Raw genomic sequence first — 72,089 nt, forward strand, 5'->3', positions numbered from 1 at the left:
ATCATTGATACATGCAACAATTTGGATGGATGTAAAAGGCATTATGCTGAATGAAAAAGCTCAATCTCAAAAGGGCAAATACTGTATAATTCCATTGAAATAACATTCCCCAAATGACAAAATTATAGAGATATGCAATGGATGAGTTGTTGCCATGGGACAGGGACCATAGAGGGGAAGGGTGTAGGTGTGACTATAAAGGGATAGCACTAGGGAGATACTTGTGATCGAATAATTCTGAAATTGACTTCAGGTGTGGTTACACAAATACACATGACATAGAAAAATACACATACATTGTGCCGATGTCAAATTCATGGTATTGATATGGTATCATTATTATGTTAAGACACGGAGAGGGTTAATTTCAACTGGCACGGTGAAATTTCTCCTCAACAACTTTACTTAGCCAGTTTGTCATTCCCCCTATAAAGCAAGCAGACTGATGCCCACTGAGACATTATCACTCCCACTGTAGTCTGCTCTCCAGGACTCTGTGTTCTAATGCTCCCTCCAATTGAGCTGCCTGTTTACCAAGAGTACGTTGTATCTGTTCTCAAGCCTGTTGGGACCACTGGAACTGTTTTTCTAATTACTTAATTTAAATAAACATAATAAAAACCCATGAAATATTAGTGAGATAAGTAGGAAAGTGGCTGTTTCATTCAAAACGAAATTGAAGGCTTTGGAAAGACTCAAGAAAAAGCCAAATTATGGATATCAAATTAGGGGTGGGTGAGTCAACAGTAAAAGATTCAGAGGGGGTAAGAATTTTAAAAATCCAGAAGAATGCTGCATTCAGGTGGTCTCACAAAGACCTCTAGTTCTTGCTCTCTTTTACAGAATCCTAAAGGGGAAATTTCAGACAATGCATTGAGGGTAATGCTTATGCAGGAAAGACAACATAAAAGCCCAAACAGGAGACACAGACACCATGATCTTGGCTCTACATCAAATGACTAACAATGTAATAGATTTAGACATAGACATAGGTAAAAGAAAATGCTTAAGGTGTGTTTGTATAATCCTTGATTCTCCATTTTAACTAACTACCACTTCCTGCTACTTCTAATAAGGTTCCTCCTGTACTGCCATATACATATTTGACAATGTGCGTCAAGAACCACCCCAAAAGTTCTACTCTCTCATCTCCTCATCTCACTTTGGGAAATTTCATCTAAGAAAATGATTCAAAAATCTAGAAAATGCTATATGTGCAGAGATGGAATATTTATATAGTAAAAACTTGGTTTATGATTCACCTAATGTCACTGCTCTTATTTTCTTTGAGGGGTTTATACCCCACCTTCACTGTGTATAGTCTTGGTGCTACTGTGCAGCTAGGCATTCAGGCTTCACCTCTTCTAGGTCTGTGCATGTGACCCAAGCTAGGTCAGTCACATTTTCTCTCTCTCTCTCTCTCCCTCTGTAGTGGAATAACTCAAGGAGAGGAAACCAGAGCTAACATGTATTCAATCTAACAGCCAAGCTCTAACCAGATCATCAAGCAGTTCCTGTGATCCTGATCCCCAGAATTTCCCCAACTCTTGGGTTTTTTGTTCACCTGGTTCTTCAATCTCCTTGTGAACTTTGAGAACTCATCTATACGCTTCACATAAATCCCTTCTCTGCATAAGCTATCCAGAATTGGTTTCTGTCACTTGCCAATAAAGAACCCTAACTGACTTGATTTATAAAAGTAGAAAAATTCAAAGAATTGGAAAACGGCAACATATAGTTTAGCCACTCAAGGAAATACTATGCTGTCATTAAAAATTATAGTTATTAGGATATATAATACAATAATGATGTCTATAATACAATATCTGTGGGGGAAAAAGTCAAGGTGCAAAATCTTACATGCAGTATAATTACAACTATGTAAAATATACACAGAAGAACTTCAAAATAATAATATGGTTGGGATTATGGTTTTTGTTTGTTTTTCATATTTTTTACATTTTACTAATTGAACTGCCGTCTTTTCAAAATAGAAAAGCTAATTTTTATGTTTGTTCAGTTTTTAAGTAGGAAAAGAAACAGATGCAAACACTTTGGTCCTTTATTGTTGTCGCTGTCTGTCTTTATAATGGGGCATGAGTTCTCCCATTGGCTCACTGCTTAACTGTCTGTTGCCATATAATGGATATTGCACCTCAGATTCTTGAGTGCCTAGGATGGGCTGGGCACAGTGCTAGAACTTTACACCATCTCTAATCCTTATAACAATCCTATGAGGTCAATAATATCGCTTCCAACTTTCAGGAAAACAAATTGAAGCCTAGAATTTGTAGCAGCTGAAGTCCCCATGATAAGTGACAGAGACAGGATTCAATTAGCATCATGTATCACATATGTTCTATAGCACAATTTTGTTTATATATGAAACAAGGTATTAAAATTAACATTTCATTAAATGAAAATCTGAATTTTCATCCAGACACTAATATACAATAGGTATGAACATTTCCAAGTGAGACATCACTATAGACTTTCAAAGTAAATTCTTGAGAACAATTTCCCAGGCCCCTCACCCACTTGGATGATATAAAAGGGTAAAAAAATAGAGGAAGGAGAATACTGTGAGTAGGCTTATTTGGGAGAGAGCTGTGCTGGAAGTCTCATTCCCTCTCCCAGGTGGTTAGAGGGTTTCTTTCACAGAGCTACTCAGAAGAGACCCCTACATGTGGGAGCAGCTCAGCAGATGGACTGGGGTCCATTTCCTCCAGGTAAATCAACAGAAGGAGCAATGGGCTGGCAAGTGCACTTCCAGGGCTGTCAGGGCCAGGGATGCTGATTGCTTCCTCGGGACCAAATGAGGTCCCCTGCGGCAAGAGTTGAGTTGATTTGTCTCAGTTCTGGTCAATTAGGGCAGCTTAGAGGGACCAAGGCACCCAGCAGCAAGTAGCTGGATGGAACTCCTAGAGGTTGGGGAAAGGAGTCACAAGTCACCACCCAAAATAAAGATGGATCCAAGGACTTACAGGGGAGGAGAGCCCAATAGGAAACTTATGAAAAGTACACAAAAGAAAGAGTCACAAGTAAGAGAGACAGCTATAACCATCCACTGGGACCAAGGAATCCACGTGCCACACACAAGACAGCACTAGTTCAAGAAGGACCTCCCTTTACCCTAGCACCTTTCTTCCCATCGGACCCTGGTGGGGTTAGACACAGGGCAGCTAGGAGGCTGGAAATAAGAGAAGAGCAAAACAGAGGAGAGAGAAGCTTCCAATGAAGCCCATCTTCCCCACATCACGCTTCCCATTGGCAACAGGGAAGAAGATTTAAAGCCAAATCCAGCTCAGAACTTAAATATTATCTTGGACTAAGCTTTCAAATTACTGCATTAAGACTGCATTTTCGGGAACTTCCCTGGTGGTCCAGTAGTAAAGAATCCACCTTCCAATGCAGGGGACATGGGTTTGATCCCTGGTCGAGGAACTATGTTCCCACTTGCCACGGGACAGCTAAGCCTGTGCACCACAACTACAGAGACCACATGCCCTGGAGCCTGCGTGCCACAACTGGAGAAGAGAAAACCTGCACACCACAACTAGAGAGAACCCTGCACGCCACAACGAAAGATCCCGTATGCCACAACTAAGACCTGACACAGACAAAACAATTTTTTAATTTAATTTAATTTTAAAAAAATTTAAAGAAATACTGCATTTTCAACCAAAAGTGACTGTCAAACTGTTGAAACTGTGTATAAGCCCCTGTGTCCTTATTTTTTGAAGTAAAAGGCTGACTCAATGATTGGGAAACATGAAGATGTAGAAACAAAGAATAGCTGTTGGGCTGGGGAACAGGTAACAATTTAGACTATAAATCTGCCAAATAGTAGAAAGCCCAGTTCCCTGAAAGATATAGATAAAGGCCTGATACACATTCCTAAATTGTTTTTACAGGAAGCAGACCCCCATCAGATAACCAAACCTGCTGGCCAAAAGAACATGGACACTAGATTGGTTGAAACCAGAAGGTTGATGATGCTTGAAACTTCACCTTGATGCCAATCAATCCCAGAACTGTGTACAAGCTGATCATGCATGCTGCAGCCCCCTCCCTCACTCTGCCTTTAAAACCTCTTGCCTGAAACTCATCGGGGAGTTCAGGTCTTTTGAGCATGAGCTGCCCATTCTCTTTGCTTGGCACCCTGCAATAAATGCTGTACATTCCTTCACCAAAACCCAGGGTCAGTAGATTGGCTTTACTGTAAGTGGGCAAGCAAACACAAGCTTGGTTTGATGACACTTCTTGTACTTAGGAGTGAGCAGAAAAGCCATGGCACCTGCCAGAATTCCTATGCAGAGATAGGGGAAGTAATTCCCACTAAAGAAAACACTCAAGGGAGGAACAGAATTTTTTTTTAAGTCATGTTTTAATATGTCATGAGCTGTACTTGTTCAACATACTGGTTGAACCCACTGGTTTTATTTATAGATGTCTGTCTGGCTGACTAGGCCTGTGCTCTAGGACAGGGCCTAGGGTTTGTCATCACAATATTCCCAATACTTAGTACAACACTTGGCACATAGTAAGAGTTTATCAGATTCTCTCCCCACTGATCACACTATCTAAAGAAATGGTGGATGAGCCAGGAAGATTATCTTATTTCCATACGATATCTTCAGTAACTTATTTGAATTTCTCACATCTTGAGAGAGATTGGGAAACAATTTGTCTGTTTCCTTTATTTAACAAATTCTGGCATTGACCTCTTTAGGTATCCAAAACAGCACTGTTTGAGGTTATTTCAGGGCACTGTGTTTTTTCCAAAGTAGCATTTTATTGTTGTTTAAAGTAATTCTGATAGCACTCCATATTAAATATTTTGTGTTAAATCTTCTCTGTTGTTTTTAGAGGGTATATAAGAGAAACAGAACCCAAAATATAGGTAGACAGAGAGATAGATAGGCAGAGAGACAGATAGATAGATAGATAGATTGATTGATTGATTGATTTTATGAAATTGACTCATATGATTTGGGAGGCTGGCAAAGCCAAAATCCATAGAGCAGGCCAGCATTCTGGAGACCCAGGGAAGAGTTGATGGTAGAGTGTTTAGTCCAAATTTCACAGGGCAGAAGTCTGGAATTCCTTGTTGTCTTGAGGAGAATTCCTTCTTCTTCAGAAAACCTGTCTTTTCCTCTTAAGACTTTGAACTGATTGGACGAGGCCCACCCACATTGTGGAGGATAATCTGCTTTACTCAAAGTCCACTGATTTAAATGTTCATCTCATCTTAAAAAAATGCCTTTACAGAAATATCTAAACTGGTGTCTCACCCAGCAACTGGGCACCGTGGCCTAGCCAAGTTGACACACAAAATTAACCATAATAGGGGGAAAGATTTACCTTATATCAAGAATATAGGACATTATGGGGGTAAACATGCCTCTCCCCAGTGCTCCTGGACTAGGGGAAGTTAAAAAGTTTTCCCAACATTATTGTCATACATGAGTTGGAGATTTTTTCTTTCTTTCTTTCTTTGCCCAGGTCTTCTAGAAAGAAGAGCCTGAGGCAGAGTTTAGTTGCTTACAACTTATATGGAAGGGCAAGCCCAGGGCTCTGACAATGAAGGAAAATGGGAAGTGAGGAAAGAGAAAACATGATGCCTTATGGGGCAGTGTATTACCCTGTGGGTCATCACTTCACAGTGAGCTAAGAGCCTCAGCATATCACTCATAAGGCTTGCTCACCCAGTACTGTACACAGATGGGCCAAGAAGAGAGAGACCGCCTCAAAGTGGTACCAAGGAGAGAGAAGGAGATATTCATCTGTCTGACTCACCCCTTCTTCTGCTTCCCGTTGGCCAAGATTGACTCCACAAGGACATAACCACATACACACACTTCCTGATGCATCATCTTGGGGACTGCTCAGGAAGCCAGGTCCCAGGTTCCCACACCCTGTGGCATGGTGTCAGGTCCAACTTCACAAATGGAGCGGTGACCTGACAAGGTGAGGTGTCAACAAGAGAGAAAGAAAGAAGCAGAGGAGGACATCTGAGAAAACTAAAGGTTGTATCCCAAGACACATCAACTTTAGGGAGTGAAGAAAAATAGTGAGAAAAGGTGATTAGAGTAGAATGCTGATCCTATTTGTAAGTGCCTATTTGGAGAGTCTGAGGTGAGATTTTAATTCCCAAGGGTTAGGGGAAAAGAGCTTTGGAGTCACATGAGTCAGAGTTTAAATACGAGCCCAGCCCCTTTCCAGCTGTTACCCTGAGCCCCCTTCATTTCTCAATCAGTAAACCCAGGAGAATGAATGCTCCCTGCAGCCAGGGCTGTGATGAGATTTAAATGAAATCCTGTCCCTAGACTGACACACAGAAATGCTCAATCAGGATAAGATTTCTTCCTTTTCCTTATTTTATCCAACATTCTTCATCTGCCCTATAGTAAGATATTCAGAGAAGGAGTTTAAGACCTGAATAACTATCCACGATCACGTTCAAATCTCATGGATGTGTACATTTCAGGTAAAAAGAAATATAGGAATAGTGTAAAAGAGTTATTAGCTACATGGTATGAATTTTAATGAAATTTAATTTTAGAACAGTTTTCTGAACATATTCTTAGCTTTCATCACTCAACAAATATTTGTGAAGCACCCATGTGTCAGGCATAGATTCATAGGCTGTGTTTTGGTAAATTTATGCCATTAGAGGTAGATATTTTTAGAATCGTTGTGGCAAGCAGAACAACATTTTGATAATAGTAAACTGTTAAAGCAAATCCATTGGTCTTTTTGCAGCTCAGGAAGTGGGTCTGGGGATATTGTTGGTGGGAGAAGGGACCACATGGTAACTGCTGTAACAGAGTTGGTGTTACATAAAGGAACTTGTTCTTGTTCAACTGTGCCTTGCTTTAGTACGTGCTATTCCCACAAGCTAGATTTCTCGTCTTTATCCTTCAAAAAAATCTCTAGGCAGCCATCTATTCCCTTCCTTTATCATAGCCCTAGTCTGGTTCAGATACCTGTCCTCTGCCCTTCTCCATCACAGCACCCATCATACTCCATTGCTGTGTAGTTGCTGATTTTCTGGTCTATATTACCACATTGAATAACAGCTCCTTGTGGACAGACTCATGCCTACTCATCTGGCTAAGTCCAGGGCCTGACACAGTGCTTGGCGCATATTGGGCACCCAGTGGAGGAAGAGAGGGAGCAAAAGAGGAAGGAAACCTACTATATTAATACATAAATAAATTAGTTAATATATAAATACATCTATAACTGGGTCAGTATATAACAGAGTAGGCATTATGTACAGTTATATAGGAGTATATAGAACATGAATTTTGATAAAGGAATTTTGTAATAATTTTGGTTTTAATTTTATAGTTTTAGCATCTCCCTTTTTGGCCAAAGAACCCTAATTTTTTGTTCTTACTGAAGAAACTGAAACAGAGAAAAGGAAAGTTATTCTCTTCAATTCGCAACTTATAAATGGACAGAAACCCCATTCAAACTAAGTTCAGAGAATTTATTGGCTCTGGTCTTTGAAAGTCCAGGGAGTATATCAGCTTCAGGAATAGCTGGATCTGCGGGCTCTTTCCACTTCTCAGTGTTCCTTTGGGTTGGCTTTTCAGATTCAGATTTACCTCACTGATATTTCTAGAAGCTCCAGTGAACAAAAGTACAGTTTTCCAACAGCTCCAACAAAAGTCTCAGAACTGAATCCCATTGGTCTGTCTTGGGTCATGTGCCCATCTCTGAACCAATCATTGTAGTAAGGCAGATGATCATCTAGGCCTGGGCCATGGTTCACCCCTGGAATTTGGGGCAGTATCAGAGCCCCCTGTACACCATGGATAAGAGTGGGAGAGATGCCACTCTCCAAAAGGACATGAAGGTGCTGTCCCCAGAGGAGGGAATGGTTTTGCTGGATGGCAGGACAGCATCTGATCAAAATAAAGTGATGATAGAGTCAAGAGTGGAGTTGATGGCTTTCTATGAGAAAACTTCCAAAGTTCTTGAGGGGGTGGGGGTAGCAGTGGAATTGGAAGGAAGGGAGGGAGTGGAAAGATAAAAGGAGGGAGACTGAGAGACACAGGGTAATGGCCAGGCTGCGCTGGGTAAGGACAGAGAACAAAGAGGGAGGCAAGCAAGACGACTAAGTGACAATGTGGACTGGACAGGTGACATGAAGACCAGTACTTCGAGAGGATCTCTCATGCATGGGTACTACCCTAGAAGCCTATCCACTTCCATTTGACTTTGTTAAAATCCTAGAATCACATTTCCAAGTTTGGGAAAACTTCCTTCTCTTTGTTGCTTCAAAAGGAGCCTGGTCTTTGAAATCTGGCTTCCAAAAAAAAAAGCCATTTTATTATTATTATCATTATTAATCTCCTGATTGAAGAGGAAGGTCATGGGATTAGCAGTCCAACAGACCCTGTCAAATCCCTGCTTTGCCACTTGGCAGCTGTATGAACTTGAACAAGTCGCTTCTCCCTCAGAGCCTCAGTTTCCAGAGCTGTAAAATGGGGGTCAGTCAGGATTTTGTAATATGTGACAGCCACCAGTCAAGTCCCAGAAGTGCTCAACTCCTGTGAGCTGCTATCACTGTTACTCATGGCACTGTAAAATTTAGAGATCTAAAAAAGCCCAGCCATGAACTCCTCACAACAAGTTCATAACTAAAGCCAGCAGGACAGGCCCCAGATGTGTCTGCAGCCTGTGGAATTTCTCATTATGGAGCAAATGCTTCCACTTTCTGAAGATCAACATTAACCCAGGTATTTCTTTTTTTTTTTTTTTTTTCCATACCACCATTAGACTCTGCTCAGGATTCTCAGAGGGAAACAGTACTTAGATAATTCATTTTTAATCATCTGAGCCACACAAGAAAATGTCCTTCTTATCAAAAGATGAAAAAGCAGAAATGAAGGCAAGATCAAAAGGGGAAAGGGGTTTTGCTGGATCTGAACTTGAGCTATGGCCTGCACTTGTACAGAAAAGTCAGTGACCTGCTGGTTTTCACACTGAGTGGGCCCACCCTCTACCACATGAGCTTGCATTTCATCCCTTTAGTCATCCACCCAGTTATTCATCTCCCAACACTCACTGACTACACTCTGCACCAGGTTTGAGGCTGGGCACCAGGAACAGTGTGAAATAAGACCTGTCCTTCGCCCTAAGTAGCTCATAATCCACACCTGGAGTCCATGAACTGTTTTAATAAAGGACCAGATAAAAGTAAATCATTTAGACTTTGCAGGCCGCGTGGTTTCTGTCTCAGCTACTCATCCCAGCCATCGTAACACGAAAGCATCTAGAGACACCGGGTATAGGAATGGGTGGAGCTATGTTCCAATAACCCTTGACAAGCAGCCCTAGTTTGCCCACTCCTCCTGTAGAGGCAGAGGTTGCCACAGGCAAATAAATACAAGGCTTTTAATTGTCCCAAGACAGAGATGAAGGCAAGAGGGAACAGTGGCTTGTGCTGGAATGTAGGCACAAAACTAGGAGAGATGATTAAATATTGGGGAACTTTTTAGACTTATTGGAAGAAGAGTCATTAAGGATGATGCCTAGGTTTCTGGCTTGGGCAAGTGGGTGGTAGCCCTTACTGAGGCTGCCCCAAGGGGAGGGTCATCCAAATCAGTGTCTCTCAACCTTTTTTAAAATTATCACCCCTCATCTGGAGCCTTTTTAGACATTATTTTCTTAACCACCCCCCATAAAATTCTCATACCACCAATGTACTATATATATTTGTGCACTGATATACATCTCTGCTTTATACATAAAAAGAGTAAGACGTTTTTCCCTACCCACAAGAGACAATTTTTATCCCCTTGGGAGCAAGTTAGCCCCTGCCGAGAATGCATGGTCTAGATCTAGGAGAGGTGACTCTCTCTCCTGCCTATCCATGGCCTTCGAGGGGGCAGGGCCAGAACCTCGAGATGTCCAGAGGAAGACCATGTTAGAACACAGCAGGGCAATGCCACCTTCCAGGGCTTTTGTTACCTTCTCAACCTTCTGAACCTTCTGGGATTATTTTGCCCCAGATTTTCACTTGGCTTTTCACCCACAGTCACAAGGTGATAAAAAAAAAAAAAAGGATATTCACAATTGGCACTGTAACTCCCCTTAAGAAGAGGATTTGGTGTGGAGAAAATACCTAAAGAAGTGCTTTGGGTAGAAGATGAGAGCCTTGGTGTTGGTATTACTGGAGAGGGGCGTAGAAAGCATTTACTGTTCTGGAGAACAGGATGGGGTGGAAAGAGAAGCTAGGGCAGACCCAGCAAGACAGGAAGGGCACCTGAAACACATGGATCCCTTCCCTCAACCTGCAAATCTTCAAGGAATGCAACAAGCATACCCAAGATGTCCCACATGAGCACATTTCCTGTGGGAAGATGTAAAGGGGCTGGGATTTGCACCAGAGAGGAAGGCAAAGGAAGATGAATGCATGAAGGTGCAGCAGGCAGACCCCAAGCAGGTGAGCCCAGGAATAGAAAAACTCTGGAGGTGTCTCATTTCCAAGACAACATAACTGGGAGCATGAGATGATCCCACTCAAATTTCCAGGTCCAGGGAGGCCCAGGATGATGGTCAAGGATTGCTTTCTGTATCAGCTCCCATAAGCGTGCAAGCCACAGAAGACCCAGCAAAAAGTTAAGCAACCAGGAAGTATTATCTCAGGAATAAAATGTTCAGAGGGAGGACATCTCAGTGTTGGTTCATTCAATCCTAACATTGTCATCATGGCATCTTCCATCTTTCCCCTGCCATCCTTGTCATGTGGGCCATGTCTCCCTTCCGGGGTTCCCAGGAGCTACCACAGTTACAGCCACATCTAGAGACAGAAAATGTGTGAGTGGCTGTTGTGTAAAAGAGTGAAGAAAACTTTCCCAGATTCTCACCCGAACCCCGAGTCCTCAGCACACATCTCAGAGGTAATGGATTTATCATAGATCCTTGTCCATAGTAGCCCCAGGCAAGAAGAATGGAATGAACTTGATTGGCCAAACCAGTGATTCTCAGAGTGCAGTCCCTGGATCAGCAACCTCAGCATCACCTGGGAGTTGCTTAGAAATGCGAATCACCAACCCCAGTCCAGGCCAACTGAATCAGAAACTTTAGTGGTGGGACCCAGCAATCCATGGCTTAGGGAGCCCCCCCCCCCCGGTGATTCAGATGCACCCTGAAGTTTTGAAACTAACCACCTGGCTTAGACTAATAAACATGCATCCCTGTGGACTTACCTGTCCTGCAGGTGGCTACCTGAGCATGAGAGAGGCCAATTGGAAAGTCAGCAGGGTGGAGAGCCTGTACTCTCATCACTTGGCAGGGCAGAGATGAATGAATTCCTCATGGATCAGGTGGACCCGTGAAAGTACCTGGGCTTAAGCATCTTGCCAAAGGCAAGACAACGCAAGACTTTAAAGGAAAGTTCTTTGCCCCACATCTAAAGATTAGCAACAAAATGTATACTGCCATTTTATAGAGTAAAATAAAATGCTTAAGATCTGTTGGTATAACCTTGTTTTAAATGATCAATTACCTATTTAAATTACCAATTTCCCTGTTGCTTTGAATAAGAAAGGAAACTTAAACACCCCTCAACAACTGATAGAATAAGCAACACCCCAAAAAACATTATAAAGATGTAGGCTATCTAAACAACATGATTAACAAATCTGACCCAATTGACATATATAGAACACTGCACACAACCATAGAAAAATACATTTTTTAAGTGCACATGGATTTACCAAAACTAGCCACATTGCTGGGTCATGAAGCAAAGGTCCACAAATTCCAAAGGACTGAAATTATATTGAGTATGTTCTCTGACTGTGATGGGATTAATCTGGTTAACAATAACAAGAATATTTTCAACATTTGGAAATATTTGGAAATTAAGCAACATGCTTCTAAATAACCCACTAGTCAATGAAGAAGTCAAAAATAGAAATAAGAAATCATCTTGCACCAAATGCTAAGGAAAATATTACATGGTTGTGGGCCACAGTTAAAACTGTGCTTAGGAGGAAATATATATCAAGTATAACTTTAACTGTGTGTATCTAGAGAAAAGAAAGTCTGAAAATGAATAATCTAAGAATCTATCACAAGAAGTTAGAGAAAGAGGAACAAATTAAGTCCAAATGAAGTTGAATAAAGGAAGTAATAAGGAGTAGAAATTAATTAAATAAAATGGAGACTTAAATGGAGTCTTACATGGAAAGCATCTAGTGTGTAACAACTGCAAGGAATGAGTAGCCGTCTTTCACTTTAGTTGGAATACTGCTAGTGTTTCCCCATTCAGCATAATCCTGGCTTTGGAGCCAAGTATATTTTATTAGGTTAAGGAAGAATCAATTGACTTCTATTTCATTAATAATCGTTGAGTTGTGTCAAATTTTGTGTTGAATTGTGTTTGGTTGTTTCAGCAATCATAGAGGTAATCTGGTGATTTTTTCACTTTAACTCATTAATTTAATCAATTTCCTAATATGAAATCATCCTTGAATTCCTGAAGTAATACTTGGCCCTATAATATTATTCCTGTTACATTTTCTTTCATTTGTGAGAGTTCTTTTCAAGTCTTTTATTGTAATGCTACACTGTGGTCTCTAATACTTTATTTAAATTGTTGTATTGATATTCATAGGTGACTTTGGTCTTTCAGTTTTCTTTTCATCTCAATCTTTATCAGGTTTTACTAACATTAATGTCACTATTTTTTAAAAAAGAAGAAAAACCTGTTTCTTTTCCTTTTTCTTTGTTCTAGATTCGTTTAAATAAAATTGGACTTATCAGTTATTTAACATTTTGCCTTGAAGAATTACAGATTTAGAGAAAAGTTGTTTTTTAAAAAAGTACAAATTTACCATACCCCAGATTCCCTAAATCTATATGTCATTTTTTCTGAGTCATTTAAGAGTAAGTTATACATATATCCCTTTAACCCTAGATACTTAAGTGGGTATTTTCTGAACACAAGGACGTACTCTTACAAAACCACAAGACAATTGTCAAAATCAGGAAATTAACATCTATACAATCCTATCATCTAATCTATAGACCTTATTAAATTTTATCAGCTTTCCCAAAAATGTCTTTCATAAAACTTTTTTCTCTAGTTAGGACCCAATCCAGCATCACATGTGTATTTACCATGTCTCTCCAGTCTCCTTTAATCTGGAGCTATTCCTCAGTCTTTGTCTTTAAAAATCTTGATATTTTTGAAGAGTGCAGGTTATTTATTTTGTGTAATATCCCTCAACTGGAGTTTTCTGGTGTTTCTTCATGACTAGATTTAAGTTATAATTTTTTGTCAGAGATGCCACAAAAATGAGGTCATGTCCTTCTTAGTGCATTATATCAGGAGACACACATATGTTTGCCCTGCTATAAATGATGTTCACTTTGATCGTTCAGTTCATGTGTATCTACCAGATTCTCTGCTATAAGGAATACCTGTGCTTTAATAGTTTGGTTAAAATTCCCCTAGAAACTTTATAGCATTTTTTTTTCTTCATGGAGGGGATGGTAGCTTTTTCAAGACTTTCTTTATAATTGGTTTATTTAGACATTAATCTCTTCTGAGATAAGGCTTGATAAATTACATTTGCCTAGAAAATTGTTGATTTCATCTAGATTTTAAATTTTATTTTCAGGGAGTTATAGGAACTGATCTCATTTTTTAAACTCCTGTTTGATAGTGTTTCCCCCTTGTCATTTCTTATTTTGCATATTTGAAGTTTCTTTTTATTTTGCTTCGTTAGTTGGCTAGTGGGTTTTTTATATATTTTTCCAAGAACTTGCTTTGGTTTCATTTGTTTATTACTACTAAGACTTTTGTTGCCTAATTTGTTAATCTCTGCTTTCATTTTATAATTTTGAAATTAACATACAATAAAATTGACTTTTGTGATATAGCTCTATGAGTTTTAACACAGGAATACTTTCATGTAACCACCACCAATATTAGGAAAACAGAATAGTTCCATCCCTCCCAAAGTTTCTTCATGCTGACCCTTTGTAGTCACTCCATCCCCTACTCCCTAACCCTGGACAACCACTGATCTGATCTGTTCACTGTTTCTCTAGTTTGCCTTGTACAGAATGTCATGTAAAAGGAATCATACAGGAAGTAGACTTTCGAGACTGGCTTCTTTCACTCAGCCTAATGCCATTGAAATTCATCTATGTTGTTGCATGTATTGATAGTCTGATGTTTTTTATGGTTGAATAATATTCTGTTGTATGGACAAAAGTTTGTTTATCCATTAACCCATGGAAGGACATTTGGGTTGTTTCCAGTTTGGAGTGATTATGAGTAAAGCTGCTAAAGAAGCTGCTACAAAAAGTATAAAGTATAAAGAAATTCTCTTTATTCTTTACAAGGTACTAAGTTTCCCATATGCTAAATATATCTACCTTATTAATTACTTATTCAATTTAAATCTACTTGACCTGTTATTGACTAAGAGATTTCATCTCCCTTAATATTGTTATGTTTCTATCATGTTTTTTTTTTCCTCCAAGTTAATTCTTGTAGTTTTCACTTTAATCGGTGCTGATGCATCATTGTGAATCACACTCTTTGCCCGTTTTTTTCTTTTTCCTGGCTTATTGAATCCCTTAATTTTAGAGATATGTCCTGTAAACATTATAATATTGGTTTTTCATTTCTGACCCAATCTGAATTTATTTTTCCATTAATATATGAGCATATTAGTTTCTCATTGCTGCTGTAACAAATTATCACAAATTTAGTAGCCTAAAACAACACAAATTTGTTACCTTACAGTTCTAGAGATCAGAAGTCTGAAATGGGTCTCATTGGGCTAAAAGCAAGGTGCTGACCTGGCTGCATTTCTTCTGGAGGTTCTAGGGGAGAATTCTTTCCTTGCTTCTTCCAGGTTCCAGAGGCTACCTGAACTTCCTTGGCTTATGTCCCCTTCATCCATCTGCTAAACCAGAATGATAGGTTGAGTCTTCTTCAGATTGGACCACTTCTCTTCTATACTCAAGTTTCCCTCTGCCTCTTTAAAGAATGCTTATGATTATATCAGGCCCACCTAGAAAATCCAGATTAATTAAAATATCTCCTTAAACTCAACTGAGTTGTAACCTTAATTCCATCCACAACCCTTGCCATGTAACATAACTTAATCACAGGTTCCAGGGATTAAGACGTAAACATCTTTGGGGACCTGGAGAGGGAGCATTATTCTTCCTACCACAGTGAGTTTAGTCCTTTTACATTTAATAGTATGACCAATACTTTGGTCTAAATTCTGACATATTTTTGTGCTTTCTTTGCTTGGTGATCAATTTTCTTTGTTTCATTTCCTATAGGCAGTTCTTCTGATATTTAGAAAGGTTTGCACTTTATTCTAGTGATTAGTTTTAAATTATAATAGTATATGGTACTCTTAGTCATTAACTTTTTACTTATCTATTAGTTCCCTATCATCAAATTTCAGTTAATAGTATCCTTCTTTATTGTTTATATTTGTACTCTTAAATATGCCATAATAGACTGACTTATTGTCCTAAGTTCTTCACTCAAGAGCAATATATTCTTCCCACCACCATTGATAATGGGCTTGGACACGTGACTTGCTTTGGCCAATGTATTGTTAACAGATAGGAAATGAGCAGAGTCCTGAAACGTGCTTCATTAGTTGGCTTGGCCTCTTATACTCTCGTGGTGTGCTATTAGAAGACCTCCTTCTGGGAGCTGCTGCCCCTTTAGCCTGGGTCCAGAGCTAATACATCTGAATATCTGAACCCAACCCACAGCTTGCAACCAAACCCAGATGACTCACAGCCTGAAGCAGGTCCTCCCAACAAGTTTACTTTGGATCAGCCCAAACCTCAGTCAAACTGGTAACAGAAGGATGTGAGAATAAATGTTCTTGTTGTTGTTCTTGTAAATGCTGACTTTAGGGGATTGATTATTATATAGCAAAAGCTGGCTATTATATTTTTATTTCTACTACTTTGTCAACTTTAAATGATATGATTTTACTCCCAGCCATTATATGAAACAATCAATATACTTTCTTTTCCTTCTATATTCTTTACCTTTTCCTCCCTGGTTTTTTGTAAGTTTTATTATTTCTATGATGTTTTACAATATATAACATTCATATCTTATTCTACCTCTTTAATACCCACATTAATATTAGTCTTGGTTCCAAATACTCTATGTTTTCACTTATGTGTGAAATCTAAAAAATAATAAAACAAATGAATGAATATAAGAAAGCAGAAAGAGACTAATAGATACAGAGAACAAATTAGGAGTTACCAGTACAAGAGAGGTAGAGAGATGGGCAAGACAGAGGAAGGGTATTAAAAGGTACAAACTACCAGGAATAAAACAAGTAAGATGCAGGGATATAATATATAGCACAGGGAATATAACCAACGTTTTTTAATAACTTTAAATGGAGTATAATCTATAAAAATATCAAATCAGTTTGTTATACACCTCAAACTAATATAACATTGTAAATCAACTATATTTCAATTAAAATATATATGTAAATTATTCTTGGTTCTACTGTCAAATACGTACAGTGCTCACTCTCAGTCACTGTTAAACCTATACATAGTTTCTCAAAAAATGTCTTGGTTTGCTGAAGTTTCTCATTTTTATTTTTATCAAGGAGGGCTCATAGGAACACATTCTCTGAGATCTTGTGGTTTTAAAGTTATATTTCTCTGGCTTTTACATGTAAATGATATAAAGGTATAAAACCATTGATTCATATTCTCTTTTATTAGATATTGCTTAAATGTTGCTCTATTTTCATCTGGAACTGAATGTTGTTCTGGAGAAATCTGAAGCCAGCTGGAGGAGAGAAGAAATAAAGTCCTATATAAGGGGGAAAATCAGGAATCTTCATATTTGAAGTCTACTAATATTATGAGACAATGTCTCAGTGTTGACCATTTGGGGTCATCTTTGTCAGGCACATAATTTGTTCTTTCAATATGTAGATTAAAAAAATTTTTTTTAGGAAACTCTTCTTTATTTATACCTTTGTTATTTGCTCTGTTTCATTATTTTGGTTTTCTTTTTGATGAACTCCAATTATGCATCTATTTGATCTCCTTTGACTCTCTTCTACATCTATACAGCCCTCTTTAGCTATTCTTTTAATCTACATTTCACTTTGTTTGTTCTTCTCACTTCTATTTTCTATGTCCTTTCTTGTGTTTTCATAGTGTTTATTAACCCTGTGCTCTCTCAAATTTTGTCTTTATTTTAATAATGGTTTCATTTTTTCTTCTATTTCTTTTCTGAGTTTTGCCAGATCACATCTCATCCACTGCTGCCTTGCAATCCCATCCCTGAGTTATTGCATGGTGGTTGTTCTCAGAGGCAATTGCTCCTATATGATATTTTCTGTAAGGTGGAAGTTTTGCTTACAATTTTAGTCTGTTCCAGGGCCATTTTACTAGTGAGTGTTCTTTGTTCATAAATTTTACTGCTCCTTTCTCCCTTTTTTTTCATAGTATCTTTGTTAAAATACAGCACTGGCTTGTTTGTATTGCTCATTGTTGACTGCATTAGGACTCTCTGGACCAAACATTGGACAAAGTTTTCTGTAGGTGGGGAGAGACCAGGGTAGAATTATAATAAAGTTGCTTTTCACAGCTCAGGGTCTCTCTTCTCCTCATTTGCTACAAAGTCAGAGAGCTTCTACATATAACCTGGTGTGGAGGATTAAATTTCTATCCTCACTTATTCATCTCCCAAAGTACTATGCATGTACACTCTTGTCATGGTCTTATGGTGATGGATTGTACTTCCTTACCTCTTGGTTTCAGATTTGACCATGCAACTTGCTTTGGCTAATGGGCTATTAGTGTGTATGTCATGAGCAAAGCATGAAATGTGCTTGTGTAGTTAGATTTACCTTCTTGACTCTTGCTTTTCATCATGAGAAGAATATGCCTCAGGTTGCCACTGGATTAAGAAGGTTGAGATACACATGGAGAAGACCAGCAACCAGCCCTCAGACTGTAGTCAAACCCAGGCTAGACCAGCCTAGATACATTAACTCCAGCCACCTTGAAGACACATGAACAGGAAAAAATGTTTATTGAATTTGGAGGTGTTTGTTATGTAGCAAAAAATGACTGATACTTTCAACCTCCTTACTTCTCTGAAGCTAACCAAGTTTGGGGGAATCTCTTCTTCTCAGCTTATCCTATGTCCTCATCCTCTTTTTCAATCAAAGGATAGAGATTTCCTCCTTTAGACTAGTTCCCCCAGCATCAAGAAATTTTGTTTTTGTCTTTGTTTTTTGGTCAAATACTTTACTGAGCTCTCATCTCTGCTTTTGGCTACTACCTCTCTCACAGCTACTGTGTGCTCTTGACAGCCCCTACATAATATTTTTAGCTTCACTAAAAAAGGAGTTTGGAATTTTGTTTTCTATCCTCCTTATTGCTTTGGATGGTTTCCAGGAGGAGATGGAAAGAATATCAAGTTGGCACATCCATTTTCAAATGGAAGCCTCCACCTTGTTTCTAGAATAAGAATAAGAAGGTAGCATGGAGTCTTGGAAAGAATATGAGCTTTGGAACCAGACAGACCTGGATCAAATCCTGGCTCTGCTAATTTTCTGTGTGAATTTGAAAAACTTACATCAACCTCCCTGAGCTTCAGTTTGTTTTCTCATCTATAAAAACAATATAGTGACACTTATATCAGAGAGTTATTTACTGGGAAAAAACATCTTCAGAGAACCAGGAATCAAAGCTAAAAGACAGTAGTGCAAATAGTAGACATAGCAAAAATGAGAAATGTCATTATTGTACATTTTTGTTGTAATGGTGGTGATTGTCGAATGAATGATGTAGGAAAGCACTTTTAAAAGCACCTAAGTGATGAAGCAATAAAAGTATGGAGATATGCCTCCCATTCTCTGAAACTTGTATAGCAGCCATGAGAGCTGCAGATTCTTTCAGAAGCTCAGAAAACAGTTTCTTTCCTAGCACCCTCTCCCCCTTTTCAATACTTGGATTTTCTTACTCCACTACTGCAGAATACATGCCTTGATTCTAGGTATGGAGCAGGTTGTCTCAAGCCAAACCAGCTAGCACAATCTCACTCCCTGAACACCATCCAGTGGTTCACTGATGGATATGTGATTAATTCAGGGCCAAGAAGATTGTAGTTATTTGCTCGTGGCTTCAGGAAAGCAAGGTTTCAGTCTTCTAAGAGAGTTTCTGGAAGCAATCCTATCCTTCTCCCTGAATATGGTCATCAAATCCCAGAAGATTTTGGCAGCCCTCTTACAGCTACAACAAGAAAGAGGATGGTCTTAGGATAAGGCTGGCACAGCATAGAGAAAAAGACCCTGGATCCTTGATGATATGTTTGAGCAGCTGAAACAAACCAACCCTGAAGCCCACCCAACCTTGTTGCTGTCTAGTTATATAAGCAATTAACCATTTTTTAAAAAACTAGTTAAGCCCATTTGGGTTAGATTTTCAGTTATTTGCAACTGAACACACACTACCACACTGTCAGATGTCAAAGCTTCCCAACAATTTCCATTGCCATCATTGGCATACCTTCTCAGATGAATACAATCTTCTGTCATGTGTCCCCGGTGGTTTCCAGAATCAAAAGATTATTACTCAGTATCCCGTTTATGATTCCTCTTTTCCATAGATTATGCTATGGTGTGTGTTCAACAAAGATTTAATAAGAATAAAAGCTAACATCTTCTAAGTTCTTTCTGCACACCAGGCCTTATGCCATCCTCAAAACATCCTTATAGGTAAGCACCATTGCCTCTTCCCTACAGAGGATGAAACTATGACCTACTTGACCTACGTTACATATCAATAAAGTGGAGAGTCCAAGAGTCAAAGGCAGATCTCTCTGACTCCAGAGTCAAATTTTTAAACACTAGGCTGAACTGCCTGTTAAAAAAATTTATTGAGCACCATCCATATGCCAGTTATGAGAGGTACAGGGAATCAGACAGTTTTTACTCATGAGTTGCACACAGTCTGGTGGGATATGCAAATGTGTGCACAGAAAATTACAGCACGGCAGGGCACTCGCGAGCAGGGGCTAAAGAGGCAAGTTGAAGCCAACTCAGGAAAAGTCTGACCATTGTGCTAAGCAACCAGGACTCCACCCTGCCAGTGCAAGGTTTTCATCAGGGGAGTGATGTGAGTAGACAGGGGTGTGTAAACTGTGAATGTGACTGTGATGTGAAGATGACTGACCAGAATGAGACTGGAGCCAAGCAGACTGTGAAGAAGGTGTGCAGTACTCCAGGTGAGGTACAGAGGAGCATTCACGTGACTGTCCCCTGAGGGGTAGAAAGAGAAGTGTAAACGTGCTTCTCCCAGATTCCCCTATAATCCCACATTCTGCACAGGACATGCAGCCCATGAAAACTCCAGGTGTTGGCAACATGTCCCACGTTAGTAAAGTGCCCCATGACACAGGAGTCATGTCCCTCTAACCGAGAAGGAACTCCACTCTCTAGGAGACCTGCTGAGCTGCCCAGCAGGCACTTACAGTAGTTGGATAGCAGAGAATACGGCCAGAGTCAAGCAAGAGTGGGGCATGGCCTCCAGAAGGGAAAAACATTTCATGCTGTTTTCAACTGTTGTAAAGACTAAATTGATTCTGTGATTCATCCAATTCTCACCGTGGAAATTCGTCATTAAACATGCTAAAGTACACACACAAATGTAAACACACACACACAGGAAATAAAAAGAATGCTCAATTGAGCAATCACTGGTTTGAACCATTTCTTCATTTTTCATGTCCTATCTTTTGTAGCATCACTTCTGAGCGAGGGGTCATAATCAAATTATAATTGCTAACACTTCTTGAGCACTAACTGTGTACCAGGCACTATACCAAACATTTTATGCACATTAACCTCATTGAATTCTAAAAAAAAAAAAAAAAAAAAAAAAAAAAACCTGTTATGTATTACTATCCCACTTTTGAAGATGAGAAAACCAAGGCTCAGCAACAGAGTGCCTAAGCAGAGACTGAAACCAGCTCTGCCCGACTCTGGACACCATGCCTTCCACAAATGATCACCCTCCCTTACATTTATCCAGTCCTTCAAATTTACAATATCATTATTACTAACATTATCTTGTTTGATCATCATAGCAACTCTTTACAAAACCATTCCCATTTTTCAGGTGAGGTTTGGAGAGGGACAGTGACTGACCTAGGGTCACACGTCAAGGAGTGGAAGCAAAGTTGGCACCCAGCCTCCCAAGACAATGGTCCTAACCGTTGAGAAACACTGCCTGCCTTATTCATGGGATTCTGCTCCTGCCTGCATTAAATATGCATCTTCTATTTTCTGATTCTCATTGACTGAGCAATCTCCTCATGATATCAACCTAAATTATAGTAGAAAAGAATCTAAAGTTGATCACTCCCCCATGTATCTCTCCCATACACACACAGAAAATAATAACAATAATCATAATTATCGTAACAGTGAACATTGCCCTTAGCATGATTTCAAAAAACAATTTTCTTATTACTTTGTTCTAAAGTGCCTGAGCACCCAAACTGCAAAACAGTTTACAGAACTGTCTTCAAATGCATTTGGAAAGAGATGTGTTTCTTTTGCTTAACAAAACCTGGACTTAGGCAAGGAACATTGATTTTACTCTTAAGGATCTTGACATCTATGTCTTTCACTTTTTAAGAATCAGGCTAAAAGCATAAAAAGAAAGGTCAGAGTTGTGGGGCTTTGTATGCCTGGTCAAGACTGAATTCACCAGCTGTCTCTCCAGTCTCCTGGCAGCTCTGGCCACAGGGGACAGGCCACCATCACCATCCCAGAGCAACTAGTGAAACAAGAGGAAAGGAATTACCGCTTTGCGGAAGACCCACCACATGCCAGGGGCTGTGCTAAGGATGCATAGAAAAGGGCTAAATGTACATGCTCTGGAACAAGCCTTTCTGGGTTTGAAGCCCAGATCTGCCTTACTGGCTGAAGGCTTTGGTCAAATCTCTCAACCTCTCTGCCTCAGTCTCTCCTCTGTAACACGAGGACTGTAATAGTACCTACCTCAATGGATTGTTGTGAGTTGGTATATGTTGAGCACTAAAACCAGTTCCTGGCACATAGTAAGAGCTCTCTCTGTACGTATCAACCAGAATTATTACTACCGTCTTGTTTAATCCTCACACCCATCCTGTGAGATCGAGGTTGTCCCCCTCTTCTGAAAGATGAGGAAACTTAGGCTCAGAGGGATGAAGTGACTGTGGCTGGGAAAGGTCTGGAAAAGATGGATTTAGCCCAGCTGCATTCACTTCCAGCTGGCAGGCTCTGTGCCCACACTTGCCTTCAAGATTCATAGTCCAGTTGAACAATGCCCCACATTAGAAACTCAGAAGTGCCCATCACCAAAGGACAGTATCAACAAGCTACTGACAACCAGAAACACAATAGCCTGGCCATGTTCCATTCTGCGACTGACGCTGAGTCTCAGAAATTCTAATGACATTGTTCCATCCATCATTCTAGCCACTAATCACCCATTCATCATTCACCCACCCATTAGCAAATATTTACAGAGATCATTCTTTTTGCCTCTTCCTGGTGAAGCTGCCCAAATCTTCAAAATAGCACTACATTGAATTGCAGACTGAATTCTGTACCAGGTGCTAGAGAGACATAAAAGGATTATCCGACAGGCCTTAACACAGATATACATTCTTTACCTTTGGTATCCAGAATACATTTTCCACTTACCCTCTATGCTTACCAATCCTCACCACCACCACTGAGACATCTCTCAATCCGCACACCAGGTAAATTGACTAGTTATGTGTATAGCTGACACATCCAACCTCACTAGCTTGAGATATATATTTTTCTTAATATTCAAGTGAAACAACTCCAACCTGCTATTCTACCTATCAGGGAATGTCTTTCTTCTCTCCCAGGGCAATACCATGTACCTACAGGCTGTTGTTTCAATCTCAGGATACAGGTCTGTTAGTCATCGTCAAAAGGTCAGAACACAAATATCCCTGTTTGGCTCAACAGCTGGCCAAGGTGGCTTGGGCTCTCTAGGTTTTGTGGCTGATGGGGCCCCACTACTGTATCTCTGGGGGTTCATAACATCAAGGCCATCTCTACCTGGGACATGCATCCCCACTGTTGATACTGTACTATTTTTTCCAGATGCAGAATAAGGAGGTCAAGGAGTTTTGGGGGATAAAAAATCCCCTGTTCACAAGTGTTTTACTCAGCTATGGTCGCTGCACCAACCCTCTGCCTTCCAGAGTGAAGCTCCTTGGGGACTCAATTCTCTCAATACACACCACACAGATGCATACTTTCCTGTGTTATCCATGATCCAGGGAGTCTCTGTTAGAAAGAATTCAGTTCTGCCTAGAACTAGTCCTCCCCTAAATTCTTGGGCGATTTGTACAAGGAAGTAGGTGGGTCAGAGCAGTGAGCTCAATGGTGCCTCACGAGGCCAAGGGTTAGGGTTAGGATTAGGGTTCTTGTTCCTACCACCAGAAGGCTGGCTGGGCCTCCACACACACCCCTGCCTGGTCTAGAGGAAGTCCCTCCTTCCCCCATTTCCAGGACCCACCCACATCCTGCCCCATCATGATTGCTAGTCAGAATGCCCATTCTCTCACCCTATGTCTTCCTAAAGACAGATAATAGCATATTTCCCTCTGTCTGGGATATACAGTCACCATCCTATGTTCCTTTCCACTTTATTTCCACCACTTTATTTTCTGAGATCCTTCTCTTCTTCCCTAGGAAGCATCATTATGCAGTGGGCCGGGGGAGAGGGGGAATCTATGGGCTGTGGAGACATTTCATAGGCTTGTTCTGGGTATTAAATGACATGGATGCAAAAGTGCCCAGGGCAGTGCGTAGCTTAGAAGTACCAGTAAACTTGAGCTCTCTTCCCCCTTCCTCAAACTACTTAATTTTCTTTGAAACTAAAACTTATTTTCTAATTGCCCTTGACTTCAAATGTCACATTCTTTAGCCCATACCCTATTACTAATCCATTCTTGCCTAGTTCCTCCTACATTCCTTTTGTTCATGTTAAAGATGACTTTTCTTTTCACCTGTGTAAGTCTTGCTGCCTCCTACACTGATTAATTCAGCTAGATTGAAAAAGAGGACTAGCTCCTCCTCCATAAAGCTCCAATTAATCAATCATCCTAGAACCAGAGCAACTTGGTGCCTTGATATTTTGTAGAAAGAGCAGCAATGTTGCTGTCAGACCCGGGACATAGCGTTTAAGAGCAGAAAGAGCTTAGGCAAGTGACTTTACTCTGATAAGCCTCAATTTGCTCATCTCTGGTACTTTAACCCATAATGTTGTTGAGACATTTGCAAATAACCTAAGAGGAATCTCTAAGGCGATGCCTGGCATATAGGTGCAACAGAACATGAACTTACTGCACCTAGACAGACATACCTGGTTCTGGTATGCCACTTAGCCAATCTTTATGTATAGGAAGTACAGAACACTCCATCAGACAAGAGCAGAAATCACATTCTCCTCAAGCTCACATGGAACATTCACCAAGATAGACTACATCCTGGGTCATAGGACACAATTTTTTTAAATGTTAAAGCATAGAAACATACAAAATATATTCTCAGACCACAATGGAATAAACTAGAAATCAATCACAGAAAGATAACTCCCAAATATTTGTAAATTAAATAACACATTTCTAAATAACACATGGGTCAAAGAAGAAGTCTCAGGTGAAGTTAAAAAATATTTCAAGCTAAATGAAAATACAATTATCAAAATACATAGGATGCAGCAAAACCAGTTATTCAAGGGAAATTTATAACATTAAATGCATATATCTTTTTAAAAAGAAATCTAAAATCAATAACCTAAGCTTCCTTAAAAAACTAGAGAACTAAGAGTAACTTGAGCCTAAAGGAAACAAAAGAAAACATATATTTTTTTGAAGAGCGGAAGTCAATGTCAATGAAATTGAAACAGAAAAACATTAAAGAAAATTAACAAAACCAAAAGTTGTTTCTTGGAAAGAATCAATAAAATTGATTAAAATTTTGATAAGCCAAGATAATAGAAGAGAAGACACAAATTATAATATCAGAAATGAAAGAAAGGTCATCACTACTGATCCATGGTCATTAAAAGGATAATAAAGGGATATTATGAACAATTCTATGCCTCAAATTGGAGAGCCTAGATGAAATGAACCAGTTTCTTGAAAGATACAAACTCACAGACACACAAAAAGAGATAACCTGAATATCCCTCTGTTAAACAAATCAAATCAACAATTAATAGCCTTCCACAAAAAGAAACTACTAGGCCCAAATGATTTCACTAGTGAATTCTATCAAACGTTTAAGAAATAATGCCAATTCCCTGTGATCTCTTTCAGAAAATAGAAGCAGGGAAAACAATTCCTAACTCATTCTATGAGACCAGCATCACTCCCAAACCAAAACCAGATAAAGACATTCCAAGAAAGGAAAACTTGAGACTAATATCTCTCATGAACATAGGCACAAAAATGCTCAACTAATCAAATCAATAATTCACACAAAAATACACTATAGTCACATGGGATTTATTCCAGGATGTAACCCTGGTTCAACATTCAAAAATCAATGTAATCCACCATGTTAACGGGCTAAAGAAGAAAAATCATGTTATCAATTAACGCAATAAAAGCATTTAATAAAATCTAGGAGTCATCCGTGGTTTTAAAAACTCTTAACAAACTAGGAATAGAGGAGAACTTTCTCAACTTAATAATGAATACCTTCAAAAATCCTCCAGCTAACATCGTATTTAATAGTGAGAGACTGGACGTTTTTCCCCTAAGATAGGGGACAAGGAGATTTCCTCTTTCACCATTCCTATTCAACAGGCTCCCTGAGAAATACCTAATTCTATAGTTGAGTCAGGAAGTATATGTGATGAGTCTAGAGCATCTTGTAATTCCAGAAACTAAGGAAGTACAGAAAGAAAAAAAAAATCTCACAAGGATGGAGATATGTCAAAGGGACACAGAAGCCAACTGAAAGAGCTCCCAGAGCAACAAAATAAACAAAGTACTTATGGGTTATTACCCAAAGTAAAATATAGATACCCATGAGCCATACTGAGATAAATGAATGAATGAATGAATGAACAAACATGGGAGAATGGACAAGTTTCCATACAGAAGTACTCCAAATAATTTATGTAGATATCCCCCCTCCTTAGGGGCAGGTTGCACACAAGGACATCCCTCCAAAGAGTACAGTATGAAAGAGGGGGGAAAGATGAATGTGACAGTAGAGAGACCCAAACAACACTACTTTAGTCAGGTGGTCAGAGTGAGGAGTCATGTTGATGGTATATACCCTTGATACGATGTGATAAAAATGACACTTTACCTCTGTGGTCTTCCTCCCAAAGCCCCATAACCCCAGTCTAATTACAAGAAAAGCAGACAAATCCCCACCGAGGGACGGTCTACAACATACCTGACCAATACTCCTTAAAACTGTCAAGGTCATCAGAAACAACGAAAGGGTGAGGGGATGTCAAAGCCAAAAGGAGCCTAGAGAGACCTAATGACGAAATGTAACATGGTACCCCGGATGGAATCCTGAAAGAGAAAATGAATATTAGGTAAAAACTAAAGAAATATGAATTAACTATGGATTTAGTAAATAAGACTATATCAATATTCGTTCATTACTTATGACCATACTAATGTAAGAAATTAACCATAGGGGAAACTGCATGCAGGGTATATAAGAACTCTCTGCTCTATCTTTGCAATTTCTCTATAAATCTAAAACTCTTCTAAAATAAAATTTTTATTTTAAAAAAGTGAGATGCCCGAATTTAATTTCTTGAGAAACCTCAAGCTCTCCCCTCCTGCTCCATCCCCCCTCCCTCCACCCCTCTCGCTATTGAATTTGGAATCTCTGTCAAATACATATCTGTAATTTAATAACTGTCAGGGTGGAAAACAAGAGAAGTAAAGCTAACTACCTACTCCTCACTGCTCTTTACTGTGAAGCCAGAGGGAGTCTGAGCAGAGGTCATACGGCACGTAACCTTCCTCTCCCCAAAGGAATAAGCCATTCATGGGAACTGATGCTCTGACCAGATCCCCAAAGATTCTTTCCTATACAAAGTTGCATCTGAAATAACTTAGTTTCCCAGTTCAACAACCTCAGTCTGCATGTGACGATTAGTCACTCTCCCTGACCAGTATCTGGCCTCAGCATCTCCTCTGCCTGTGACTCGTTGTTCAAGTCTCTTACAGGTTATAGAATCCAAGCCTTCACACTTAAATTTCTTCCTCCTTTTAGAATAAAAGATCAAATAAGGAAGCCTGTCTTTTTCTTCAATCCAGCCCTCATTGCTTTTATCCTCACACTTTGAATTTACCATCTAAAATGAGCGTGTGGGAGCATTTAACATAAAAATATCACTAAAACATTTAATATCTATGTCAATGATGAGAAAAATAGAATTTGAAAACCTCCCAAAAGGTTAAACCTAAGAACAAATGCTAGGGTGTTTTTTCAGTTTCAAAGTAATCCAAAGTGATTTGTATCACTGTCGTAGACAAGGCCCTTAAACATCTGAGCAGTAATAACCCAGCTAGAGAACAAGAGAGATTTCAACAGGGAAAACGGCAGTGGCCTCCTCTCCTGCTGTGCCTAAAAGCACACGGCATGTCTGCTCTCAAAACTTGGAGAAAATTCTGGCTGTAGCTTGTTCAGGGCAGAGGGACTAGAGGTCCCTAAGGCTCTGAGCTTTTCAAAAGCACCACGAAATGTTTGAGACCAGACGGGGAAAATGCATTCGTTCCAAAATATGACCAAGTAACTGCAAAACTGAAATCAAAATAATTTCAAGACATTTAAAAATCCTTCTGTTTTGCAGCAGTAAAATTATATTTAAGAAGCATTTTAATATGTTTGAGGTGATGTGCACTGGGATACCACAAATAAGACCCTTTAGGGTCCATAAAGGTTGTAAAATAGCCCAGACCCCTGAGAGGAGTTAGTTCTTGAAAAGAGGACTTCAGAGGGCCGCTCACTAGTGACCCCCAACCTGAGGTTCCCCAAGGACCCCACCATGAGTCCTTTCTATCATTTCTCAAAAGCTGAACAGAGAAAATGCTTGAACCTATCAAAAGGCCACACAGACTATGATTCCCTAAATGAGATGCTTTTGATCAACAAAATTATTCCAAATATGGGCTCTGTGGAAGGACATTTTGTGTGGGAAACTAAGACACCCCCCCATGGGGTGGAGGAAGGTCTTGTCCTGGGGGAAAGGGAGGGGCTTTGGAGCAGGCAGACCAGAAGTTCCTGTTCCCACTGACCTTCTTCCAAGGACTCACCCAGCAACCACAACTAGAATTCTACTTTCCTCACCCCCGGTTCAGTATGCTTCTAAAAAAATATCTTAACTACACACCTGATCTATATAAACGCAAGCTTCTTGTAAAAACTGAGAAACATAAAAAGGAAAAAGCGAAAGCCACCCCGCTCTGCTCTCCCCAGAGATACCACTGTTTTCAGGTAGGTGGGCATTTTCCTACACCTTTTTTCTATGTACAGACATAAGAAATATATACTTCTTACACTGTTTTAAATAAAAAGGATCATACGGTCCATATTGTTTTTTAACTTTCTTTTTCGTTTCATGAATATCTTTCCATAATAGTGCATATTGATCCACCTTTCTCTGTAACTACGACACACCATGGACATCCTACATTTTAGTTATTCATTTCACTTAGCGGACTTTAAAGCAAGGCTGCAGCCTTTACACAGGCATCTCTGAGCATACAGGTAAGGATGTACATAAACCAGATTCCTGGAAGTGGAGTTGCTGGGTCGAATTGTATGCACAATGTCAGTTACATTCCTGTGAGCAGGCAGGAGGGTGGCTATTTCCCATCCTTAACCCGGAGGTTCTGCTTCTGTCCTTCTGCAAACTTGTGGTTGCCAAGGAAAAGAGGGGGTGGGAGAGGGATAGATTGGGAGTTTGGGATTAGCAGATCCAAACTATTATATATAGGACGGATAAACAACAATTTCCTACTGTATAGCACAGGGAACTATATTCAATACCCTGTGATAAACCATAATGGAAAAGAATATGAAAAAATATATATATATATATATAACTGAATCACTTTGGTGTACAGCAGAAATTAATATAACATTGTAAATCAACTATACTTCAATAAAATTAATTTTTAAAAAACACTCAAATACAAACTTCTATACACAGAACTGGGTACCAAATAAAGGCAAATTAAAAGGAAAAGAAAAGGGTGACATTCTAAATTGCACGGTCTTGTGAGAAGCAAATAAGTTTTCATTTCAATATGGGTGCAATGGATGCTTTCTAAAAATGGCATTAAAATTTACTTTTGCCTTGATATTACAACCAGGCTATCTAAAGTGACTGTCGCCTTCTTGCCCCTGGTCCCCTCTCAGAGTGGATCCCCTTTAATCCTCCCCTGTAACAGTCAAGGACATGCAGTTTTATAGGGACCCCACCATCAAGCAAGGAGAAACCCACAGCAGTTTGGGCAGAATTAGCATGGAGCTCCTTCCTTCCTCCCAGTTTGACAGTAAACAGCAGTGTGTGTGAAAGCAGCATCTTACAAATGGGGCTGGACATCATCTAAATGAGTCAACATGTTTATAATGCTAAATACTTCTGACCTAAAAACTCAGCCTCAGAACAGCATGCATGCAGCTAATCTCAGAACACACTGCTGGCATTTGGTTGACATTTCCTCTCCCTCCCGTAGGAAAGGGTTGATCACTCACTATCCGTGCACAGCGACAGGAGAGAGAGCCCTAGTTTGCCATTTAAATCCTATTCCAATCATTTACCTGCGATTGTATCAGTATTGGAGAAACCACACTTAGCAGAGATCAGCCCTTATAAGCCCAGCAGAGTCAACCCCATGGTGAAAATTAAGGTATGTGTATAAGCAGTTATTCATTTTCATAAAGTGATTAATTCACCCATTCATTTAAAAAATATATTAACTTGGGTACTCCTAGTGTGCCAGGGTATGCTGGGCACTGGGAAGAGAGTGTTGAAAAGGACACATTCTGTGCCTCTGGGAGCTCCCCCGAGAAACAGGGGACACAAACGGCACACAACAGGATGCATGCCCTGCAGTGGGCCACCAGCCCGGGGGGAAGAAGGGCCAGAGAACGGCTCCAGTACAGCTGACACCTGAGATGAGGCTCATACAGAAGACGGGAGGAAGGGAGTCCCAGCTGGAAAGAGAGGAAAGGGGTGTCAGCAGAGTCTATTTGAGAGCAGGTAAGATGTGAGCAAAGCTGCTGGGAGGATGTGAGGAAGGGAGGGGTGAGCCATTATCACCTGACCATCTGGTTAGTCATGCAGATGCACTGAATTCGCCCCTGCAGAGTATGGAGACCACCCCGAAGCAGTTCCTTTGACAGCCTGTGGGACCTCATTTGGATCAAACCTTCTAGTGCGTTTCAGCTCATCTCTGCCCCAAGTCCTGTATCCAGAAAAGCCACCCAGTGCCCATTCCTCAGCCCCACGTTTGCAGGTACTGGAGTTCCAACCTCAACCGTTCTCACTCCCTGCCGGTTGAGTCCTGTCCGGTCCGTCCCTCAAGCCCACATCCAATGCCATGTCCTTCCCAGCCCTACCCCATCCCCATGCCCCTCCAGCAGCACTGTCTCCCTCACTAAGCATCTTCCCCCTCCCCACCCTGTTCTCTCATCCTTCCCTCCTCACTCCCCCTCTCAAAGCAGCACTGAGGCCCAGGCAGGCATAGATAAATGTTCGCTGAATTAAACTGAGTGAGGGTGCCCTGATCAAACTGATCCCAGAACATGGAGTGTCTTGACATTTGAATAAACCATCTCCCCATTCTGTTATCTTTGAACTCCACAAGGTGACGTTTTTGAAGTTGCAACGTCCTCTTCACTTCCACCTCGTGCTCTATCCAAAGACATGGAGCCCCTGTTATTCCTTAAAGATCACCAACCATAGTCTTGCGAATGTTTCAATCTGGGGAACAGGATGGGTGCTCAGGGGGTTATCATACAATCCTCTCTATTTTTTGCACATGATTGAAAATGTGAATAATAAAAAGTATTTTTTAACCCACCGATATTCGAGGTGATGTGGAAGCCCCTTGACAAGTTACTTGCTCGGTTAGGGCTAGTTCCTGGTAAACAGAACAGGTTCTAGATTAAAAGAATAAGCTTTAAAGTCAGACAGCCCTAGATTTAAACCTACCCCATCATTCACCAGCTGTGTGAACTTGGACACATTACGTGCCCTTTCTAAATCTTCATTATCTTGATCTGAAAATTGGGGATGTTGATGATGGTGCCCACCTCATAGGATAGGTGTGAGAATGGAATAAGATAATAAATGAAAGGCACGTGGCATGATGCCAGGTGGGGCTCAATAGAATGGTGGTACTGGCATCACCTGGAAGAAAACATTTTCTTTCTTCTTATACTTTACTTTTAAACCACTCTTTGATGATGGTTTATTTGCATACATGTTTCTACTTTAAGCTCCTCGAACACTGGGATAGTGTCTGATTCATTTCCAGCATTGGGCACATGGCCTGAATCACAAAAAGTACTCACAAAGGTTACTGATGGTAAATGGCATCGATTCTATACATAAACACACATAAGAATGGGGGGGCAGTGTCTGTGTGTATGCAATGACCTCTGTACAACCATTCAGACCCCAGGGAACTGCAGGCCTCTGAGACCACATGGGGATTCTACCCAAAGATGTTAGAGAGAGCCTAGCAGACCTGCACACATACACCAAGCACTCCAGAAATAAATGTCACTAGAACCGTGGCTCCCGTCTTCCCTGTTTTGACTTGCTTGTTCTTTCATTCATTCAACGAAGTTCTAACGAGCAATTCCTATAAGCCAAGCAGTGGAATATAGAGAGAAAGGGAAACAAAGTAAGGTCGTCTCTTGCTCTCAAGAGACTCATAATCTAGGGGAAGAGATAAGGAAGTAAGGAGATTATTTCATTCCAGCACGGTAAACTCTTTGAAAGAAATAAGAGAAGTAGTAGAAGCAAGAAGAAATTACCAAGGAAGGCCTTCTGCAATTACGCCCTACTGAGTCTTAAAAGATCAGTAGGAACGAGCAAACAGAGGTAACAGGGAAGGGTGTTCCAGGCAGAGGGGACGGCATGCGCAAAGCATAAAGACAAGGAAGGACCTCGTACACTCCACAAGCTGTATGAAGTTCAGAACCTCTGTAGAGAGAGTGCTGGTGGGGTAGTGGCCATAGATGTGTCTGCATAGACCACCAGGGTTCTGCTCATGAAGGGCCTTACATGAGTTTGTTTGTTTGTTTTTCCTGAAAGTAACTGGGAGTCATTGACGAATGCTAAGCAAGGGCATAACCTAATATTTGCATTTCGGAAATATCACTTCGTTAGCTTTCTAGCAGCAAAGAGAACAGACTTGGAAAATCTATCAGACTCATATTTTTACCAGTAATGGATCTCACATCTAGTATTGTCAAGCCAAAAAAAAAAAAAAAAAAACAAATCTTAGAAATCATCTCTTCTAACCCACTTATTGTAGAGATGAAAAAACTTATTTTCAAGGGTTATAAGGTAGTTTCTCCAAACTACTTATCTTTTAAAAAATTATTTAATGAAATTAAAAACTCTGCCCTACAATTCAGCTCTTCTAGGTCTCGCTACCACCTGTCACTTTGCTGGCATTTCTGCGAGGTGGGCTCATTTCTATGGACATAGCTCAGGGCAGATCCTCTTCAATGACTGAAAATATTTACCCATTTTGAGAGCTGGTAGAATATATATGCTATGAGCTTGAGAAAAAATTTAACTGGTTTTGTCCATTTTCTCATAGTGATTAAAAAGTTAAACCCTTCTAAACCACAGATTATTCTCTGAGCTTCTAATACTATTTAAATTACAACTCCCAAATCTTGAATGATGTAACATACTCAAGTCCAAATGCTGCTTTTTTTAATTCGGTACATCACATGGTAGTTACTTAACATGACAGAAGGCAACATGACTAGATTGGCCTGGTAACAAGATCTTAGAGGGGTTCTCTGTGCTGTAATGCTTCCCATCCCCTCAATCCTCCATGAAAATAAACAGGTTGATTGTGTCATGTTTCTATCCAGGAAATCTCAAAGAAATCCACAGAGGTGTATCTAATCTATATAATGCTACAATCCCATGATCCACTGGGTTGGTTCCTTCAAATGACCATGGTCAGCATATTGTGCAGAGCAGCAGGTCCCAGTTTTAACAGCCCAGAGCTAGGCTGCCATCAGCTCATCATTCCTGAAACAAATTCTGCAAGGTAAGTAGATTTCATAGACTAAAACATCGTAGACAGACATATTTAGTTGATATCTAGTGGGAAAAAATTAAGGCAACTGTCTTAGCCATGCAGATATAAAAATCTACTTGCTTCTGGAATATCAGATAACCACAGCAAAAGAGAATGGTGTCTGGGAGAATTCCAAACTACATGCACTCTAAAAGTCATTGCCATTTGCTTCAAGCAAACATGCAAGAATTCAAATGCATAGCAGCTCCATTATTAGTAATGCAGTAAATATTGTCATCAACCCCTTCCAAGTAGAGATCCTGCAAAGAATCGGTGAGCGCAAAGATCTTATAAACATTAGCTTCATTTCAACCTTCACAAGAACCTGAATGTTTATTTCCATTTCACAAATGGGCAAACAGGCTCAGAGAGGTATAGACATTTGTTTAACTCTTACACAGCTTGAAAGTGGTAGCTACAATGTGAACACATCTCCGTCTGAAACAAATTCTGGACTTTCTTTGTTCCAGGCCCCCTCATGTGGACTGGATCCTAGGAGGTGGAAGGATCAGGCTGAAATGCCGCTGGTGCAAACCTGGGGAGAAATCATGATGGAGCCCCCAGAGAGTACAGAGTTCAGAAAGTCCCTGAGATTAGACTACATACCAGTTTCTATTTGGAGTGACCCCCTCCACTGAAGAAGTTCATGCAGAGGTTTTGTTCTTCCCATTTAATGGATCAAGACAACTGAGGCTCACAGACCATGACTTGCTTAGATCCCCCAAAAAAGCCACGACTTTCCTACAGAAACTCCAAATCTACCAATGGGAGCCCAGGGCTCAGCATCCCTTCCTTAAGGCTTCTTGTTATTCTATCACCAGTAAGAGCTCTATATTTATTTGACCAGGAAAAGCATCTTCTTAGCTTGAAAGAGAAAAAGAACACCTCTTTTAAATTGTCTCTGTCTTGCTAAAGTGTCTTACATATATTTAGCATTATGAAGGCTCGTCACGATAGTTAAATGAAATGAAATGTCATACTTGAATTTTGTTTTTATGGTTGTAAATTAAATTCTCTGAAAGATGCTGTCAGTCAAATCAACATTTCATGAGATACCCTTTATCCATCCAACATGCCAGAAACCCAAAATACAGTCTCATCCACAGTGTCCTGAATTTTACAATTATTTAATATAATTTCTACATGTGTCTTTATTTTTCACTCTGCCAATGAAATACATGGTGAAGGCTTTTGTCCCATGTTTCACTGGTTGGACCATGACAGCCCTGAGCATCTTAGCTGATGTTGCCGGACCACTAATTACAGAACAAAATTAAACTGCAGAGAATCAAGATGTGCAGAAAGTTAGGAAGCAGAAAGAAAAGGCATCATGCTTTATGCGTGTTCATTCTAGATATGTTCATTATCTGCCAAAGCCTGGGGAAGGCAAATATGGAATTCAAAAAGACACCATCTGTTGTGTGATGTTCCAAATTATAAACTTAACCCTTAATTTCTACATCACCTGCTGTTCAGTCATTCTCCTTCTTTGGGATGAAAGGAAAAGGGGGCGGTTAGCACATGAACTAAGCAGGTTTAGCAGGATCGATGAAAGTGACCTGTAAGACTTTTTGCTCAGCCCAGCCTCACAACCTGTATATTTTTTCCTAAAAGTAATTCTTAGATTTTACTCTTAAACACTACACATACAGTGGTTGCCATTAAGCTGAGGGTCCACGATCACGCAAAGCCAGCCACATTATTTTCTGTAATTTGTAGGTTATTGAAAACCTCTGGGCTCTTAGAAAGTAAAAACAGAGATTTTAGAAATCTTTCAAATCTGGGAAATGAAGAGTAATTCCTCGAGCAAAGAAGGATTTCTTTTTGGGAAAAAAAAATTTTTTTTGAGACAGAAGGTAAACAAGAGTATATAGCCCCAATCAACTTCCTATTTAAGTATTCAAAGGCAACACAAGGCATACGTAATAGGAGAGATTGCCACTAAAAAGGAAAAAAGAAAAGTAACGTATCCTTGAAAATGCCCATGTTTTCTTACGTGTAGATCTGAACTATCCTAGTTTTTAAAACACATTTAACAAATGCAACACAACTCATTCGTGGTTGATTTGAGTTCACAAAATAATTTTATTATATGTAAGAAAGCATACAGGCAATAAAATTAAGAAAACATTCACAATGCATAAATAACACAGACCTGATACAGGAGATAGTTTTCAGTAGATATCTTTCTTATTACCCATTTCATCTAAATGTTAAGTCAGTTGCTTATCAACAAGAATACTTTGTAAACATTTCCAAAACATTCTCTTGAACTGTCCCACATGAATTAGTATCTGGCAATAGAGCCTTAGGATACTTTTTACAGTCCAGGTGATGACACAGAAACTTGATGCCAAAGCGCAGAGAAAGGGCTAACATTCGTCAAAAGAGATGCTGCTGGCTTTGGTGTGCTTAACATACGCAAAGAGAAGGGGTCTCCTGTCTTTTCTACCAACAGAAGAGTCTTGCCCAAGGATGACATTGAGGCGCCCTCTGTTAGTTAGTATACCATTAACATTTAGACTTTTTAAAAAAATCAATTCTAAGTTCAGATTAAAGCACTACAAAAAGGAACCCCACTGAGTAGCTTGGCTGGTAAGACGGAGATGCAGGATTTGACTTTTGTCCATGGGTAAGACTGTTGTGACACACGAGCTAAGGAAACTCACTGCCTACATTACACATCTCTAACCAGGACAGTCATTTATTTGGCTCAGAAAAGCTATCTGACACAGGAAATGAGAAAAGACAAAGAAGGCCAATTATTTTACATAAATACAAAGCGGCATATACTTTTTATTACCACCTAAGATCATATATTTCAAGTTGGATTCTTCTTAAGCTAACTTTTATTTCAAATATTTACAGAACTGCAAATCATTCTCCTGGGAAAGTCTTTGTCCCTTAAGAAATTTTGAACACAAGAGTAGCTATGCTTTTTTAAATCTTTCAAAATCTTTTGACGAGAAAAAAAAAAGCAATCACAGCATTTGTCAGTTCTCACCTCGTATTTATTTGTTCCCATGAATTTTAAGGAATCATCACAACTTCTTTGTTTTTTTTCTATTAGACTTTGCTGTGTTTCTGGAAGTTATACATGAGCATTTAGACTCTCAGAGAGTCTATGTGTTTGTTTCATCAGCTTATAAAGTGCTAGTTAAATGGACAAAAATGCTATTGTAAGATTTCAGATAACTCATTCATTTACCCTATTAAATATGATAAATATAGATTTATTATAATAAATTAAAAATATCCATATAATACAATAACTAAATAAACCAATATCAACAAAGCATCAACTCTGGAAAAAAAAATCCCATTCCTACTGTAAGGCTCAATTATTTTTTAGGAATAATTTATGAAGGCATGCACCTACCTTTACAATCTGAAAACTTTGCTTGGACCAGTGTTAGCACCTGTTTGTACACAGCAAACTCAACCCTTCTCACTTCCTTCTGGGAAAGATTTAATATTTAAGTGAAGCTGTTCATTGTTGATTCTTTGCCCTGTTTCTTAAGTCCTAAGATAAGGCTCAGTTTCTAAAAATAATTTTGGAGCCAAAGACACGTCCCTTATGAACACTCGCTTCACTTGTGTCCCTCTTGATTCGCTATGAACAACACAGAAAACACACTGGCATGTAGATTAAAATGTAGTTAGTTGTGTGTTGAGGGGAAGCAGCAGAGGAGGGCTCGCCCGACATCGGAGTCTCACCACACCTTAGTTTCTTCACAGCAAGCCCCAGAGAAGTCTCCTCTAGCTTCTGGGATGAGCATGTCTGCTAGGATTCATTTTGGAGTTCAGGTCGGGTGCTGTCCGTTTTGTGTGACGGGCTGGATCTTCTCTAGGGAGACATCAGTGTCATAGTCCAAAATGACAGACAGGGCTGGGGAGAGCTTCTCCAAGGGCTCAGCTATCCCACCAGCCTCCGCCTTCTTCAGGTCCTCAGAGGAGCCCACGGCATGTGGGATCAGATACACCAGATTGCAGTCCTTGGAGATGGAACCTCGAGGCTCGTGATGGCTGGAAAACACCACAGCCCCATTGTTATTGATGCTAACCGTCTCTATGGCATTATGCGTCGCCGGGCAAAGTCTGTAGCATCCTAAGAGGGTGGAAAATGCCTTCCGAAAATCAGCATTAAAGGCATAAATGATGGGGTTCAAGGAGGAATTAGCCCACCCAAACCACACAAACACGTCAAAGGTGATGGAATCGATGCAGAAGGGCTGGGTCTCCCCAGACCCACAGAAGGGCACCATGCAGTTCAAGATGAAGAAAGGGAGCCAGCAGCACACAAACACCCCCATGATCACAGACAGAGTCTTCAGAACTTTAGTCTCTCTTTTGAAGGACATCTTGAAGGAGCTTTCCGGCTGAGAACACTCCACGGGGTTTCCGTTACCGGTAGTGGTCTGGCAGTTCTTGGCATGGACTGCGGCCCTCTCCAAGGCCGAGATGCGCCGTATTTGTTTCTGGGCGATCCTGTAGATCCTGGTGTAGGTGACGATCATGATGGCCACAGGGATGTAAAAGCTTATTAGGGAGGATGAAATAGCATATGTCCTGCTCAGGCTGGAGTCACAGTTGTCGGTGGTCTCATCCAGGGAAGTGGCATTCCCATCAGAGGGGCTTGTGGGTTTCGCCTTGTGCCAGCTGAGCTGCACCGGAATGAAGGAGATGAGAACAGACAAAGTCCATGCCACGCTGATCAGAATGAAGGCTGCCTTGGGGGTCATCTTCCTCTCATACCGGAAGGGGCTAGAGATGGCCCAATACCTGTCCACGCTGATCACACAGAGGTTGAGGATGGACGCGGTGGAGCACATGATGTCAAAGGCCACCCAGATGTTACAGAAGGACCCAAAGGGCCAGAAGCCAGCGATCTCAGCCACCGCTTTCCAGGGCATGACCAAGACAGCCACCAAGAGATCCGACACGGCCAAGGAGATAACGAAGAAGTTGGTCACCTTGGACCGCAGGTGTCGGAACCTGATGACGGCAGCACAGACCAGCGTGTTCCCCAGGAGTGTGGACAGGATGAGCAGCGACAGGAAACAGGCTGTAAGGATGCGGAAGGAGAAGTCCCTCTCCACCACCATCCCGGCGCCGTCCATGGTAGAGGTGTTCAGAGTCCTCATCTTCCTGAGGGAGAGTGCAGAGGGGGCTCGGACACCCCTCAGGTTCCTAAGCAGGGATTAGGGGTTGGTCAGACCTGCAGGAGTCCTCGCTGGTCAGGCAGCCCCTTGCACAGCCCCACTTGCTCCCCTGGGTGGAGGACCTCACCAGCATTCCATTAGAGGGGTGCAGCAACTGTGTGGCAGGAGCCTGCCCTTGGCAGTCCAGATCAGCCCCTTGGAAGCTCCCTCTTGCTCTCTACAACTGACTTCTGACTCCCTTGCTCCAATTCACTGTCACGGGGACCAGTTGGCCCTTCAATGCCCCATGGAAAGCACTGGCTTTTTAGCATATTCTAAGCTATCAATCCAGAGACTCCCAGTCTTCTGACGAGCTAGTCAATTGTCGTCACATTTCAGGGCTGTTGTCTTTCTGGTGGTGACAGAGAATTCTCCCCTTCTGAGGCGCAGCTGAAAATACATGCCTTGCTCCTCCAAGCCCCTGGCTCTGCACCAGCTCCCCCAAAGCTCTAGAAAGCAAAGAGAAAGCAAAGAACGTTTGCCAAGATAAGCAGATCGCATCTTTACTGTCAAGCCCAATCCAACCCCCTCTGAACCACCTACCTTGCCTTGGGGTTGTCTCTCTCCAAGCCCCCAGGAGCTCGGGGAGAGCGGGCTTCGCGAGGCGCCCGGGAGGCACGCCTCAGTCCTATCCTGCGCGCGCAGCTGGGGCTCTGCTCCCGATGCGCAACAGTCGCCGGAGCGGGTTTGGGAAAAGGATCCTGGGCCAGGTCCACAGAGAGCTGGCGCTGCCCCCACTGCCTCCAATGGCTAGAGATGGTTCAAAGCGGACGAGACCCCGAAAAATGCCCCCGGACGCTTGGAGCTTCCTTGAGAGAGGGCACCCCCAGTATTAGTCACCTGGGCAGCTTCTTTGCTTCCCTTCTCCGGAAAACGAGCGCCCGGGCGCCCCTCGAGTGGCCTCTGGTCCCTCGGGGAAGAGCCCTGCGCCTTCCCGCGGAACTGCCCGCTACCTGCCAAGGAGCCCGTGAGAACACGAGGCAGGGAAAGCCGAGCTGGCACCGGCGGGCGCACGGGCTGGCCAGGTTCCCTCGGGGCACAGCCCACCCCCCCCCCGTGTCCCTCCCCTGCCCTGGAGGCGGGCTTCGCTTGACAGGCAGAGTTACAGGCGACAGCCCCACGTGGTTCCCCCGGTTGGTGCCGCGGGCGAAAGGGGTGGGGGACGTCCAGGTGAGCGCTCGCCCGCCCCGGGTTACCCCGCCGAACCCCGGGCCCCTGGCACTCGGGACAGCACCCGACAGGGGCCCGCGAGAAAAGATCCGATGTTAAAACCTCAAATGAGCCCTAGTCGCCGGAAAGCAAAGCTCCGCCCGACACTCAGCGCCTCCTGGGGTCAACCCGAAGCCTTTCCCAAAGACCAAACGGAAGCAGGGACAGCGCTCACTCTCCCACGGACACCAACCACTAGAACAGCGCGCCCAGGTCCGACAGGCGCTGCCTCCAAGTGCCCCCCAACTAGGGTGAGATGTGCCTTGCGGGCGCCTCTACTCACCGCTCGCCGGGAGGGCTCCGCGCAGCAGCGCGCCTGGCCGGTGCGCTCCGCTGCGCCCAGAGGGCTCTCACTTCGCGCTCAGCTGGGGTAGTGGGCTCGTCCACGGCTGCGGTCAAGGCCAGACTGCAGCCAGTGTCCAGCGCCCGGCGAGCGCCCCAACCCCAGAGCCACGCGCTCAGCGGGCCCGGGGCGCCCTCTGCCGGCGGTTTTGGCTTCCAGTGCCCCGACTGCGCTCTCTCAGGCACCAACCTCACCGGTATGGGCTCCAGCATCCACGCGGGACCCGCGCCTGGACCCACTCTTCCCTGACTATGACCGCCAGAACCTGGGAAAGAGGACTCCTCTGCTTGAAATCCCCTAAAAACTGACAAAGGTGAAAATTTTTCTTTTGCTAGCACTGCATTCATTGAGCCACTGTATTTTCCTGAGCCTCACTACGTACCAAGAGCGACAGGGTAAGCAAGATACAAGCCTTACTCTCAAAGAGTAAACCAGAGAGAACTCGCCTTATGTCGTCCACCCTTTAAAGAATCCCTCCTCATAAGCCTCCTCATCTTCACTTTGCCGGAGTGGAAAATCAGGTTCAAAACACTACCCAAAGTTGCACAGAGTTAATGACGGTGCCAGCTGCCTGACTCCCACCCGCGTGTTCTTTTCACCTACACGCCACTGCCTACTGGGAACTCTGAGTCTAGTGCGGGATCCGGCGAACTAAATAATTACCCACAGAGCTAAAATAGAGGAAAGGACAAGATGGAAGCAAGAAGGCCTGGTGGAGATGATTGTCCCTGAGCCCCTCCCCTGCTGCCCTGGGCAATGCCTCACAGGACAGACTTCACTGCTGTAAATGGCGAGATCACGGCGCCTTGCCGTGCCTTCCTAGGCGTGGGGAATCCGTTAAGCAAGCAGTTTCCACGTCAGACTGCCAGGCTTCCTGTCCCTACCCTGCCGCTGCTGGCTGCGTGTGCCCTCTATCCTCTCTGAGCTTGGTTTCTTCCCCTGTAAAATGGTGATGACATAACAGGATTGCTATAAGTATTAAATGAGATGATGTTTATACAGGGCTTGGCACGGAGCCTAGGACCCAGTCAGCCCTTTCCAGGTAGGCACCCCTGAGGGCTCGTTAGAAAACCTATAGACTTATCTCCTTGAGAACCTCGCATCACACTGGAAGGCACAATTTTCTCTGTAAAAACCCTGACCCTAAATAATAATTCCATTCAATTAGCCAGTTCAAACTGCACCTTGATTTTAAATGAAAGAACCGCATTACAGACAGCAGACCCTCCTGTGCCTCTGTTACCAGCTCTGTTCTTCCACCCTCAGCCCTACTGTCACACATATTGACACCATGGGTCATGAGTCATGGTCACAGTTACAATTTTTGCCACAAACCTGCCCAAAGAACCACACGCTTATAGAATCTTAAAGCAATGCTTAACATAACACTTCCAGATCATTTTCCTTAAGGTAGTCATTCCCCAAGCTTCCTGGCTTTATTGCATCTTTCTCTCCCTTTTACTAACAAACACAAGTGAAAGAATATGCTTCTGGTTCAAGACAGTCATGTCAGCCTTAATGTTTAACTCCTCACATTCTACCCACCCATCCTGGAGTGTTTCCACTGCAATTACCCAGAAATACACAGGTAGCAGAAATTCAGCATTAACCCTGGAAGGCAGGAAAGATTGGGGGATGGGGGTCCTTTCTCCGGGATAAAAGGCAGATAGGACTGAACTGAAGGAAGGAGGTCTCCCTGGGATTTTTCATCTGGAAAGAAACCCCAAAAGAACACACTACAAGATGGGGGTAACAGGGCCTGGAGGCCAAAACAAGGCCAGTTTGAGGGGTAAAATTTCTGTCTAATGATTCCCCTGAGAAATACCGCCAATGCCCGAGTCCTCCCAGAGTCAATAATCCTGGCACTGCCCTGCCCACTGCTCTTTATATTAAAGCCCCGTGACAACTGGTCTGATCTCAGGTGGCATCACATTCAATGAAACACAGTTCAACAGCTAAAAGATATTTGACATGAAATTTAAATATGAACCGAAACCTCGTTGGCTGGAAATGATGTTCATAACACATTTCGTATCCTTGTTACTCTCAGGCTCAACAGCTGTTCCAGAAAAAAAAAAAGCCTTTTTTCTTTGCTTGAAAAATTCCCTAAATTCTTTCCAAACTATCCCACACTGACCTGCGTTTTTTTCTCTCAACTCATTCACCTGATAGGTCTAGGTGATCAAATCAGCATATCTCACTTTTGTACTGGTTGAGAGGTATTTCTTGTACAAGTAAATTTCTGCCATTTTTACTTTTAGACCATCCAATTTCCTCCTTCCCCATAACATAAAAAAAAGAAAAAAGCTCAGGAATGCAGCTACAGAAGGAGGGAAGTTTCTGTGAACACCTAACAGGATAATTTTGTTTCCTGTCACTTAAAAAACAAAAGAGTGGGACAATTTTTTACGATTCCAAGACAGACCCTTGAGTTTTCTTTCTGGCAAACTTAGGTCACTGATTTTTGAACGTCATTGCTGAGGGAACAGGAAAAAGTAAAATGTAGCTTAAATCTCAGGGTTTTTTTCACGTTGCAGAGTGAATTTCAGACGAACTTAACAATTTGGCTAGAGGTTTGGGGTTTTTTCCATATTTTCTCTCTTGAAGCCCAGGTGAAACAAAACTTTCCATTTTGTTCTGTAAAAATCTCCCCCACAAGCATCAGGAACCAAATATAAATGCAAGCAGGTATTAGCATTAGATCATGCTGGGAATGTAAACCCTAACACAAAAGCACATTTGTTTCCCAAATTGGCAGGTCTTTTAAGCTGTATGGTGATTTATGCGCTGCAGGGAGGGGGAAGTTAAAATGATGCTTTTCAACAAATTTTTATTGGAGTTTGTAAAAGTAAATGAATACAGAAGGCACGCTATCACAGGGGAGCTTAAGCTCATAAAAGACTAAATAAAACAACTGAACTGTCAAGTATAACAAATGAGATATTTGGGAGGCTTTAGGATTATTAAAGCTAATTTTATACCCGAAATGATGGCTTATAATGTTAGTGAAAAGAGATAAAGCTTGGCTCACCTTGACTGAGTAACTAGAATGCTTGTTTTAGACCATAAATATAACCTCTGAAATTCCTGATCCCGTGTTGGAGTTTCTTCTCCTATAAGCTTATTATATGATTCAAAAATCAACACTATTAAAAATTTTTTAATCTACAAATATCGCTTTGAGTAGAGGTTGAGAGGTCGTCCAGCGTGCATAATGTGTGTTTCTTATTGTCGTGCCCGTTCTTGGTTCGCTTTTTCCTTTTCCTCGTTTTCCGACTTCTGTAGCTTTACCTGAGTAGTTTTTATGATTTCTTTTTATCTCCTTCATTGCCTTATTTTCTATAATTCTTCGTTTTGCTATTTTCATGGTTGCTTTAGGGTTGACATCATATACATGTGAAGATATATAAGATATAGGTACAGACATACCCCGTTTTACTGCTTTTCACAGATATTGCATGTTTTACAAACTGAAGGTTTGTGGCAACTCTGTTCCAGCAAGTCTTTCGGTGCCATTTTTCTAACAGTGTTTGATCACTTTGTGTCTCTGTGTCACATTTTGGTAATTCTTGTAATGTTTCAAGGTTTTTCATTATGATTATATTTGTTATGGTAATCTGTGATCAGTGAAGGCTCAGATGAGGGTTACCATTTTTTAGCAATAAAGTATTTTTTAATTAAGGTATGCGCAGTGCTGTTTTAGACATCATGCTGTTGCACACTTAACAGACTACAGTATAGTGTAAACGTAACTTTCATATGCACTGGGAAACCAAAAATTCATGTGACGCATTTTATTGCGATACTCACTTTATTGTGGTGGTCTGGAACTAAACCCACAATAACTCTGAAGTATGCCTCTATACAGCTTATATCAGACATATGTATGACATATATGATAGATCTATGTAAGATATAGATTATGTCATATCTTATACATCTTTCTCACAGACTATCTTCAAGTGATTTGATACCATTTTGTGTATAGTTAAGAAACTTACAATAGAATTTTTCCATGTCTTCCCTCTCAATCTTTATGTTGTTTTTGTCATACATTTTACTTCTATACATGATATAAATTCCAGAATACATTGTTATAATCTTTCTTTAAATAGTCAATTATCTGCAGCATTATTTACAATATCCAAGACATGGAAACATCCTAAATGTCCATCGACAGATGAATGGATAAAGATGATGTGATATATATATATACAATGGAATACTACTTAATCATAAAAAAGAATAAAATAATACCATTTACAGCAATATGGATGGACCTAGAGATTATCATACTAATTGAAGTAAGTCAGAAAGAGAAAGACAAATACCATATGATATCACTTATATGTGGAATCTAAAATATGACACAAATGAACTTATCTATGAAACAGAAACAGACTCACAGACATAGAGAACAGACTTGTGGTTGCCAAGGGAGGTGGGGGCCGATTGAAAGTTTGGGATTAGCAGATGCAAACTATTATATATAGAATGGATAAACAACGATGTTCTACTGTATAACAAAGGGAACTGTATTCACTATCCTGTGATAAACTATAATGAAAAAGAATATGAAAAAGAATGTATATATACATGTATAACTGAATCACTTTGCTGTACAGCAGAAATTAACACAACATTGTAAATCAACTATACTTCAATAAAATAAATTTTAAATAAATAAATAAATGGCCAATTATCTTGTAAAGATATTTAAATAATAAGAAAGAACAATTATATATTTACCTGTATAGTTACCTATGTACCACTTCTGACAATCTTCATTCTTCTGTAACTAGATCCATATTTTCATCTGTTATCATCTTTCTGCTTGAAGGATGATCTTTAACTTTTCCTGTCGTACAGATCTGCTGGGGATGATTCTTTCAGCTTTTATATCTCTGAAAAGTCTTTAATTTGCCTTTGTTTTTGAAAGATATTTTGACTAGGGATAGAATACTGGATTGACGGATTTTTCCTTTTAGTGTTTTAAAAGCTTGGACCACAGTTACCTTATTTGCATTGTTTCCAGGGGAAAATCTGATGTCACCTTCATCTTTGTCCTTCTATATGGAACACATCTTTTTTCCTCTGGCCACTTTTAAGGTTTTTTTCTTTATCATTGATTTTGATCAATTTAATCGTGATGTACTTTAGTGTAGTTTTCTTCAAATCCTTGGTGTTCTAGGGATTTGTTGAGATTCTTAGATTTGTGGGTTTATAGTTGTTGTCAAATTTGAAAAATTTGACCATTATTTTTTTCAAGTATTTTTTTCTGTCTCCCCTTTTCTCATTTTCTTCAGGTTCTTCAATGATATGTATATCAGACTGCCTGGGGTTGGTCTACAACTCACTGATGCTTATTCTATTTTATTTCCTCTCTTTTCTCTGCATTTTCATTTCGGATAGTTTCTGTTGCTATATCCTTGAGTTCACTAATATTTTTCTTTTTCACTGTCTAACCTGTTGTTAATCACATCCAGTGAATTTTCTATCTCAAGTTTTGTAGTTTTCTTCTCTAGAAGTTCATTTTGTGTCTTTTTTATATCTCCCATGTTTCTATGTAACATTCTGAATGTATGAAATATAGTTCTAATAATGGTTTCACTGTCCCTCTTTGCTAATTCCAACCTCTGTGTCAGTTCAATTGATTGCTTTTACTTATGATGGGTTGCATTTTTCCAATTCTTTTCATCCACGGTAATTTTTGGCTGGATGCCATACATTGTGAATTTTATCTTGTTGGGTACTGGATCTTTTTATATTCCTACAAATATTCTTGAGCTTTGTTCTAGAACAGATTTAAATTACTTAAAAACAATTTTATCCTATCACGTATTTGCTTTGAAGACTTGTTATGTAGAACAAGAGCAGTGTTCAGTCTGGGACTAATTATTTTCCATGACAGGGGCAAGATTCTTCTGTGTACTCTACCCAATGCCCTGTGAATTATGAGGTTTTCCAGTCTGGCTGGAGGCAACAAGCACTGTTCCTATAATCCTCACACTCCCATTTCCTCACATCATATACTGATTAGTTTCCTGCTGAATACTCTAAGGGACTCTGAAGATCTCTGGAGTTCTGTCTCTCTCTCTCTCTCTCTCTCTCTCCCTCCAGGTCTCTCCTTTCCAGTACTCTGTTCTGTGACCTCTAGCTGCCTTCGTGTCCCTGGACTCTCAATTCTGTCTCCTCAACTCCAGGAGTCCACCAGACTCCATCTCTGCTCCCCTTCCCCATACCATGACCTGGAAATTCTCTTGAGTCAGTAAGCTGGGGCAGTTGTAAGTCTCACCTCACTTGGTAACCTGCTCTGAGAGATCACCGTTCTTTGTTGTATGATGTCCAGTATCTTGAAAACCATCATTTCATATATTCTGCCCATTTTGTTGCTTGTTTCAGATAGGAGGATCAATCCAGTCCCTATTACTCTATCCTGTCTGGAAATAGAAGTCTCAACTTTAAAAATTTTAAGTCTAAAAAGGCAAAGGAATCAAGCCAGAAAGGGAAATTGGGGTTGGAAATGAAGATTGATTCAACAATACTGATTTTCTTCTTCTTTTTTTTATGCTACTGGCCCACCTATATTATGACTCCAGTGTTCTCCCTCTTCCCCCATCTAAATCCCTCAGTCTTGAGAGATATATGGAGTCAGTTTGGCCCAGCCTGGCCTTCTGGGGTTGTGGACAGAGTCAATGCTCTGAGAAGAGATGGAATGGTTACAAATGCCATCATGTATTCCGTAAATATTTCTTGAGTGCCTATTATTGGCCAGGTACTTTTCTAGGCACTGGAACCACAACACTGTACAAAATAAACATTCCTGTCCTCGTAACATTTATATTCCTGTGCTAAATGATAAATGTCTTTTGTACAACACAAGATAGAATTGCCATTGTTTCAATTGCCATGAGTTTCAATTTTGTTGAAAAAAAATGAATGCCCTTACTGGCAAAATCATAACCTAAGCTAAGATAAAATATGGGCTCATTCAGAAAAATTGTTTACACTGCTTAAATATAGAATCTATTTAAGTCACCTTGGAGAGTCTTCTTTAGGCCATTTACAGAAAACACAAAGCCCAGGGGAGAGACTTTGCAGAAAAAAATGCTGAAGCAGGCTCTTGAGGCTGTAAATCAATGCTCTGTGAAGACACAAAAGATGCTAATTCGTCTGTTGGGCCTATGAGGTAATTTATGATTAGAGGACCCCAGAGAGCATCCTTCAATTCACAAAAGAATTCATGAGCTGAGGCCTTTCCTCCCAGCCTATCTCTGCCATTGGTTAAGTTATTGTCCCTCCTGACAACGTAATCACTGGTCAATCTAAACCCCCAGCTTCATGTGTCCCAGTTCTGTGAGAAGGTCACATGGGGCTGCAGTGGAAAGAAATTGAGTCAGACAGACCTGGATTTGAACCTTGACTCTACTATTGTAATAGCTAGCTGTGGGAACTTAGTTAAGTTTCTTCACCTCTCTGACCTCTTTTTTCTACTCCTTGAAAACGCAAATACTACTATTTACCATGCAAGACTGTTAAGAAGATTGAATGAGATTCTGTCCATGAAATATCAGGTAGGTAGACAAAGATCAGGAAATGTTACCTCGCTTTACATTCTGTCCTAGCAAAGGCTGTTCGTCATGCATCTTTTGTTGGGTTTACCAGCCCAGCACACATTTCACCTTCTCCTGGTAAAAACATCCCAGATTCGGAGGAGCGGGCAGGGGGGGTGGGGCGGCTGGTTACGTGTTCCTTACTGACTACATTCTAGTGGTCTGATAAGGTAGACTGCCCCTCTGTAGCTAAGAGGATGAACACATGACCTGATGATGTTTCGCCCCTGAGATCTGAATCTTACACAGAGTGACAAAGAGACTGAAAACATTTGGCTGTCACTCATCCCATCAGCATCACCTTGACCAGATTGCTTCTGTTGTGAGACTATCCCTATAACTCTTCCTTCCAGGACCATGGGTGCTCTGCTCTCTGTCTATTCCCAAGCCTGTTTCTATGGCCTCCCCTCTATTCAGTGTTACCTTTCCAGTGAATTTCCTTTTGCTTAGCTTAGCCATAGTGAATTTCTGTTGCTTACAACCAGATAGCTCTATTTGATCAGCAGAATAAAAAGGAAAAAAAAACATGTTTTATGTTTTATTTGGATTCAAATCAACTAGAGCCACCATTTTTACTTGCCTAGCCAGCAAGGAGACAAATTATACATAGAGGTCTCAGGATTTTTCCTAACTAACGAAAGAGCCCATTTAATTTGTAAAGTGATGAGTCCTCCCAGTGACTTATTTCATTTACAGCCTTCATTCCCTATAACCAAGATATTCAACAGATTAAATGAACAATACAATGCATTACCTGCTCCTAGTGGGAAACACCCTGCCCCTGAGCTCTAGAGTTGCTCTGGCCACCTCCACCTGGCATCCTTGGGGCCAGCCGGCACTCAATGCCCACATTTTGGACACTGGGAGTTACCTGATTGGCTACTTCTCCAAAGAGTAGAAGCACCTTTCCCAGCTTCAGGAATGTAGATAGGGGGACCAAGGGTGACTTCCCAGAGGAGACAACACCTAATCTGATCTTAAAAGAAAGGAAGGAAATAATCCAGATGAAGAAGGAGGGAAAGGTATGTTTGGCAGAGGGGACAATATATGTGAGTGATGGTGATGGGAGAGGGTGCGGGGAATGATGAGAGATGAATTTGGAAGATTGGAAGAAATATAAAGAGGAGGGCCCACCTTTGCTTTGGAAGCTCAAGCAATTTTAAGGTCAATATCCTTTTATTTAGAGGCTTATGGGGGGGGTCTCAAATATAAGCAACAGGACTTGTGTTCATGGGGCAGAGAAACTAGAGGCAGAAGTCCCCCATAACTCAGTAGCTCCAATTTGGAAGAGATAGGGAGCATGGAGAAGGGTCCAGAGAATGGTCAACAACCTTGACCAAAAAAGTTTCCTCTCCATACCACCTATAAGTTGTGTGGCCCCAGTCTCCAGCCACCGACTTCTCTGGAACTACTGTGTCACCAACTGCTTACTCAACATCTCCACCAGGTCATCATAATTGTGTCCTTTATTAAACTCATCATCTTCCTCCTTGCTGCTCCCCTTGTGATTCTTCTCTTGGTGACAGACACCTCTCCTCCCCCAGATACAACAATGGAAGCCAACACATTACCTGATGTCTTTATTCCCTTCTTCTTCCCATTTAAGATCATACACTGTTTTTTATTCTTTTTCTGAGATCCATGGAGACATCTGCTCCCTCCTCTTTGTTTCCAAAACTACTGTTCTAATCCAGGTCTCAATATTTCTCACTTGGTTAATGCAACCAGCCTCCCAATCATCATCCCAGTATATACCTTAATGAGTTGTTAAGTCATGGGTTATGTGTCTCTAGTCTTCAGAGACACCTTGTGAAATGGAATTAGTAGGGATGAGCAGAACCTTTAATTGCTCCTCCCATGTTCCTACCTGATGCTACTGGATATGGTAACAAATATCATACATTACTTGTCCTTTTCTTTAAAATATATTATTTCTGTATATGTTCTATTGGCTCTTAGATTTCTTTAAGCATCACCTTATTGGATTCAATTCTAGCAAAAGGAATTCTACTTGCAGCTTTTCAAAAGAAACCCTCCTAATTCAAGCAAAGGAACAACAACAAAAAAAGTTGGTGTAGCTGCACTTGGAGATAAAATCCTAAACAGTACAGCCTTTGGGGAAAAAAGTTTAGATAAATACGGAGACAGAAAACATTTAAAAAGAATAAAACTCAGTTCTCTGTTTAGAAAACAGCAAGGGCCCTCAATTGTCCACAAAATTCTCTTTGGAGATACCTGGACTCAGGGTCTTTCCTGTTGAATGCGCTTTTAATCTCTCAAGGATTTTCATAGTGATTGGCCATCATCAGGCACACTCTTCAAATTGGTATCTATTATTCCTGTCAGGTCCATAAACTGCCATTGTTCTTTACCAGAAAGAACATTCAACCAGAAAATTCAACCCTGTCTCTTTGTTACAAAGGCAAATAATTGGATGAATCTGATGGATTCCTTTTCTTCAAACAGTGAATGCTCATGATTAGGGTTCTGTCTCTGGGTGTAGTGACACCTCTAGTTTTTGTTCACCCAGCACTTTCCTCCCCTGCCTATCATGGCACTCACTTCCCCTGACCACATGGGATGAGCACAGGACCCACACTACCATGTTCAGACTCTTCTCAGGCATCTGAAATTTGAGCTGGGGACACAGAGGAACACAAAGAAGTCAGAGCCGTCTTTTCAACAAATGTTTTTGGGAAATCTGGATATCTACATGCGAAATGATAAAGTTGAACCCTCACCTAGCACCATATAAAAAAATTAACTCCAACTGAATCAAAAATCTAAAAGGAAAAACTAAAACTATAAAACTCTTAGAAGAAAATATAGGGTGAAAACACATGACAGTGGATTGACAATGGATATCAAAACCACAGGCAACAAAAGAAAAACTAGATAAATTTGAATACATCAAAAGTAAAAACATGTGCATCAATGGACACTATCAGCAGATTAAAAAAGCAACCCACAGAATAGAAGAAACTATTCACAAATCATATTTGATAAGGAATTAATATCCAGAATCTATAAGGAACTCCTACAACTCAAATTTTAAAATAGACAAAGACTTAATTAGACATTACTCTGAAGAAGGGATACAAATGGCCAATAAGTAAATGAAGAGATGTTCATCACTAATCTTTAGGGAAGTGCAAAACAAAATCACAATGAGATATTGCTATCATCAAAAAGCAGAAAATATCAAGTGTTGGCAAGGGTATGGAGATCCTTTGTGCATTGCATTGCGGATGGAAATAAAAATAGTGCAGCCAGTATGGAAAATATTGTGGCAGTTCCTCAAAAGGTTAAAAATAGAATTACCATGTGATCCAACAATTCCACCTCTGGGCATATACCCCACCCAAAATTGAGAACAGATACTTACACGCCCCCTAAAAATTGATTCAAACAGATATTTTCACACTTCTGTCCTTAGTAACATTATTCACAATAGCTAAAAGATGAAAGTAGGACTTCCCAGGTGGCGCAGTGGTTAAGAATCAGCCTACCAATGCAGGGGACACGGGTTCGAGCCCTGGTTCAGGAAGACCACACATGCTGTGGAGCAACTAAGCCCGTGAGCCACAACTACTGAGCCTGTGCCCTAGACCCCACGAGCCACAACTACTGAGCCCACATGCCGCAACTACTGAAGCCTGTGGGCCTAGAACCCATGCTCTGCAACAAGAGAAGCCACTGCAGTGAGAAGCCTGTGCACCACAACAAAGAGTAGCCCTGCTTGCCGCAACTAGAGAAAGCCCGCATGCAGCAACGAAGACCCAACTCAGCCAAAAATAAATAAATAAAATAAATAAATTTTTTAAAAAAAGAAAGTAACCCATGTGTCCATTGACAGATGAATGGATAAACAAAATGTAGTATATATATACAACGGAATATTATTCATTCTTAAAAAGGAAATATTCTGACACATACTACAGCAGAGAGGACATTATGCTAAGTGAAATAAGCCAGTTAACAAAAGGAAAATTATTGCAGGATTCCACTTATATGAGATACTTAGGCTAGTCAAATTCATAGAAACAGAAAGTAGAATGGTGGTTGTCAGGGGCTGGGGGAGGGCAAATGGGAAGTCATTGCTTAATGGGGACAGAATTTCAAGTGAGGAAGAGGAAAAAAGTTCTGGAGATGGATGGTGGTAATGGGTGCACAACAATGTGAATGTGCTTAATGCCACTGAACTATACACTTAAAAATCCTTAAAATCGTATATTTTGTATTATGTACATTTTACCACAATAAAGAGCACGGGAGATCAGAACTGAGCCATTAGCCACCCTCTGGCAGCCTCCAGAGGGTGGTCTGTGAGTTCCTGCTGTTGAAGCTCCAGTGCTTCCCTAGACCTTCCAAGGAAAGCTGGACCAGAGCTCTCTTTTCCAGTCTGTGAACTCCCATTATCCTCACTCTGAAGTCTTCTTTTAGCCTAAGGCATCCAGGATAGTTTTCTTTTGGCCAATAGATATTAACTGAAATGCTGCCATTCTGCAAAAAAACGGTTGCAGCTATTTGCCTATGAGGAAGCATTGCTAATTTATTCTATGGAACAAAGACTATCTGCCATTAGATGAGCATCCTTTATCCACTCTGTTTTCACCTGTACCTGACCCAGGGTCACCTTGCATGTCCGGGGTCTTTAAACTGAAGATTTCTTGGACAGTACACTCATGTTTTTGTATTGGTTTCTCTCCAATATTCTTTCCCCTCTTCACCTCCCTAGATGACAGGCACCACAATCCATGGGCCAGAAAAAATTACCAACTTGCACTGGTCCTAATTCTTGGACATGACGTAATAGTCAGCACCCATGGACCTAGAGACTGTCATACAGAGTGAAGTAAGTCAGAAAGAGAAAAACAAATACCGTATCCTAACACATATATATGGAATCTAGAAAAAAAAAAAAGGTTCTCAAGGACCTAGGGGCAGGACAGGAACAAAGACACAGACGTAGAGTAGAGAATGGACTTGAGGACATGCGGAGGGGGAAGGGTAAGCTGGGACGAAGTGAGAGAGTGGCATGGACATATATACACTACCAAATGTAAAATAGATAGCTAGTGGGAAGCAGCTGCATAGCACAGGGAGATCAGCTCGGTGCTTTGTGTCCACCTAGAGGGGTGGGATAGGGAGGGTGGGAGGGAGAAGCAAGAGGGAGGAGATCTGGGGATATATGTTTATCTATAGCTGATTCACTTTGTTATACAGTAGAAACTAACACACCATTGTAAAGCAATTATACTACAAAAAAGATGTTAAAAAAAAAGAAACTATTCAAACATGATCCCTATTTTACCCAAGATAAATGGGAGCCCAGAGAGGAAAAGTGATTTGTCCAAAGCCACCTAATGCACGAGATGGTAGAGTGAGAGTCTTGCAAGCCCTGTCTGACTCCAAAGACCATAATCTCTCTATGTTGGATAGAGGATGGCTGATGTTCTGTATATCAGGGGTAATTATTGCATCAAATACAAAAGAGTCAGGGCTAATTCTCTGAAATCACATTCATTGGCTTGGGACTAGGACTCATTATTTAAAAAATTGGATTTCTTTACTTAAAACATAAAAAGCAAATTCATCAAATGAAACAAAACAGTCAATATATCAACAGATGTCATTTTTTAAAAGCCAGATTTAGCAAGTTAATTAGAGAATATGAGACACAGTAGCAGAGCCAGAGATCACTAAGGTCCTCTTGGGTTAAAAATCACAAAACACAGCCAATGCCAAATGAAGGTTTCTGAATCAACACCAGTATAAAAATGTTGTTTTGTATTTGCTGCAATACAGTAAATGTCAGGTTCACACACATACGTGCTAAAATGAAACACACACCAAAAGAATGAGAGCCAGTAAAGCAACAACGTGGGAAAGAAACTAACGTTTTTAGTGCCATCTATGGGCCAATTCTGGTGAAAGTTTCATCAGCCTTATTTTAAATATGAAGAAAGTGGAGCACAGTAATATCACGTATTAATAAAAGGCAGCTGGGATTCACACACCCCTCATTCTATATGATTGAAAAGCATGGGCTCTTTCTATGTTTTTTCATGTTTATGTGGTCATTCATTCGATAATGATTTATCAAAAATCTATCATGGGCCAGGCCTCTGTGATACACACATACAGACACACACATACACACACACACACACACACACACACACACACACACTGTTTTTAGATAAATGTGGATTTGTTTACAATTTACAGCTGTAGTCATTGCTGTGAAAGAAAACAAAAAGAGGAAATAAAAGAGAATACAGATTGGGAATGAACTTTTTGGTAGATTATATTGTTCTTCCAAATATTTGCTGCCTTTCCCTGGAAGAATATTACATTTCCCCAGCTCATTTACTTTAGGCTTGCCCTGGGACTTATGGTGCTTCCCTAGGGGAGCATTATACATCCCCACCCTGTTGTACTCAGGAGTGTCCATGCAACTTATTTTGACCAATAGAATGTGGCTGGAAGTCATGTGTGTTTTTGTCAGGCAGATGCCTTAAAACCAGTTCAGGGTTTACCATCTCTATTCTCTCTCCCCTGAGTCCAGCAGTGTCCCAGGTAGAGACTGTGATCAGTCTGTCCCAGAGTGAAGCCCTAGTGGATCAGAGCTGCAGCTGACCCTTGGTAGACATGCCTTTGTTGTAAGTCACTGAGATCTGGGGCTCACTTGTTAGTGCAGCATAACATACCTTACCCTGACTTATATACCCTCTTAGAGGGTGGTCAGTGAAGACCTCTTTGAGGAAGTGACATTTGAGATGAGTCCTGAATGCAGGATCCTGCTAGGTAAAGAGCAGGAGAGGAGAGCTTCCCAGCAAGGATAAAAACAGGCAGTGCACATGCCCTAAAGTGGGAAAGAACTTGGCATGGCCTCCGTGTCAGGAGCTGATGAGAGTGGTGAGAGATGAGGCTGAAGAGATGTCTGAGCTGAGCATAAGGAAGTGGGAGCCAAGGGAGGAGGCTGGATTGCATTCCATGTGTGATAGGAAGCTGCTGAAGGATTCCAAGCAGGGGAATGAAGTGATCAGATTCAAGTGTTTAACAGATTTCCCTATAATCTATAAAGCAGGAAAGGAAGCAGGGACACCACGTACAAGGCTATTGCGTTGTCCTGTTAAAGTTGTGTTCTTTCTGAATTGTGTTCCCCCCAAAATTATATGTTGAAGTCCTAATCCCAGTACCTCAGAATGTGACCTTGTATAGAAATAGGGTCATTGCAAATGTAATTAGTTCAGTTTAGATGAGGTCATACAGGAGTAGAGTGGGCCCTAGTCCAATATGACTGGTATCCTTATAAAACAGGAAAATTTGGATACTGACACGTACACAAGGAGAACACTATGTGAGGAAGGCAGATGTTGGGATGATGTTTTTACAAGTAAGGGAATGACAAAGACTGGCAGAAAATCACCATGAGCTAGGGGAGAGGTATGGAGCAGATTCTCCCTCACAGCCCTCAGAAGAAATCAGCCATGCCAACACCTTGATCCCAGACTTCTAGTTTCCAGAACTCTGAGACAGTAAGTTTCTGTTGCTTAAGCCACCCAGTCAGTGGTATGTTGTTATGCAGCCTCAGAAAACGAATATAAGGACAGAGACAGTGGTATATTGGGCTGGAGTGATAGCTTTGGGGATGGTATAAAAAGCAGATAAATTCAAGATACACTTTGTAAATTTTTTGTCAATTTCTTCTGATTATATTCCATTATTACAAGATATTGAATATAATTCCCTGTGTTATACAGTAAATCCTTGTTGCTTCTCTATTTTATGTGTAGTAGTTTGTATATGTTAATCCCATACTCCTAATATGTCTTCCCCCCACCTCCCCTTTGGTAACCATAAGTTTGTTTTCTATGTTTGTGAAGTTGCTTCTGTTTTGTATATAGAATCTTTTGTATTATTTTTTAGAGTCCACGTATAAGTGATATCATAGAGTATTTGTCTTTCTCCCTTCACTAAGTATAATGTTCTCTAGGTCCATCCATGTTTCTGTAAATGGCATTATTTCATTCTTTTTTATGGTTGAGTAATATTCCAGTGTGTGTGTGTGTGTGTGTGTGTGTGTGTGTGTGTGTGTGTGTGTTTATACTGCATCTTCTTTATCCATTCATCTGTTGATGGACACTTGGGCTGTTTCCATGTTCAAGATTCATTTTGAAGGTGGAAAGGACATGATTTTTTTATTGGGTTAGACATAGATTAAAATGGAAAGGGAGGGGACTTCCCTGGTGGTCCAGTGGTAAAGAATCCGCCTTGCAATGCAGGGGAACGTGGGTTTGATCCCCAGTCAGGGAATTAAGATCCCACATGCTGCAGGGCAACTAAGCCTGCATGCCCAAACTACTGAGCTCACACACCTCAGCTAGGGCCTGCATGCCACAAACTACAGAGTCCATGTGCCCTGGAGCCTGTGCACCACAACTAGAGAGAGAAAACCCTCACATCACAACTAGAGAGAAACCCACGCACCACAATGAAGAGCCTGCATGCTGCAATGAAAGATCCTGCATGCCTCAACCAAGATCCCGCATGCCGCAACTAAGACCCGGTGCAGCCAAAAAAATAAATAATAAAATTTTAAAAATGGAAAGGGGGCTTCCCTGGTGGCGCAGTGGTTGAGAGTCCGCCTGCCTATGCAGGGGACACGGGTTCGTGCCCCGGTCCGGGAGGATCCCACGTGCCGCGGAGCGGCTGGGCCTGTGAGCCATGGCTGCTGAGCCTGTGCGTCCGGAGCCTGTGCTCTGCAACGGGAGAGGCCACAACAGTGAGAGGCCCGCGTACCGCAAAAAAAAAAAAAAAAAAAAAAAAAAAGGAAAAGGAGGAATTAAAGAGGAAATTATTGAAATTGTACATCAAGCACTCCATCCAATGCTATCATGAAGAATTGCTTTCTTCACAGGAGTCCTGTGGTTCTGTGTGTCAGTCGGGTCCCCTGGGAAGCAGACACTGAGTTGGGATTAGGAATACAATAGAGGGAATGCCTGTGGAAGATAAAAAGGGAAGGAAGCAGAATTGGACAGAGTAAGGACTGTGATGCAGATCTGACAAAATTGCAGCCCACTCAACCCAATGGGGAGCTTCAGAACAAAGACTTCCCATCACAGGAATCCTGCACTGGGCAGAAACAGACAGGCCCTAGTGTTCCCACTGTGCTTGGTCATCTTCCCAGAAAGAGTGTGGCCTCTGCTTGAACATGAAGGCAGATCCTAAAGGCTCTAACTAGAGGCTGTCAACTGCATTCACTCCTTGCAGTAAAATAACAAATTCTTTTTGAAGGGAGACCCAAGAAGGGCACCATGCCCTGTAAGGTTGGAGTTTTAGACATGTCTTACAAATTAGGGAATAGAGGCTCAAAAATCTTACTTTGAAACTTTTCTTTGAGTGAGAGTACATAGAGTTTGGCTGCCATCCTCTAATGGCCTGGTGTCTGTCAAGTTCTGGTTAGTACTTATAGCAGCCACTGCCAGCACCCATCCCAAGCCCCTCCTATAGCTTCTCTCTCTGGGCTGTAGCAGATGAAGAACTAAAAACTACATTTCCCAAAATCCTTTGCTGATAGGGTACAGGTATGTGACCTCTTTTCAGCCTGCCTGATATATCCCTAGACGTGGATGTTGCAGTGAGCAAGGGAAGGTGGGCTGCCAGCAGATGAGAGGATCACCTGGTGAGCCCTGTGGCAGAGGCTGTCAGTCCCCAGCACCACAGGGTTTTTTCTAGAACAGTCCTTGATCTGTTTCTCCCAACTGCGTTTTTTTCCTGGACATGCCTTCCCAAGGTTGATTCTTCAAACACCCTGGAGGCGTGCAAACTTTCTAACATCCCTTAACAAATGCCCTTCTGTTTAAAATAGGAGGAGGGGCCTCTGTTGTCTGCAACTGAGAATCCTCAGAGAGATGGTACTGGGTAAAGTACACTAGACTGTAAGGGTACACATGCACCATTCAGCAGGGAAATGGAACTTAGATCCAAAGGCATTTCCCAAGCTCTGGCACACGTCAGAGTGGCGTTCCTCCTAACTGAATCACACACAATTTGGCCTTTGCAGCGTATAGACAATATTTTAAAAATCAGATACACACCTCACAGTGTTTTGGTTAAGAGAGTCTAGATGCTTTCAGGTCTGCTAGAAATTTCCTTGCAAGAGCCAGAATTTCTTTCCAGCTAGATGTAAATTAACTTCAGCATCTCTCAACAAAGCAAAATAATAGTGCTGGAAATGTGGACTTAGCTACAACACAGAAAAGCTGCTCACAAGATTTTTTTTATTCATGAGCCCTTTTGAAAACATCTCTTTTCAGTCTTTAATGTAAGTCAGAGAAAAAATATGGTCATCTCTCCCTATTGGACCACCACAAGCAAATCCTAGACAATTTTCTTCCAGTGATTTTTCCATACTGTGCAACAGCTAAGAACATCAAGGGCTGACCTGCAAGCTCATCATAGTAAGGACCTCTTCCTGTGCTGGTGCAGATGTTGTACAGAACAGTAATAAATTAATGAGAGGGAAAGGCATGCTCCAAGGGAGAGAAAGTGGCCCTGCCACTCCTCCCCAACCTTTGTCTCCTCCTCTCCCACCTCACAGGGTCAATGTCAGGAATTCACTGAAAAAACTGACAACCAGGAAGCTAAGACGAGGTGATCTGAAAGGCCACTGAATTGAGACAAAGAGCAGGCTCAGAGGCCACCCCTCCCTGAAGGAGCCATCTGAGAAGAACCTTGCCCAGCACACCAGGACCGCACCACCCCCAGGACACCTCAGACACAATGGTGCTACCCCCAAGACCTCTTGATCAAAAGCCCCTACTCCAGTAGGGCTGCAGATATAGCATTTCCTGTCTCCCAAGAATCTGGTCTCAAAAATCCTGTTCATTGGATTAAAAAACTGTAGTATATTCACACAATGGAACACTACTCAGCAATAAAAAGTGATGAAGTACTGATACATGAAACACTGTGGATGGATCCACAGTCATGCTGAGCCAAAGAAGCCAGACACAAAAGGCTAGTAGTATATTACTACATTCATTTGACATCCTACAGGAGGTTTAACTAATATCTACTTCAAGAAAACAGAGGAGAGGACAGACAGCAGAAGCAAGAATAATTACAAGCCTGCAGCCAGTAGAACAAAAACCACATTCACAGAAAGATAGACAAGATGAAAAGTCAGAGGGCTATGTACCAGATGAAGGAACAAGATAAAACCCCAGAAAAACAATTAAATGAAGTGGAGATAGGCAACCTTCCAGAAAAAGAATTCATAATAATGATAGTGAAGATGATCCAGGACCACGGAAAAAGAGTGGAGGCAAAGATTGAGAAGATGCAAGAAATGTTTAACAAAGACCTAGAAGAATTAAAGAACAAACAAACAGAGATGAACAATACAATAACTGAAATGAAAACTATACTAGAAGGAATCAATAGTAGAATAACTGAGGCAGAAGAACGGATAAGTGACGTGGAAGACAGAATGGTGGAATTCACTGCTGTGGAACAGAATAAAGAAAAAAGAATGAAAAGAAATGAAGACAGCCTAAGAGACCTCTGGGACAACATTAAACACAACATTCACATTATAGGGGTCCCAGAAGGAGAAGAGAGAGAGAAAGGACCAGAGAAAATATTTGAAGACATTATAGTCAAAAACTTCCCTAACATGGGAAAAGAAATAGCCACCCAAGTCCAGGAAGTGCAGAGAGTCCCATACAGGATAAACCCAAGGAGAAACATGCTGAGACACATAGTAATCAAATTGGCAAAAATTAAAGACAAAGAAAAATTATTGAAAGCAGCAAAGGAAAAATAACATACAAGGGAACTCCCATAAGGTTAACAGCTGATTTCTCAGCAGAAACTCTGCAAACCAGAAGGGAGTGGCATGATATACTTAAAGTGATGAAAGGGAAGAACCTACAGCCCAGATTACTCTACCCGGCAAGGATCTCATTCAGATTCGATGGAGAAATCAAAAGCATTACAGACAAGCAAAAGCTAAGAGAATTCAGCAAGACCAAACCAGCTCTACACCAAATGCTAAAGGAAGTTCTCTAAGTGGGAAACACAAGAGAAGGAAAGGACCTACAAAAACAAACCCAAAACAATTAATAAAATGGTCATAGGAACATACGTATCGATAATTACCTTAAACATGAATGGGTTAAATGCTCCAACCAAAAGACACAGGCTTGCTGAATGGATACGAAAACAAGACCCATTATATATGTTGTCTAAAAGAGACCAACTTCAGACCTAGCGACACATTCAGACTGAAAGTGAGGGGATGGAAAAAGATATTCCATGCAAATGGAAATCAAAAGAAAGCTAGAGAAGCAATACTCATATCAGACAAAATAGACTTTAAAATAAAGAATGTTAGAAGAGACAAAGAAGGACACTACATAATGATCAAGGGATCAATCCAAGAAGAAGATATAACAATTATAAATATATATGCACCCAACATTGGAGCACCTCAATACATAAGGCAACTGCTAACAGCTATAAAAGAGGAAATCGACAGTAACACAATAACAGTGGGGGACTTTAACACCTCACTTACACCAATGAACAGATCATCCAAAATGAAAAAAAAAAATAAGGAAACACAAGCTTTAAATTACACAAGAGACCAGATAGATTTAATTGATATTTATAGGACATTCCATCCCAAAACAGCAGATTACACTTTCTTCTCAAGTGCACATGGAACATTCTCCAGGTTAGATCACATCTTGGGTCACAAATCAGGCCTCGATAAATTTAAGAAAATTGAAATCATACCAAGCATCTTTTCTGACCACAACGCTATGAGATTACAAATCAATTACAGGGAAAAAAACATAGAAAACACAAACACATGGAAGCTAAATGATAGATTACTAAATAACCAAGAGATCACTGAAGAAATCAAAGAGGAAATCAAAAAACACCTAGAGACAAATGAAAACATGACGATCTGAAACCTATGGGTTTCAGCAAAAGCAGTTCTAAGAGGGAAGTTTATAGCTATACAAGCCTACCTCAAGAAACAAGAAAAATCTCAAATAAATAATCTAACCTTACACCTAAAGGAATTAGAGAAAGAAAAACAAACAAAACCCAAAGTTAGCAGAAGGAAAGAAATCATAAAGATTATAGCAGAAATACATGAAACAGAAACAAAGAAAACAATAGCAAAGATCAATAAAACTAAAAGCTGGCTCTTTGAGAAGATAAACAAAATTGATAAACCAGTAGTCAGACTCATCAAGAAAAAGAGGGAGAGGACTCAAATCAATAAAATTAGAAATGAGAAAGGAGAAGTTACAACAGACACCTCAGAAATACAAAGCATCCTAAGAGACTACTACAAGCAACTCTATGCCAATAAAATGGACAACCTGGAAGAAATGGACAAATTCTTAGAAATGTATAACCTTCTAAGACTGAACCAGGAAGAAACAGAAAATATGAACAGACCAATCACAAGTAATGAAATTAAAACTGTGATTAAAAATCTTCCAACAAACAAAAGCCCAGGACCAGATGGCTTCACAGGTGAATTCTATCAAACATTTAGAAAAGAGCTAACACCCATCCTTCTAAAACTCTTCCAAAAAATTGCAGAGGAAGGAACACTCCCAAACTCATTCTATGAGGCCACCATCACCCTGATACCAAAACCAAAGATACTACAAAAAAAGAATATTACAGACCAATATCATTGATGAATATAGATGCAAAAATCCTCAACAAAATACTAGCAAACAGAATCCAACAACACATTAAAAGGATCATACACCATGAGCAAGTGGGATTTGTCCCAGGGATGCAAGGATTCTTCAATATATGCAAATCAATCAATGTGATACACCATATTAACAAATTGAAGAATAAAAACCATATGATCATCTCAATAGATGCAGAAAAAGCTTTCGACAAAATTCAACACCTGTTTATGATAAAAACTCTCCAGAAAGTGGGCATAGAGGGAACCTACCTCAACACAATAAAGGCCATATACAACAAACCCACAGCAAACATCATTCTCAATGGTGAAAAACTGAAAGCATTTCCTCTAAGATCAGGAACAAGACAAGGATGTCCACTCTCACCACTATTATTCAGCATAGTTTTGGAAGTCTTAGCCACAGCAATCAGAGAAGAAAAAGATAAAAGGAATACAGATTGGAAAAGAAGAAGTAAAATTGTCACTCTTTGCAGATGACATGATACTATACATAGAAAATCCTAAAGATGCCACCAGAAAACTACTAGAGCTAATAAATGAATTTGGTAAAGTAGCAGGATACAAAATTAATGCAGAGAAATCTCTTGCATTCTTATACACTAATGATGAAAAATCTGAAAGAGAAATTAAGGAAACACTCCCATTTACCATTGCAACAAAAAGAATAAAATACCTAGGAATAAACCTACCTAGGGAGACAAAGACCTGTATGCAGAAAATTACTAGACACTGAAGAAAGAATTAAATATGATACCAACAGATGGAGAGATATACCATGTTTTTGGATTGGAAGAATCAATATTGTGGAAATGACTATACTATCCAAAGCAATCTACAGATTCAATGCAATCCCTATCAAATTACCAGTGGCATTTTTTACGGAACTAGAACAAAAAGTCTTAAAATTTGTATGGAGACACAAAAGACCCCGAATAGGCAAAGCAGTCTGGAGGGAAAAAAATAGAGCAGGAGGAATCAGACTCCCTGACTTCAGACTATACTACAAAGCTACAGTAATCAAGACAATATGGTACTTGCACAAAAACAGAAACATAGATCAATGGAACAAGATAGAAATCCCAGAGATAAACCCACACACCTATGGTCAAATAATCTATGACAAAGGAGGCAAGGATATACAGTGGAGAAAAGACAGTCTCTTCAATAAGTGGTGCTGGGAAAACTGAACAGCTACATATAAAAGAATGAAATTAGAACACTCCCTAACACCGTACACAAAAATAAACTCAAAATGGATTCGAGACCTAAATTTAAGAATAGACACTATAAACTCTTAGACGAAAACATAAGAAGAACACTCTTTGACATAAATCACAGAAAGATCTTTTTTGATCCACCTCTTATAGTAATGGAAATAAAAACAAAAATAAACAAATGGGACCTAATGAAACTTCAAAGCTTTTGCACAGCAAAGGAAACCGTAAACAAGATGAAAAGACAACCCTCAGAATGGGAGAAAATATTTGCAAATGAATCAATGGACAAAGGATTAATCTTCAAAATATAAAGCTCAATATTAAAGAAACAAACAACCCAATACAAAAATGGGCAGAAGACCTAAATAGACATTTCTCCAAAGAAGACATACAGATGGCCAAGAAGCATATGAAAAGCTGCTCAACATCACTAATTATTAGAGAAATGCAAATCAAAACTACAATGAGGTATCACCTCACACCAGTTAGAATGGGCATCATCAGAAAATCTACAAACAACAAATGCTGGAGAGGGTGTGGAGAAAAGGGAACCCTCTTGCACTGTTGGTGGGAATGTAAATTGATACAGCCACTATGGAAAACAGTATGGAGGTTCCTTAAAAAACTAAAAATAGAATTACCATATGATCCAGCAATCCCACTACTGGGCATATACCCAGAGAAAACCATAATTCAAAAAGACACATGCACCCCAATGTTCATTGCAGCAGTATTTACAATAGCCAGGTCATGGAAGCAACCTAAATGCCCATCGACAGACAAATGGATAAAGAAGATGTGGTACATATACACAATGGAACTTTACTCAGCCATAAAAAGGAACGAAATTGGGTCATTTGTTGAGACGTAGATGGATCTAGAGACTGTCATACAGAGTGAAGTAAGTCAGAAAGAGAAAAACAAATATTGTATATTAACGCATATATGTGGAACCTAGAAAAATGGTACCGATGAACCGGTTTGCAGGGCAGAAATAGAGACACAGATGCAGAGAACAAATGTATGGACACCAAGGGGGGAAAGTGGCGGGGGGTGGGGGTTGTGGTGTGATGAATTGTGCGATTGGGATTGACATGTATATACTAATGTGTGTAAAATCGATGATTAATAAAAAAGAAAAATAAATAAAAATAAAAAAGCAGAGGAGTGGTTGTCTGGGTGAGGGCTTGACTGCCAATGAGCACAAAGGAAATTTTGGGGGTCAATGGAAACATTCTATATCTTGATTATTGTGGTAACTACACTATACATCTATGGAAACTCAACAAGCTATACAACTTTCAGTGAGCTGTGCATTTTATTCTGTATCAATTATACCTAAATAAAATCCATCAAAAATTCCTAGCAGGATGGGTGTCATCTATGTGAAATCTGTGTGAACCTATGTGAAAACCCCCTTGCTACTTGTTCCTCTCAAATACATGCCCATCAAAAATTCCTAGCAGGATGGGTGTCATCTATGTGAAATCTGTGTGAACCTATGTGAAAACCCCCTTGCTACTTGTTCCTCTCAAATACATGCCCATCAAAAATTCCTAGCAGGATGGGTGTCATCTATGTGAAATCTGTGTGAATCTATGTGAAAACCCCCTTGCTACTTGTTCCTCTCAAATACATGCCCCTTCACCTTTCTGAGAGCAGAGACAGTTTTGCTGTCAGCTAAATCTGAATGAGAGTTATCCTTGCCACAAAATGCTATGTTAACATTTTTCTGAAAAAAAAAAAGAAGTAGGGTCTGCCATTGACTTTCTGTGTGACATCAAGCATGATCCTTCACTTCCCTGAGACTCAGGGTCCACATGTGTAACGTAGAAACAGTATTACAGGGAAAGTTATACAACACAGCTTATTCGAAAGTAACCAGCTTAGAGCTGGGCAAATGGCGTGTGCTCAATATGTTGGTTTGTTTTCTCCATTCCATCAATGAGGATTCTTTTGACTGCAAGTAGAAGACAATACAACCTAACTTATTTAAGCAAAGGGGAGTTTATTGGCCGAACAGCTGAAGAGCACTGGCTTTAGGGAAGGCTGGGTCCAGAGGGTTTGCATCCATACTACACCCTGGATTTCTCTCCCTCTCTCTGTTCTGTATTCAACCACATCCAGCCTCATCATCTGTCTCCACACGGTCCACTCCCTCCCAGCAGCTCCAGCCACTCTCTTTGGGCCTCATTCTCACAACACAGCATCCTGGATGCACTCTCTTGTGTTTCAAATTGGGACCCATGCTTATCCCTGAGCCAAGAATTCTCGCTAAGGGGATGTGGTATGCTGATAAGACAATCACCCTGGAGCTGAACTCTGACTCAATCCCACCTAAAACAAATGGCTGCTATGAAACAAATGGCTGCTATGAAACAGGTAACTGTTCCAAATCAGGGTACTCTCAGCAGAAGGAGGACAATGGATATTGAAAGGCAATTATCAAATGTCCACTGAATGCATTCTATCAGTCAGGGTCTCATTCAGGAAAACAGAAGCTACACACGTTAGTTTAACAGAGAGGATTGAATCTAAAGAATTTTTAACTGGGTGGGTATTAGAACAGTGGAATGGAAAAAGGAACACTAAGCCATCAGAATGTAGCCACTGCAGGAATCAGCCTCAGCCCTATGCAGCGGGGGAATGAAGGGAGGGGTCTGGATTCATTAAATCTTAGAGAACTGGGGGAGAGAGCACAGCTTGGATACTGCTGGTATCTCAGAGCTTGGAGGAGATGGCTCCTGGAGCTTGACCCAGAACCCTGAGGAGGGGCACCCCATCTGCAGTGCTAGTATCTCTGAAGAGGTGCAATGAGTCTGAGTCTGGGAGTGTCTAAAACACTTGGCCTCTGAGATGAGGAAGCAAGGCTGTGGTGATGCCAAAAAGAATAGGAAGCAAACAGGAAGGGACATGTCCCTCCTTCCTTGTTCAGCCTCTCATTTTCCCCAGGCCCTGGCAAAGCAGAAATGTGGCTTGCAGAGTCCCAGAATCACAAAGCAGAGTACAGAAAAATTGGGTTCTGTACAGAGAGATAATTACTAGCACACAAACAATTCACATGATCAGGGTATCAGTGAGAACAGTCTGGCTGCAAGCAATGGAAAAAAACCTCTAACTTAATTAGCTTAAACAATGACAAAATTTTCTTACTCACCAAAATACAAGTTCCCAACAGCTCCAGGATTGCTTAATTCAACTATTCAATATTGCCATAAGGGATTAAGGTCTTTCCACTCTGCCATCTTTTTTTTTTTTTTTTTTTTTTTTTTTTGGCCTGTGTTGTGTCATTGCTGTGTGCAGTCTTTCTCTAGTTGTGGTGAGCGCGGGCTACTCTTCATTGTGGTGCGTGGGCTTCTCTTGTTGTGGAACACGGGCTCCAGGTGCACAGGCTTCAGTAGTTGTGGCACGTGGGCTTAGTAGTTGTGGCTTGCGGGCTCTAGAGCTCAGGCTCAGTAGTTGTGGTGCATGGGCTTAGTTGCTCTGTGGCATGTGGGATCTTCCTGGGCCAGGGCTCGAACACGTGTCCCTTGCATTGACAGGCAGATTCTTACTCACTGTGCCACCAGGGAATCCCCCACTCTGCCCTCTTTAGAATGTGGCTTTATCTTCAGTTCGTTTTCCTCATGGCAACAAGATGACTGCCACAATTCCAGACATCACACAGGCATTACAGATCCAGACACAGAAAAAAGTACTTGGTGAAAAAAATCTCTTTTTGGTGCAAGGAAACTTTTCCCAGAAGCCTCCCGGCCGATTTCCTCTTATATCTCATTGGCCAGAACAGAGTTACATGGCCATATGGAATCAATCCTCAGCAAAAAGAGAAACTGAAACAGCAAATAATGGCTTAGAGTAATTAAAACTTACTCCTGGGTGACATGTGGGGAGAGTAGATAGTTAAATAAAATTGAGACTTGAGCCAGAGGTGTAGGTTATATGTTTAACAACCAGTACTCTGAGAAATATATATATATACATATATAAAATAATTTTATTATAAATACACTGATACAAAGGATGTGTAGAAGAAAATTTTAAAATTACAATAAATTATACAATACTCTTTATTATATCACATAGGCAACTGATTCTCATAAGATGTTTCATTGATTTTTACCAAATTCCTGTATTCTTAGCCCAACTATGGTTGTAACTGATCAACAAGTTTAGTTCTAAAAAGTTATTGATTGATATATTAAGACAAAAGTGAAACAACAAAGATGTATATTTGAGCTTCACTCAGGCAATAATGTGAGCAATTTCTGTAAATGAACTAAATCTCTATCTCAAGCTCCCATTCCACTGAGGTGGTTGAAATTTTATCTTAGTTAATTAAAAGTTCACCTACCCTCACATTTTCTTGGGGTTGAATCTAAGTTCCAAGGCAGGTTAGAAGGGCCCATCAATCTTTCGTTAATTCAAAGAGGTTGCTATTTTCACATTCACATACCCCTATGTAAATGTCAATATTTATATATCCCTCATTTCTGTCTGCCAGCACTCTTTGGATCTATTAGCTGTGTTTCCATAACCCATACCTGAGAGCCTGAGAATCTCTATGAAGCTAAGACTCCATCTCCCTAGACTCATCAAAGTCTGCCAGGGAAGCAAGGGGCAGGTTCCCTCTCCCTGGAACATATTAATATCTGGATTTTCAGCATTCTTCTTCTTCTCTCCTCTTCCTTAAGCATGATGAAATCATTCCCAGTCTGGGGAAGGAGTAAATCCTACACTCCTTAAATCCCCTGATCCACCGTTTAGTAGACAGTGTAGTGAAAACAGGCTCATTCTTTAGAGAAAAATGAAGTTGAATCCCTACATCACACTATATACAAAAGTAGATTCTAGATTGATTAAAGACCTAAGTGTGAAACATAAAATTACACAACTAAAGAATTAAATATTGGAGAGTAATTTTACAACCTAGCATTGGGGGAGACCTTCTAAAACCAGACCTCAAAAGCTAAAAACATAAGGTAACAAGTATGTGGTTTTCATTACATCAACATTAAAGATTAATGTAATCTTTAATTACATTAAAGATTTCTGTTCAACTACTGTATAGCACAGGGAACTCTGCTCAAAGCTCTGTGGTGACCTAAATGGGAAGGAAATCTAAAAAAGAGGGGATATATGTATACATAAAACTGATTCACTTTGCTGTACAGCAGAAACACAACATTGTAAAGCAACTATACTACAAGAAAAATTAATAAAAATAAAATAAAACCTTCAGACAAAGAAAAAAAATTCTGTTCAACAAAACACACTGTAGACAAAGTTAACAGAAGGATGACAAGTTGGGAGAAGATATTCACAGTGTTTACAACAGACTCGGAACACGTGCAAAGGAACAAAGACAGAAAAACTGCTTTCAGAAAAAAAAGGCGGGCTTCCCTGGTGGCGCAGTGGTTGAGAGTCCGCCTGCTGATGCACGGGACACGGGTTCGTGCCCCGGTCCGGGAAGATCCCACATGCCGCGGAGCGTGAGCCATGGTCGCTGGACCTGCGCGTCCGGAGCCTGTGCTCCACAACGGGAGAGGCCACAACAGTGAGAGGCCCACGTACCGCAAAAAAAAAAAGGCAATGAATATGATCAAGCAAGTGCTAAGTAGATGAGAAGATTCTCAAAATCACTGATAACCAAAGAACTACAAATCAAAACAATAATATAGAACTTTATTCCCATCAGACTGGCAAAGATCAGAGAGAAGGATAATGGTAATTCTTGGTGAGATGTAAGGAACAGGGGCCTTTTTGCACACTGCTGGTGAGTGTTTAGATATTGCTGCCATTCTGGGGAGTTCTCTGGCAGTACGTATCTAAATTAAGTGTGCTTGTATGTGCAGAAATCTCACCCCTCCGTACGTTCCCAGAGTCTTTATTAAATAGGACCATTACTGGACATACGAGAAGGCATTTATCACAGAGTTGTTTGCGGCACTGAGAAGTAGAAGGCACCCTGGTGCCCATCATGGATAGCGGATGAGTAAAATATTGTGGCTTTACTCCAAGGAATTGTATCCACAGTTAGAAGGAACAAAAAAGATATGCACACATGGATGGACCTAGAGATTACCAAACTAAGTGAAGTGACTCGGAAAGAGAGAGACAAATACCATATGATATCAGTTGTATGTGGAATCTAAAATACGACACAAATGAACTTATCTCTGAAACAGAAACAGACTCCCAGACATAGAGAACAGACTTGTGGTTGCCAAGGGGGAGGGGAGGTGGGGGAGGGATGGATTGGGAGTTTGGGGTTGGCAGATGTAAACTATTATATATAGAATGAATAAACAACAAGGTCCTACCGTATAGCACAGGGAATTATATTCAATATCCTGTGATAAACCATAATGGAAAAGAATAAGGAAAGAAGAATAAAGGAAGAAATAAAGGAAAAGAATAAAGGAAGTTGGCCCAGAACAACTTAGTCATTTGAAGGGGACCAGAAAGGAGGTTGGTGGAGGAGACCGGTTAATCAGCTAACCAGCTGACCTCTCAAAATATTATCCCACTGCAACAGTTTCAGTCTTCTTGGTAAGCATTTTCAAACCCATAAAAACTATTATGTAGAGAATGGATAAACAACAAGGTCCTGCTGTGTAGCACAGGGAACTATATTCAATATCCTGTGATAAACCATAATGGAAAAGAATATTAAAAAGAATGCATGTGTGTGTGTATATATATATGTGTATGTATAACTGAATCACTTTGCTATACAGCAGAAATTAACACAACATCTTAAATCAACTATGATTCAGTAAAATAAATTTTAAAAATATCCAGAAAAAGAAAGTCTATTCCATCTTATCATTTTCCTATGGCTTGGGTGAGTCTGTTTTAAATGAACCTCAGTGAGGGCTGCTACATGCAGTTGTACAGTCTGTGCACTGCACAAAGATGCCCCTGGGCAAGGGAGTGAGGGGGAGCTAGAATCCATCAGGGGCTCTGCTTATAAGCTGGGCCAACCTGGAGCTGCTTTAATCACAGGTAGGAGAGCCTTTTAGTAATTTGTCTGCCAGAGAGAGTGACCTTTTGTAACTTCTACCAAGGTATTATACGTGCCAGCTGGGGCCCTGAGTCTCAGACTGATCAACATTATCAGAAATTCACGTATCAACTCAAAGGTTTCTTTGTAGCCTCTGCTTTTAGGACAGTCCTGAGGCTATTTCACTGGCCTTTCCCTCTGCCTGGAACACTCTTCCCTGATCTGGACTGGCTCCTTCCCTCCTTCATCAGGGTCCCTGTTCCAATGTCACCTCCACAAAGACGCCTTCCCTGAACATCCCCTCTAAAATCAGCCCCCTCTCCATCCTTACCTTACTCTGTCCTCTTATCCAGCTTTCTTCATTCCACTTTTCACTCCCTGAAATCCTGTATGTATTGGATTATTGTCTGTCTCCCATGGGAGTGTAAGCTCCCCCAAGCGAGGGACTCATTCTCACTCACTGGTGCCTGTCCAGTGCCAGCACAGAATAGATGCTCAGTAGATGTACGTTGGATGGATGAATGGATTGGACCTAAAGGACGAGCAGGATGTCATATTCTTTTTAGAAAAATTACGGAAAAGGAACGGCAAGTCCTTAACCTGAGCAAAAAGAAATGTGAAGTATTATTTCTCCCTTATTTCTCTCCTATTATGTTAAGATTAATTTGACTAATGAACGAGTTTCTTAAAACGCATAATGGAGTGACTCAGCTTTCTCAGAATAATCAACATTGTGTTTAGCCTCCAGAACCTGTTTAAGACATAATTGGCTTCCAAGTGATATTCAGCGTTGCTTTATTTTAAAACAGAGCCAATTCATGATGTGTTTTTCAGATGCTTTGTGTGTGACACACTGAGTTTTCACTCCCAAACAAGAATGCTTTCAGGATTATTGTCTGCATATTTGAGGTACAGAAGCCTAAGGCCTGTCTGCCTGCTGCCCACAGGCCAGCCCCCATCTTGGGCAGATGGCAGGTCAACTCTGCAATTACCCACAAAGATCCCTGTAGCCAACTACCCTCACCTCAAGAACAGGAGGGGCCACTTTTAATCAACTGAAGGATGATTCTGTGGGTTTGCTGTTTGGTCCATCCTTTACTGCTGTGACCCTCCATCCCTGGCTTCACACTGAAGCATTAAAAATCCAGATTCCAGGGCTTCCCTGGTGGCGCAGTGGTTGAGAGTCCGCCTGCCGATGCAGGGGACGCGGGTTCGTGCCCCAGTCCGGGAGGATCCCACATGCCGCGGAGGGGCTGGGCCCGTGAGCCATGGCCGCTGAGCCTGTGCATCCGGAGCCTATGCTCCGCAACAGGAGAGGCCACACAGTGAGAGGCCCGCGTACTGCAAAAAAAAAAAAAAAAAAAAAACTCCAGATTCCAGGTCCTGCCTGTTAAGATCCTGATGTAATTCATCTGGGTTGTGGCCCAGGAAATTGGATAAAATTGGGAAGATTTTAAAGATCCCCAGGTGATTCCAAGCTGCAGCCTTTTAAAAGGACCCTGGTAGGACTTAGGCAAACAGCATGAAATCCCGCTCTGCCAGCACTCTGCCTCCGTAAATGCCCTAAGCTGCTCATTTGTCCATTTTGCTTTGCTGGTCCCTTAGTTTTCCCTTCTTGGGCCCTGGCCCTGGCCCCATTCTCTCCCTAATCTCTCCAATGAAGGAACCCATGAGGATACTCTTTCCAGCTTTGACCTCACCCCTCCCTGGGAGGATTCCTACATGCCCTCTAGCAATGCACCCCTCTCCTGTCTGGGTGCCTCATCTCCGCCTATCCCCACCCCTTGAGATCTACAGGCAAGCCCACCCCACGCCCATCGTTCCCCACATGGGCCACAGCTCTCCCACCCATGCCCAACCAGTTGGCCTCTATGTTATTGCACATACTGCTCCCCCTGCAAAGAATGTCCTTTCCTGCCCCTTTACCTTGCTTTCTCCTACTTGTCCCTTAAGCCCTGGTTCACCTATTACCTCTGTCAGGAACCCTTCCCCAACATGTACACAGAAAAGGCCAGTTGGGCCTTCCTCCAGGCTCCATGTCTGCTGCTGAGACCACCTGGCCCTGCCTGTGTTGGGCCCTGAGTGTCTTACCAGCAGATGGACAGTGTCTAACTCACCTCGGTGGCCGCTGTACCCTCATGGGCCTTAATCTGATGCAGCATCAGAGAACGTGGTGAGTAAACCAACAAACAAATGGGACATCAGAGAAAACTAGGACATTTGCCTTGGTTTTCAGGTGCATCTCTGTTTGGGCTACAAGCAGTCACTTAACATTCCTATTTTTAACTTTCCAAAGTAAGAATGATCAGAATGCAGA

General features: G+C 41.1%; 1 protein-coding gene across 1 annotated transcript; it reads right to left on the reverse strand.

Annotated features, from left to right (window-relative positions):
- Positions 1-37,230: 37,230 nt before the first annotated feature.
- On the reverse strand, positions 37,231-38,571 carry DRD1 (dopamine receptor D1; the record flags this gene model as incomplete). The annotated part of the gene is made up of 1 exon (XM_079918061.1): positions 37,231-38,571. One exon carries the CDS (start codon positions 38,569-38,571, stop codon positions 37,231-37,233), a length of 1,341 nt encoding a protein of 446 aa, XP_079774187.1.
- Positions 38,572-72,089: the final 33,518 nt, after the last annotated feature.

The sequence above is a fragment of the Stenella coeruleoalba genome (genome assembly GCF_951394435.1).
Source record: "Stenella coeruleoalba genome assembly, chromosome: 3".
Classification (NCBI taxonomy): domain Eukaryota; kingdom Metazoa; phylum Chordata; class Mammalia; order Artiodactyla; family Delphinidae; genus Stenella; species Stenella coeruleoalba.